General features: G+C 38.7%; 4 protein-coding genes, 2 long non-coding RNA genes and 1 pseudogene across 11 annotated transcripts; 3 read left to right on the forward strand and 4 right to left on the reverse strand.

The window, feature by feature from the left end:
• Nucleotides 1-1086: 1086 nt before the first annotated feature.
• LOC108172202 (uncharacterized mitochondrial protein AtMg00810-like) lies at nucleotides 1087-1746 on the reverse strand. The gene has a single exon (XM_070812796.1). It carries the CDS (start codon nucleotides 1744-1746, stop codon nucleotides 1087-1089), a length of 660 nt encoding a protein of 219 aa, XP_070668897.1.
• Nucleotides 1747-21389: 19643 nt separating this feature from the next.
• Nucleotides 21390-35297, reverse strand: LOC103401233 (uncharacterized). Of its 5 annotated transcripts, none has more exons than XR_011576174.1 (5): nucleotides 34638-35297; nucleotides 24056-24222; nucleotides 23702-23839; nucleotides 22524-23592; nucleotides 21390-21768 (listed from the first exon to the last, which is right to left on the reverse strand). It is a non-coding gene; the product is annotated as an uncharacterized lncRNA (long non-coding RNA). The 5 variants fall into 5 exon arrangements; XR_011576172.1 differs by having other exon boundaries at nucleotides 24056-24290; nucleotides 34638-35266; XR_011576173.1 differs by having other exon boundaries at nucleotides 24056-24225; nucleotides 34638-35265.
• Nucleotides 35298-38571: 3274 nt separating this feature from the next.
• Nucleotides 38572-43770, forward strand: LOC103401235 (uncharacterized). Of its 2 annotated transcripts, XM_070813283.1 has the most exons (5): nucleotides 38647-39134; nucleotides 39706-41120; nucleotides 41542-42150; nucleotides 42293-42468; nucleotides 42851-43770. In XM_070813283.1, the coding sequence occupies exons 2-5, from the start codon at nucleotides 41023-41025 to the stop codon at nucleotides 43447-43449; spliced, it is 1482 nt and encodes a 493-aa protein (XP_070669384.1). In that variant the 5' UTR covers nucleotides 38647-39134; nucleotides 39706-41022; the 3' UTR covers nucleotides 43450-43770. The 2 variants fall into 2 exon arrangements, with proteins under 2 accessions (XP_028950076.2, XP_070669384.1); XM_029094243.2 differs by having other exon boundaries at nucleotides 38572-39859.
• Nucleotides 43771-43971: 201 nt separating this feature from the next.
• On the reverse strand, nucleotides 43972-46889 carry LOC103401236 (NEDD8-conjugating enzyme Ubc12-like). Its single transcript, XM_008339947.4, has 6 exons — nucleotides 46624-46889; nucleotides 45819-45926; nucleotides 45062-45170; nucleotides 44639-44717; nucleotides 44405-44521; nucleotides 43972-44308 (listed from the first exon to the last, which is right to left on the reverse strand). The coding sequence occupies exons 2-6, from the start codon at nucleotides 45919-45921 to the stop codon at nucleotides 44171-44173; spliced, it is 546 nt and encodes a 181-aa protein (XP_008338169.1). The 5' UTR covers nucleotides 45922-45926; nucleotides 46624-46889; the 3' UTR covers nucleotides 43972-44170.
• Nucleotides 46890-47493: 604 nt separating this feature from the next.
• On the reverse strand, nucleotides 47494-54298 carry LOC103401265 (NEDD8-conjugating enzyme Ubc12-like; annotated as a pseudogene).
• Nucleotides 54299-58619: 4321 nt separating this feature from the next.
• On the forward strand, nucleotides 58620-60664 carry LOC139191779 (G-type lectin S-receptor-like serine/threonine-protein kinase CES101). The gene is made up of 4 exons (XM_070812797.1): nucleotides 58620-58624; nucleotides 59354-60297; nucleotides 60406-60498; nucleotides 60612-60664. Exons 1-4 carry the CDS (start codon nucleotides 58620-58622, stop codon nucleotides 60662-60664), a joined length of 1095 nt encoding a protein of 364 aa, XP_070668898.1.
• A 6179-nt stretch (nucleotides 60665-66843) lies between these two features.
• Nucleotides 66844-67644, forward strand: LOC139192067 (uncharacterized). The gene is made up of 2 exons (XR_011575862.1): nucleotides 66844-67440; nucleotides 67491-67644. It is a non-coding gene; the product is annotated as an uncharacterized lncRNA (long non-coding RNA).
• The last annotated feature ends 4188 nt before the right edge of the window (nucleotides 67645-71832 follow it).

Below are 71832 nucleotides of genomic sequence, written 5' to 3' on the forward strand. Positions count from 1 at the left end.
CATAACCTAGAACCTCAGTACTCTTATAAAATAATAACTTCCTCGTACTTATTAAAAAAATTTAATTCTAAATTGGGCCAGTTATATATAAGAGTACAACTTGAGTGGGTTGCAAGTTCAACCCAACTCTAACCCAACCCTCACAAAAGTGGTTAAATTTTAGATTGGATTTCATTCGGGTTTATTTGAGGTCAGACCTATTAAATAGTAAATAAGAAAAAATAGTTAGTCGTATATATTTTATATGTGAAACAATTATTATTAAAGCAAAATACATAAAGGACATAATAATTACCAAATGGAATCAAGTATCTTTAGTGCTACATGAAACCCGATGCCAAGAACTTAAACAATATCAACTACACCTATAAATGGAATTTAAAATAGACACCTGCTTTAAAAATCATATATATTAACACTAAGCTCAGTATCTTAGAAGGAAGAAAAAAGCAATGAAAACCTTCATAGAAAAATGTAGAGAGATAGAAGAGAGAGAAGAATGAACTGCTATGAATGTATTGATTGATTGAGAATTACAGAGAATTGCTATATATACTACAACCTTCGATTCATAGCTAAGTAATCGAAAACTAATTAACTTCTCTTATCCTTTTAGTTGTCTAACCACAATCCTAACAACCTTGGCTAACGTGTAAGCCATATGTCAAAACCCTATCTTGCCGATGTGTACATATATCTATCAACATCGCCCCTCAATCTCAGCTGGGTTTCCAAGCTTGAGATTGAATGAATGCTTGAGGAATGAAGGACTCTGTAGACCCTTAGTTAGTATGTCTGCAGTTTGACCTTCAGTAGGTAGATATTGAACTTGCAAATCCCCCTTTTGAACTCTCTCCAGTACGAAATGATATTTGTGTCTAAATGTTTGATCCTCAAGTGAAAAACTGGTTTGGCACTTAATGCAATTGCATATTTGTTATCACAGTATATCACTGGAGGAAAAGGTAAGACAATAGCCATATCTCGAAGAACATTTATAATCCAAGCAACATCAGCTGCAGTATGTGCCAATGCGTTATACTCAGCTTCTGTAGAACTCCTTGATACAGAATCTTGCTTCTTTGACTACCATGAAACTGGATTATTACCAATGTATACAACATAGCCTGTCACAGATCGCCTTGTGTTCAAATCTGTAGCCCAAACAGAATCACTAAAGGCTGTGATCCCTACTGCAGTGTCAACTGAAAATGTGATACCAGTTTGTATAGTTCCTTTTAAGAATCGCAGGATCTTTTTTACTACCCCAAAATGTATCTCTGTGGGAGAAGTCATGAATTTACACACAGAATTCACAACATATGCAATATCTGGCCTTGTAAAGGTCAAATACTGCAATGAGCCAACAATACTACAATACAAACTTGGATAAGGCAATATGGTACCTTCAGTGACTAGCAATGGATTATGAGGCTTGCATGGTGTAGATGCTGGTTTGCAGGACTCCATACCAGTTTTATGCAATAAGTCTTTTATATACTTAGATTGGTTGACACAAATATCACCATTCTTCTTGTAGTTAACTTGCAAACCAAGAAAATAAGTCAACTTTTCCATATCTTTAAGCTCAAACACCTCAGATAACTCTGTGATTACACTTTGTACCTTGCACGAGTTTGATCCAGTTAAGATAATGTCATCTACATACAACAGTAGAATGACTACATCACTATTATCTTGCTTAACAAATAAACTGGAATCTGAAGCAGAAGCTGTGAACCCCATTGCAGGTAAGTAACTTGTGAACTTGGAGTTCCAGGCCCTCGGAGCTTGCTTAAGACCATACAACAACTTGATTAACTTGCAAATATACGAATGATTGGCCATATCCACAAATCCCTAAGGCTGTTTCATGTAAATTTCCTCTTGAAGATCACCATGCAGAAATGCATTCTTAATATCTAATTGCCTTAACTCCTATTAATTAATTGTGGCCAATGCTAATAATACTCTCACTATGGTATGTTGAACCACATGACTAAATGTTTCTGAGTAATCAACTCCTTGTTCCTGTGAAAAATCTTGTGCGACCAACCGAGCTTTATACTTAGAGATTGAGCCATCAGGATTCCTTTTGAGATTGGCCAATGCTAATAATACTTAGAGATTGTGGTTCCCACCTAATCTCTTTTCCTTTTCTTTTTTCTTTTTAATTTTTTGTTAATACAAAGTTATATTTCTAATATAAATTACTCCAAAAAATGGGAAGATTTGCTCAAAAAATGTTGTGAGTTAAAGATGAATGCTCCGATTTCTAGAACAATTTAGTGCTTGCTTTTCTTTCAAACTTTTGAATACTATGTTGGACTAAAAATCTAAAGCCTAACTTTTAAACAAGCATGGGGTTAAGTCCTTTTAACAAAAACTATTTTGGTGTAACCACGTAACACTGTGACGTGACGTTGACAGTTGTTTTAATAACATCTTTAAAAGACTTGTTAGATAAGTTGGACGTAACTAAGTTTTGCCGTCATGTTGCGTCTCATATCTAATGATACATTGTCAAGTATATTTTCAAGTATAAGTGTTTTCTTTATATGATAATGTATTATTAAATTGAGACGCCACATAGCAATAACCTGTTTTATGTAAGGTTTACTCCCACGATAGTTCAAAAATTGGAAACATAAGATATTCACACACTTAGGGTGCGTTTACTAATCCTTAACTCAGATTGAGAAGAATTGAATTGAGGAAATTGGATTGAGGATGGATTGAAATGAGATGGAATTAGAATCAGATTCATGTTGAATTTGTTTACTAAAACTGTCTGGAATCGGAGTATGTCACATCCCGACCCGGGCCCCCACCATATCCTGGGCTCGACTCCGTCGTAACACGATATTGTCCGCTTTGGGCCCCGACCACGCCCTCATGATTTTGTTTCTGATAACTCACACGAGAACTTCCCAATGGGTCACCCATCATGGGATTGCTCTCGCGCGAACTTGCTTAACTTCGAAGTTCCTACGGAACCCGAAGCCAATGAGCTCCCAAAAAGCCTCGTGCTAGGTAGAGATGAGAATATACATATAAGGCTTACAGAATCCACTCTCCTGGGCGATGTGGGATGTTACAGAATAGGAATGATATTGAGTCCGTATAAGTTGTTTACTAATTCACTTCAATCGGAATTAAAACTAGGTTGATTACTAAATTGCCCTTACATAAATAAATTATTTTTATACTAATTAATTAAGTTAAATTTCTTAATTAAATTTATATAATAAAATTTAGCTATATAAAAATATAAAAATAGGTTTTATTTATTTATTAAAAGATGGTTATTTTCATCCATCCCCCACATCTCTATATTTCCCACACCTCCCTTTCATCCTGAAGGTCTAATTGCACTGCCTTCCACCCACTCCTGCCTTTCCTTGCCCTGTCTCTATCTTTCACCAATTTACGCATGCATAGCCACCGCCCCATAGCTAGGCCATTCTTGGTCCAGTGAGAGCAGTCTCGTCGTCGTCTCGATCCCGGTCCATTACGTTAGTTAAGAGTGCAACAATCGAATTCAGGTAAAAGCCCAGCAATTTGCTGAAACGAATGGAGATTAGGTTAGGTATGTGATGCGGCCCTACGTGGTAGAAGGTGTAGTGTTAACAGAGATGGAGAATGAGCAGTGCTGGATGAGTGTTACATGAAGGGCAATGTTGGGAAACAAGTGAGGGCATAATTGGTGATGTGAGAATTACTTGACACACAAATTAAACCCTATTGATGACAATTGTAGTAAGGATGTAAGTAGGGATCGTTCTAGACCGGGGATTAACTAGGGATGCTAATCAACAAATATAAGACTCAAAAACACTAAACTAGACTCTATAAACTCAAAACTAACTTAAAACACTTAAAACAGCAAATAACAATAAAAAAAATTCAATTCTAGACCTAACAAGTGATTTGGACGAAAATATAACTTTAAAAGACTCAAAAGATTTAAAGGAAACAAGTTTTGACTTTAAAAGCAAGACTTAAAAGCAAGGGGTTTCATTTTGACGAAAATTTAACTTTAAAACTTTAAACTTTGAAAATAAACTTAAAACAGATTGTGATGAAATAGAATGATGAGAAACTAGTTAGAGGGTTCCTTATCCACACATGAACATATGCATATAATTTGATTCCCAGTTATGACTTCAACAAACGATGAATGACAATGTTCCAAGTTAATTAGATCCGCTTAAATTAACTCTTAGATTTCCCTAGATTCATTTGATTGAATGGAATACGCATTACAACCAAATTATTCCTCATCAAAGTCCCTAACTATGGAATACGCATGATAGAGACATTCAACAAAGATCATTAAGTTCAACGGAAATCATAAACATTGACTAGGCATTCATAACTATGGAATACGCATGTTAATCCAACCTAGGGTTTACTTAACATAATCGTGACTAGCGATCTTTACTACTCATGAATATAAGTTTATAACGATTAGGTGAAATTCCCTTATATCCTAGCATCAAGTTTAGGCATGCAAATTAAGTGTCGACCCTCAACCCACATATATAAACAAGTTCTTAATCAAAACAGAAAAGTAAACCACATCTAAAGTTCATGAATTCATAACTGGAGTAAATCAAATCATAACCAACATATGTCCATGGCTTCAAATTCACCTCTAACTAAAAAGAAATTAGTTCCACATGTTTAACATAATTGGAAAGCAAGTTAAATTAAACATGAAAACAGAAACAAGAAAAGAAAGAACTCCAAACACTCCACTAATGGCAGATTGCATGTGCAAGGTGTCTTCCTCCTTTGGACTGTATGGCACTACTTCTTTCTCCTCCAATGGTGGCTGCATAAGGTGGTGATGGTGGTGGGAAGGCACGGCTGTGGTGGAGGAATGGATGGGAAGGAGTTTGTGGTGGAGGAATGGATGGGAAAGAGTTTGTGGTGGAGGAATGGATGGGAAAGAGTTTGGATATGTAGGGAGAGGCAAGGCAAGGCTTGGAGAATGGTTAATTTCTGGATGCCTCCAATAAGGTTGCTGCCATGGGTATTTATAGGGAGAGGATGGACTTGTTTAATTCAATTTTCTGGTGGGAAAACAATCAAAAAGGCACGGCAAGAAGTGGATGTTAGGTGTTGAATCATCCACTCAATTTTCATGGTGAGTTAGGCATTGAACAATCACTCAATTTTTTGGTGGAATTGGGTCAAAACTCACGGCAAAGGATGTGTTTTTAGGGATGAATCATCTACTCAATTTCCTAGTGGGTTAGGTATTGAACAATCACTTAATTTTCTGGTGGAAGTGAGTCAAATCTCACGGCAAGAATGTGTTTTTTTAGGGATAGGCATGGTTTGAATGAAACTTTGGTCAATCCTTCTAGAAACCTATCCCTTCTTGCAACTTGTATTTGTTTTCACCAGATTTTTAGCATGTTCCTAGCCTCTAGACAATCCAAATTCGTCCAAACTCCTTGCTCCATGCATATGCACTTCATTCCAAGCCCAATTTTGCTCCTAAAAGCTCCAAAATGCTCCTTTTTGCATACTTTGACAATAAAACCTGAAATTGCACGAAAATGACTTTAAACACTAAACTAACTAAGGAAAAACAATCATAAATGCATGAGAACAAGCCAATTAAGTCACATAAAAATGCTCCTATCAAATTCCCCCACACTTAGCTTTTGCTAGTCCTCGAGCAAAACAAAGAAATAAAACAACACCAACAAACATAACCTAAACCTTCCAACATTTGCCTCAGGGATTTCCAAAGCACATGACATGTTAAAGATTATCATTCCCACAGATTTGAGTCAATTAAGCACATACTTAATCATAGTCACAACTTACTAGTTCACAATTAACCAATTAAAACAATGTTTTGAATGTAGTAACATGCCTTAGAGAATTCCCTCAATCCTTACAAGATATGCACTCTATTTTCACTCAGATTTTCTAACTACTCACCCTATACTAGTTATATGTGAGAGAATTGATGTAGATATAAAAACGAATGCTCACATATATGTATCACAAAAAACGCAATTTCCGGAGTTAACAAGCATGTTTAGATAAGATCTCCTGAATGGAATGCTACTACTTAGATGCGAGAACCAGTGACACCATATGCTCATACCAAATTCAAACTCCACAAATTGAAACACATAACACTCAAGATAGAAGTTAAGGGTTGCAACGGGGCTTGGGGTATTGGCTAACAAAGAAAGGTGAAGGATAAACAAACGTTCTTAAAACAATAGTAAGCAAAGCATTGAAATTGACACTTAGAATTCACTTTTGGGTGCAAGAATCAACTTTTAAACTCAAAGGGGACATTTATGCAACACTTAGGGTCAAATTCAATGTTTTGGACCCCTTCTTCAACAATCCACACCTTAGAGCTCATTTTCATGCTTTTTCAACTCTTTTTCTCACTTTTCACAACATTTTTCTTTTCTTCTTACCCGTGCCTATGGCACTCAATTCTTCATGAAAAACACTTCCCCCACACTTGTTTTCTGCACACCCTCAATCAAAAGGAATTCATTTTACGTCATGCTTACTATGCTTTAAGAACAAGGGTATGGATGGTCCTAATCTAGGCTAGGTAAGGATAACGTGGGTTGACAGACAATAAAGGCTAAATAAGGCTCAATGGGGTTAAACCTACAAAAACAAATGACATAAGGATTCACGGCTTTTTGGCTAGGGTGGTGGTCACTACACAACTTTATCTTGAATATGTGTTATGTTAATCAATAACATGCTTTGAATGAAATGGGCATGAGTTCTAGTGTTTGGAACTAAATGATGAAACGCCTTTTAAGTAGCAACCAAGCAAAGAATAATGAGATCATGCAACGACTTTTTAGAAAACAAAGAATGCACAGATTTTGACTCTCCAAATAAACGTTTAGGCTCAAGTCTCACAAGGTTGTAGCGTTAATTTGAGTTCCTTCCTTCAAGCATGTTACAAAAACTGATTTTTCCTTTATGATTACATGTGAATTCATAAGTTATAACCACAACCAAGCATAAACCAAAGAGTAAATCAAACTTTTATCCATGTTTATAACTTTCTTTAACCGTCATGCAATTACAAACCGAATCCTCATCATTGTGTTGGAAGGTACCCTAAGACACAAACAAACACACAAAAACAACTCTTTTTAGGTTTTTAAAACAAATTTTCAAATTTTTATGGGATTTTCGAATTTTTGACTTAAAACACACTAAAACACACCAAAACAGCTTAAAAAGGCTTACAAACAGTGAAAAACAACATTAGAAATTATGAGTGAGAAAACCCTACGAATTTGTATCAAAACACTTTGGTTACCCCCCCACACTTAAATCAAACATTGTCCTCAATGTTTCAAGCAAAGACTAACACAAAAAACAATCAACTAACACAACTAGCAAACATAACACACATGGCAAAGTAATAGCAATAAAGAGATAGGTTAGGGACGCAAATCTGGGTTTGGAGTGAAAGTTCCTTCTTCTCGTGTTTCAACACATGGGTTGCCTCCCAAGAAGCGCTTGCTTTAACGTCTTCCAGCCGGACGGTACCTCCGTTTAAGCTTGACTAGGTTCCACGGCATGGAGGGGTACCTCCTCCACGACATGCTCCTCAAACGTCTCGTAATAGGGCTTCAATCGATGCCCATTCACTTTGAATTCTTGCTGCGTCCTTGAACTTTTGATTTGCACTGCACCATGAGGGAAAACATTAGTGACAATAAAAGGACCAACCCATTTGGAACGCAACTTACCCGGAAACAACCGAAGGCGAGAATTGAACAACAACACTTTCTGCCCAATAGAGAACGTCTTGGCACGAATCATCTTGTCATGGAATGCCTTCGTTTTCTCCTTGTAAATCCGGGCATTCTCATATGCTTCATTTCGGATTTCATCAAGCTCACACAATTGAAGCTTTCTATGTAAACCTGCGGCATCAAGGTCCATATTGAACGTTTTGACGACCCAATGTGCACGATGCTCTAACTCGACAGGAAGATGGCATGGCTTCCCATAGATGAGCCGAAAAGGTGACATCCCAATGGGGGTTTTGTAGGCAGTGCGATACGCCCACAATGCATCGTTTAAGCGCAAACTCCAATCCTTCCTTGTAGGCCCCACGGTCTTCTCAAGAATCTGCTTGATTTCCCTATTCGAAACCTCGGCTTGCCCGCTCGTTTGAGGATGATAAGGTGTGGCCACCTTATGCGTGACATTGTATTTCTTGAGCAACGCCTCGATGGTTCGATTACAAAAATGGGAACCTCCATCACTGATTAGCACTCGTGGCATTCCAAACCTTGCAAAAATGTTAGTTTTCACAAAATCTGCAACCACTCGAGAATCATTAGTTCAGGTGGCTTTTGCTTCCACCCATTTCGACACGTAGTCCACAGCAAGCAATATATAAAGAAACCCATGTGACGAAGGAAAGGGACCCATAAAATCAATACCCCAAACATCAAAGATTTCAACACTAAAAATGGGGGTTTGCGGCATTTGTTGTTTAGGACCAATATTGCCCGTTCTTTGGCATCTATCACAAGACATGCAAAATGTTCTAGCATCCCTAAAGATGGTAGGCCAATAGAAACCACATTCTAACACCTTAAGTGCTGTTCTTTGAGTGCCAAAGTGTCCCCCACAAGCATAAGTGTGACAAAAGGTTAGAATAGCATTAAACTCAGAATCGTGCACACACCTACGTATAACTTGGTCAGGGCAATATTTCCATAAATACGGGTCATCCCACACATAAAACCGTGCCTCTTTCTTCAGTTTATCACATTGGTGTTTAAGTAATTCACTAGGAACATGTTTAGACACCAAATAATTCACCAAATCAGCATACCACGGTTCACTTACCTTGACGGACATCAGTTGCTCATCTGGGAATGTCTCTATGATAGGTACGGCATCCTCCTCATGCACCATACGGCTCAAGTGGTCAGCCACCACGTTTTCACTTCCCTTCTTATCCCAGATTTCGATATCGAACTCTTGGAGAAGAAGCATCCAACGAATGAGTCTTGGTTTGGCTTCCTTCTTGGTGAACAAATACTTCAATGCTGCATGGTCAGTATAAATAATAACTTTAGTACCAAGCAAATAAGAACGGAATTTATCTAAAGCAAATACAACAGCAAGAAGTTCTTTTTCAGTGGTAGAATAATTCAATTGTGCATCATTTAAAGTCCGAGAGGCATAATAGATAACATGCGGCCTCTTTTCCTTCCTTTGCCCCAAAACAGCTCCTAATGCATAATCGGAAGCATCACACATAAGCTCAAAAGGAAAGCTCCAATCCGGTGGAACTATGATAGGGGCCGAAGTTAACATTTCTTTGAGGTGATTGAACGCCTTCTCACACTCCTCGTTGAAGTCAAACGCCACATCTTTCTGGAAGAGACGGCAAAGAGGGTTTGAGATCTTGGAGAAGTCCTTGATAAATCGCCTATAAAATCCTGCATGACCAAGAAACGAACGAATCTCTCGAACCGAAGTAGGAGAGGGTAAGTAGCGTATAAGATCTATTTTCGATTTATCCACTTCAATTCCTCTTTCTGAAACAATATGCCCTAGAACTATGCCTTGTCTAACCATAAAATGACATTTTTCCCAATTAAGCACAAGGTTAGTTTCTACACATCGTTTCAAAATTATTGTGAGATTTTCCAAACAAGCATCAAATGAATCACCAAACACACTGAAATCATCCATAAATACCTCAATAATCTTTTCCACAAATTCTGAAAAGATATTTACCATACACCTTTGAAATGTGGCCGGAGCATTGCATAAACCAAACGGCATGCGACGATAGGCAAAAGTACCAAAAGGGCATGTGAAAGTTGTCTTTTCTTGGTCATCTGGTGCTATGACAATCTGATTATATCCAGAATAACCATCAAGGAAACAATAAAAAGAATGACCGGCTAACCTTTCAAGCATTTGATCAATGAACGGTAAAGGGAAGTGGTCCTTCCTTGTGGTGGCGTTGAGCTTCCTATAATCAATGCACACTCGCCAACCTGTTTGGATGCGTGTTGGCACAAGCTCATTCTCGGAATTCTTCACCACGGTCACTCCAGACTTCTTTGGAACACATTGCACCGGTGACACCCAACGACTATCAGAGATCGGATAAATCACTCCACAATCAAGAAGTTTGATAATCTCATTTTTCATAACTTCCATCATTGGAGGGTTGAGACGGCGCTGAGCCTCTCGAGTTGGTTTAGCCCCCTCCTCTAGAAGTATGCGATGCATGCACGTAGTCGGGCTAATTCCCCTAATATCGGCCAAAGTCCACCCAATGGCCGTCTTGTGCTCTTTCAACACTCGGATCAACTTCTCTTCCTCCAATGGTGTGAGTGATGAGGAGACAATGACGGGCAATGTCTCGTTGTCTCCCAGAAAGACGTACTTTAAATGGTCGGGCAACGGTTTAAGCTCAAGTACGGGTGCCTGAATCACTGAGGGTAACATCTTATTAGTGGAAACTGGATTTGAAATTGGGTTAGAAGGCTTACCATGGTGTTGAGGTAGTGACTCAAGGGCAGCCACTATCTCGGCCTCCTCCTCACTTCTAGGTACGGCAACACCATATTTGTGCCCAATTCCTTGTGCAATTGTTGTTTCCAGTGCATCCCTCTCCAAACAATCAAGAAAATCCTGCGCCAAATCATCAAGTACATCAATAGAAAAGCAAGAATGATCGTCCTTAGGAAATTTAATACTTTCAGAAAGATTAAAATCAATGACTTCCCCATCAAATTCCATCGTTAAAGTTCCTTTAAACACATCTATCTTGGTGCGGGCTGTTTTCATGAAGGGCCTTCCTAATAGAATCGGCAATGGGGTGGAATGGGGTGAATCCTCCATGTCAAGCACGTAGAAATCCGCTGGAAAAATCAAGTTACCAACCTGCACCAACACATCTTCCAAAACACCCTTTGGGTATGCATTAGAACGATCGGCTAATTGAATTATCACACCATCATTTTTAAGCTCACCCAAGTTCATAGATGCATAAATAGAGTATGGCATAACATTAATTGAAGCCCCTAAGTCTAACATGCAGTGTTCAAACTTAGTATTACCAATAACGCACGGAATTGTAAAACTACCCGGGTCTTTGCATTTAGGGGGTAACTTCCTTTGTAACACAGCAGAGACATTTTCACTTACCTGGACCACCTCTTTGTTCGAAATCCTTCTCCTTGTTGTACAGAGTTCTTTTAAGAACTTAGCATACCTCGGGACTTGCTTAATCGCATCAAGGAGCGGAATATTGACTTGAACTTTTCGAAAGGTCTCTAGAATGTCCTTCTCGGCTTCTTCCTTCTTTGATTGCCTAAACCTGCCAGGAAAGGGCACATTTAGTGGAATAGAACTAGAAAAAGTCGAATTTGGACTTACCTTGGTGTTTGGGGACGGTTTAGGAGGACTTTATGGTGGCGGCAAGGTTTGGTCCTCCTTGGCCGTGGGCTTTGTTCCTTGTGCTTCCTCTTGCAGCAACTTGTCCTCCTCGTCTTGACTTGATTTGGATGTATTTGAGCCCGCTACAACCTGTTTACCACTTCTCAACATGATAGCCTTAGCGGTTTCAAATCCTCCCTTCGGGTTCACAACGGTTGAACTAGGCAATCTGCCTTGTTCTCTAATTTGCCCCATAAACTCGGCAATTTGACCCATTTGCTTCTCCAAATTATCCACCCGTTTGTCTTGGATTTGTCTCTCCTTATTTTGAGTTTGTATTTCCTGTGTCAAAGTAGTAAGTAACTTAACAACTTGATCATTATCCAAAGACGTACCTGAGGTTGGTGGGGCAGATTGCACTTGGTTTTGATTCGGGACGAATGGCTTTGTATAAAAGCCTGGTGGTTGCTGCCTAAATCCTCCTTGTTGTTGGGGTTGTTGAGGATCCCGCCATTTGAAATTTAGATGGTCCCTCCACCCTGGATTGTAGGTATTAGAGTATGGATCATGGCATGGTTGATTTTGGTTCCCAAATCCCACAGCATTGGCAGATTCCCAACCCCCATTCTCAATCAATTGAGGGCATTGATCGTTGGCATGTCCTTGCATAGAGCACACGCCACGCACACGCCACACACACTTGGTCCATGAATCTTCATTCCCTCGGCCAACTGAGAAACAATAGAAGTAAGGTTAGCTAATTGGGATTGAATTTCGGGCATAGAGCTTACCTCATTCACTTGTGGCCGAGGGGGATCCCTTTGTCCAACACCTTCGTATTGTTGTGCATTATGTGCTCGGTTGGCAATTAGAACTTTTGCAGCCCCCGGAGTCTTATCCACCAACGCACCTCCCGCCGAGGCATCAAGCATTTGGCGTTCCATGGGAAGGAGTCCTTCGTAGAAGTATTGAAAATTACTTGACACACAAATTAAACCCTATTGATGACAATTGTAGTAAGGATGTAAGTAGGGATCGTTCTAGACCGGGGATTAACTAGGGATGCTAATCAACAAATATAAGACTCAAAAACACTAAACTAGACTCTATAAACTCAAAACTAACTTAAAACACTTAAAACAGCAAATAACAATAAAAAAAATTCAATTCTAGACCTAACAAGTGATTTGGACGAAAATATAACTTTAAAAGACTCAAAAGATTTAAAGGAAACAAGTTTTGACTTTAAAAGCAAGACTTAAAAGCAAGGGGTTTCGTTTTGACGACAATTTAACTTTAAAACTTTAAACTTTGAAAATAAACTTAAAACAGATTGTGATGAAATAGAATGATGAGAAACTAGTTAGAGGGTTCCTTATCCACACATGAACATATGCATATAATTTGATTCCCAGTTATGACTTCAACAAACGATGAATGACAATGTTCCAAGTTAATTAGATCCGCTTAAATTAACTCTTAGATTTCCCTAGATTCATTTGATTGAATGGAATACGCATTACAACCAAATTATTCCTCATCAAAGTCCCTAACTATGGAATACGCATGATAGAGACATTCAACAAAGATCATTAAGTTCAACGGAAATCATAAACATTGACTAGGCATTCATAACTATGGAATACGCATGTTAATCCAACCTAGGGTTTACTTAACATAATCGTGACTAGCGATCTTTACTACTCATGAATATAAGTTTATAACGATTAGGTGAAATTCCCTTATATCCTAGCATCAAGTTTAGGCATGCAAATTAAGTGTCGACCCTCAACCCACATATATAAACAAGTTCTTAATCAAAACAGAGAAGTAAACCACATCTAAAGTTCATGAATTCATAACTGGAGTAAATCAAATCATAACCAACATATGTCCATGGCTTCAAATTCACCTCTAACTAAAAAGAAATTAGTTCCACATGTTTAACATAATTGGAAAGCAAGTTAAATTAAACATGAAAACAGAAACAAGAAAAGAAAGAACTCCAAACACTCCACTAATGGCAGATTGCATGTGCAAGGTGTCTTCCTCCTTTGGACTGTATGGCACTACTTCTTTCTCCTCCAATGGTGGCTGCATAAGGTGGTGATGGTGGTGGGAAGGCACGGCTGTGGTGGAGGAATGGATGGGAAGGAGTTTGTGGTGGAGGAATGGATGGGAAAGAGTTTGTGGTGGAGGAATGGATGGGAAAGAGTTTGGATATGTAGGGAGAGGCAAGGCAAGGCTTGGAGAATGGTTAATTTCTGGATGCCTCCAATAAGGTTGCTGCCATGGGTATTTATAGGGAGAGGATGGACTTGTTTAATTCAATTTTCTGGTGGGAAAACAATCAAAAAGGCACGGCAAGAAGTGGATGTTAGGTGTTGAATCATCCACTCAATTTTCATGGTGAGTTAGGCATTGAACAATCACTCAATTTTCTGGTGGAATTGGGTCAAAACTCACGGCAAAGGATGTGTTTTTAGGGATGAATCATCTACTCAATTTCCTAGTGGGTTAGGTATTGAACAATCACTTAATTTTCTGGTGGAAGTGAGTCAAATCTCACGGCAAGAATGTGTTTTTTAGGGATAGGCATGGTTTGAATGAAACTTTGGTCAATCCTTCTAGAAACCTATCCCTTCTTGCAACTTGTATTTGTTTTCACCAGATTTTTAGCATGTTCCTAGCCTCTAGACAATCCAAATTCGTCCAAACTCCTTGCTCCATGCATATGCACTTCATTCCAAGCCCAATTTTGCTCCTAAAAGCTCCAAAATGCTCCTTTTTGCATACTTTGACAATAAAACCTGAAATTGCACGAAAATGACTTTAAACACTAAACTAACTAAGGAAAAACAATCATAAATGCATGAGAACAAGCCAATTAAGTCACATAAAAATGCTCCTATCAATTGGTAGAAGAAATCCATTCCGTTTTCATCAGGTATCTAGGAATTGAAATACCTTTCTCATGTAGGGAGTCCAATTCCTCCAAAATAACAAGTGGGATTCCCAAATTGGTGTGGATCCCACATACAATTTAATTCCCCAAAGTTAAGTAAACGAATGAGTATTGTCACACCCCGGCCCGAGGTGGATCACTTCCCGGGCCCGCTCCACCACCGTAGCATGATATTGTCCGTTTTGGGCCCTGATCATGCCCTCACGATTTTGTTTTTGGGAACTCACACGAGAACTTCCCAGTGGGTCACCCATCATGGGAGTGCTCTCGCGCGCTACTCGTTTAACTTCGGAGTTCCGATGGTACCCGAAGCCAGTGAGCTCCCAAAAGGCCTCGTGCTAGGTAGGGATGAGAATATACATTTAAGGATCATTCCCCTAGGCGATGTGGGATGTTACAATCCACCCCCCTTAGGGGCCCGACGACCTCGTCAGCACACCACGGCCAAGGTTAGGCTCTGATACCAATTGTCACACCCTGGCCAGGGGCGGATCACTTCCCGGGCCCGCTCCACCATCGTAGCACGATATTGTCAGCTTTGGGCCCTGACCACGCCCTCACGGTTTTGTTTCTGGGAACTCACACGAGAACTTCCCAGTGGGTCACCCATCATGGGAGTGCTCTCATGCGCTACTCGCTTAACTTCAGAGTTCTGATGGAACCCGAAAGCAGTGAGCTCCCAAAATGCCTCGTGCTAGGTAGGGATGGGAATATACATTTAAGGATCACTCTCCTGGGCGATGTGGGATGTTACAAGTATTCCGTAATCGGAATACAACTCTTTAAATTGATTCCGATTACAAGACATAAACACGCCCTTAGGTTTGAATAAGGCATGCATGTGAAAGAGGATTCTCTTCGGAGCAATTCTATCAGGATTCGAGAATCAATAAATCTTAATCATTAAAAATAGATTTTACGATCAGAAATTCTCTTTATTTTTTCACGGACAATACTCTTTCACATCTCTGCCCTTCTTGCCTGCCATGGATTCTAGTAAGAGGTTTCGACGGCCAACGAGTTGGGCAGGCTCATCCTCATCCTCATCTTCACTAAACTCTGTAATGTAACAGATTTTCTCCTTCAGATTCACTTCTTCACCACTCACAAGTCACCCATTACCATGATAGTCGTCATCCCACCCTCATCCCCTCCTCTTCCCTCCCCCATCAACTGCACCCTTTTCCCTCTGGTTTCATGGCCGCACGATTAAATTTAAAAGAACACTAACGAAAAGTCCAAAAAAACTTTAATTGTAATAAAAAATGACAAATAAAGGTGTAGTGAATAGTACTAGAAAAAGGTAAAAAACTGGTTTTTCGTTAAAAGTGAACAGTACCAGGAATGTTTCGTTAAAACTCCATAAATTTAATGGCTATAATTAATGAGTCCATTGGCTCCGAAAGCAAAGTTCTAGAGACAATCTTAGTTCCCAATGCATGCATCCATTCAATGCAAGGGCACCAAAAGCCAATTGTCGTTGCTTGACTAATATGGAAATACATGCAATTGGAAGATGTCACAAAATGTATCAGAATAACAATTAACAAAGAAGCTTTAATTAACCTTTAAACCTAAATTTATGAACAATCAGCACGTGTGGATCTAGCTAATTAAGGTTGATGTTTGTGAGCTGGGTGCTGTGGCCAGTGGCTGAGTCAAGTCATTGAGGCGTGAAGGCAATAAAACCTGGCACACGTGTGGGGGGACAGATAGCCATGTGTGCCGTTTATGCGGGGACCCAAATTCTGTGACTTATTCTTCTTCTTATAATGTAGAAAGGGTCATCCCCTAATCTTATATTCAGTCCTCACCATTGGTCCAAGAGACCACGTGGGGGCCCATTAGTCCCAAACCATTCCCTTGGAATTAACAAATAAATTTATAAGGATAAATTACATTTTACCACCTCAAGTTTGAGTGTAATTACAACATCATACATCATCTTTAAAACATTTCAATCTCATACATTACTTATTATTTCATTTCAGTTTTATACAATCGTTAGCAAATTTGTTAAATTAACCATTAAGTGATGACATGGTAATAATGTGTTTTATATTCTTGTTGACGTGGTTGACAACTTCTGACACATGGCCAAACAAATAATATTTTATTTAAAACTTAAAAATGAAAAAAAATCAAGGGCAGATTTTTCAAACCACCCTACCTCTTCGGAGAAGATGCACCAACGGCGGCGGCAGTGAATCCCTCTCTGCCATGATATCCTCTCTACTGAGCCCTCCCTCTCTGCCACTATATCTTCTCCACGAATCCCTCCAGCTCCCACCTCCTCCTCAATGTCGGCGACCTCCGCCTGAAATCATGGTCATCTGGTTGCTGGGTTTTAAAGCTTGAAGCTTGCAAATGGTGGGTTTTTTTTATCTGATTTGTGCTCAAATTTTGGGGTTCTAGTTGTTAAATTTGTTCTTTCAAGGGTTTTGTGAACTGAGAAGAAGACATTGGATTTTGCCCAAAAATTCTGAATTAGGGTTTTCTAACATTTGATTTGGGATTGTATTTTTGTAATGTAATGGTAGCTGTTGTAAAAGTGACTATTTTTGTCTTTGAATTTAGAAAGTTTGGTGATGATGAAATTGATATAATAAGCCAAAAAAGTAGCAAAATTTAGCATTCAATTTCACACAAACATGTCGAACTAAATCCTTTCAATTCCAAATTGCCCTGGAACAATGGCGAATGCATTGAGAGGCGGACAGAGATCCCAGCCGGATCTCCCCCACCAAGTCCTAAGGATCAGGAGGTTCGGACAGTTGAAATTTGATCAAACAACTACAATTATTATCACTTTTAGAAGGACCCCCTGTTTGTAGCTATTAGATCAAATTTCAACGGTCCGGATCTCCGTATCCTTAGGATTTGGTGGGGTGAGATCCGATTGGGATCTCTATCATTGAGGGGCAGGGGGCCAACTGACCCCCCCGAACTTCGGTGAACGTCCATAAATACTTTGGGTGTTGACCCTCCGAACTTCAATGAATATCCATGGATACCTTGGGTGCTGCCCTTTTGAAGATTAGAGTTGGCTTCATACATGCCCTCTAACCGACTTTAAGCCACCAAGACTTGATGAATGTCCATGGATACCTTGGGTGCTGCCCTTTGCATGCATGTTATTTCTTGTAATAAAAAATTTGCGCGTTACATGCGTTATTCTTACTGACCCCCTATTATTATTTCTTAGATCCACCACTACCTTAGAACCTTTGCAACTTAGGTTTCGGATCTTGGCTCTTTTAATCGGGTACCTTCCATTATTAGCCTTTCTTATAATATTCAAAATTCAAAATTTTTGAATCCCGGATCTGCCCAAGGCAGTATCACCCTACCACTGTTGGTCATCGTCCTGCTACTGCTGGTAGGGTGAGAACTCGCTGGAGAGTGAAGCCATTGGCGACAGTGAAGGAAGGTACTGGAGGCCATGACGCACTACCTAGAGAGCCTAGTGCCACGAGTGAGGCACAAAGGAAGTGGATTTCCAGGAACCCACGAGTGAGGCCTAAAGGAAGTGGGTTTCCAGGAATGGGTAGGTTGCGCATCGACGGAATGGAAAAGCTACATGAAGATGTTGGGCATAAGCAGATTGCCCTTCGACAATAAACCCTGAAGAAAGAAAGTGGGTGGGACCCACTTTGTTTTAATTTTGTTTTGTTTTCAAATTAATTTTTTAATATTTAATTGTTTTTATATGCCATGTCATCAAAACATGTTGGTTTTCTATTTACCACGTCATTACTTAACAGCATATCTAACGGAATATTTAACGGTTGTATGAAGTTGAATTGAAATATAAGTAATTGTATGAAATTGAACTGTTTTAAAGATATTGTATAAGGTTGCAATTGCACCAAAACTTAAGGGTGCGAATTGTAATTTACCCAATTTATAATCGCACCTCATGAATTGTTTTAATGGACTGAGTCTTCCTCTCAATTTTATTGTTCAAACCCTCATCCTTTCAATAGCTATTATAAATGTATGGAACGTTTATATAAAGGTAATCGAAATTAAAAAAAACATAATTTTGATTACAGAAAACTCTTGTTTACCAAATATCGAGAAATCAATAGAGAGGTGAAGCCCACACAAATTAAGGAATCTAACTCTTGCAATTGAATGAATTGAATTCCCTGTATAGATGATGTATTTGAGCTCCGGGAGGGTAAGGGAATCAGAATGCATTTTTCCTTCTTTTATGCCTTCTTGCTTGCTTGCTCATCCTTGTGATTCTCGCTTAGGAGACGATGGACGTGTTTCTTGCTCACTAGCTAGTCCTCGTATGATGTCGCTTTCACAACCCCAAAAATGAGGTCTAGACAGCTACGATGCTTTCGAAATCGTGCTATGCGCGATGAATTTGGCTATAATTGTGTTTGGTGGGTATAATCATGCTTAGTGGCTTTCTGGGGTGTAGAGTGGAATGGGTGGGTTATAATCTTGTTTGGTCTTCAAGGAGGATGAATTAAAATGAGGCTTGTGGTTGAAGAATAAAGTTTTTTTTTTAAGTAATCTTATTTAGTGTGTTTTTTTTTTTAAGTTTATATGGTGAGGTTATGTAATTTTATTTGGTGTTTTTTTTTTTAAAGTTTATTTGGTGAGTTTATGTAATCTTATTTGATGTGTTTAAATAAAGTACAATAAATAAGAAATTAAATAAAGTTCTAAAAATAAATAACAAATTAAATAAAGTACTACAAATAAGTACGAAATTATACAAAGTCTGTGGAGCTAGGATATGTGGTGCTATGATCTTCGTTGCTATGATTTATGTAGCTAGAACCCCCTCGACTCGTTTCGGCATCTCTTGCACGCCTCCTTCACACGACCTCTTTTTTTTCCGCTGTCCAAAAATATTTTGAATTCGGAAACAGTCCTACTAGAGACTTGTTCATAGTGTCACGATCTGCTTGAGCCATCATTTCTTCTCAATGAAGTGCTTCTCTAATCATCTCGTTCTCTCGATTAACTATTTCTCTTTGTCTCTCAGCCGACGCATCACGGGCCTCAGTAGTTGCTATTATTGCTGCCATAGCAGTAGTTTTTTCCTGATCTCTAGCCTTTTCCCACGCCATGTTCAGTTCACCTTGGCAAGTAAGTTCCTCCATATATTTAGTGTAGTCATTTTTGGAAGAACTACCTTTTTTCTTTGATGCCTTTTTACCTTGAGGCCTGAGGGACTGACGAGTCGATTGGGTCTCCGGCACTTGTTCAGGCATCCCTTCTGTGTCTTCAAATGCGTCGACTTCTTATTCAGCCGTGTCTACTTCTAGCAAACTGTGTAGACCCATGCCGTGCATGACAACTTCTGGACCGGTTGCCACAATTTTGTATCTAGGGCAATCTTTGACAATTTGCCAACATTCCCATTTGTTGAATGATTTGTTCTAGTTCTTTGCATTGTAGAATGTTTGTGCTTGTAGTGTCCATAAAAATGCGGGATAAGATAGTATTAAAAAATGCGGGTGTAACACAAATAAATAAATTAAAATATTAATGCGGGTGAAATGCATAAAAATTACATAAGAAATTAAATAAATTAAAATATTGATGCGGGTGGAATGCATATAAAGAAATAAAAATATTGTCACCTGATCCGCTAAACTTGTCTCACTACGCAGATTACCAGAAGCATGAGAGATGGCGTTTTTCCAACAAGTAAAGGATGCGTTGAGTTTTTTCCAACGACCTTGAAGACCTTGACTAGTTCTGGCGTCTTTTCCATGTACATCACAAAACACTTTCATAATTTTACTCCACATTTCTCGCTTATCCATCTCATTACCCGTAATTGGGTCATGAGTAGTGTGAACCCAACATTCACACAACGTAACATCTTCAGTGAGCTTCCAGGAAGTCATTTTTTTCTCTCAAAATGTACAAAATATTGAAATGTAGAAAGTGTAGAAAATATTGAAATGTGGTGTAAGATGGAAGATGAGGGTTAGGTATTTATAGAAAAAAAAATTAAAATTTTTCTATATTTAAAAAAAATCATAATTTGTAATTATTTTTTAATAAATTTTAATGTTGTTAATTAATCTGGACCGTTGGATTTGAAAAATATTCAAATCCAACAGCCCACGAGTTGCCACGTGGCCAACAATCATAATTCTGACCATTGGGCCTTTTTTTTGGGGGGGGAACGTGGACCGTTGATCTGTGATCAGACGGTCCAGTTTAAAAGTGAAATTCAAATTTTTTTTACTGTTGGAAATCCAACAGTCTAGAAAAACTAGACGTTGGAAATCCAACGGCATAGAGTGGGCCACGTCGCCTAGCTTGAGTGACATTTGAGTGCGTCTGTCAGCAGGCCCCGCCTCTGATTTCTTGTCCCCTACTCGCACCCACGGGCACGTGAAGGCCACGCGCTAGGCGCAAAAAAGCAAATGGGCCGGTCCCTTGGTCAATTTTAGGCTGGCCTGGAGACTGGCTTGAGCTGGGTGCCAATCTATTCCACGGTCTGGAGTGGATTGGCTGAGTCCCAGCCTATTTTTTCCACTGGGTGCTGGCCTCTTTTGCTTCCGGTGGAAGTGCTCTAAAATGATGAGCGGATGAGCGGAAGAAGCCTAGTTACTATCCGAAGGAACTTGTTCGACAAAGAAAGCAGAAGATAGATATAAAAACAAAATGGTTTTCCTTACGGTCATTTTCAAAGAAGCATTCAATCCACGTACATCGATGCAATGCGACATAACACAATGAAAAATTCACATTTAGACAGCAGTAAATCACTTGTTTGTATGACTTTGAACCGCCTCCGAGAATAATCCAACTTATGTAGATCAAACAAAAATGTACAAAGAACCCTAAGTTATCGATTACGACTAGTGGAAATTCTTTGTTGAGCAGGAAAAAACAGAAGAGAGGTGCCTAAGCTAAAAGCTGACCTGTTTAGATAGGGATACCGAAGCCTGTGATGTGTGATACTCAACCTTGAACTGGAAAACCCAGTAACATCAAGCACTTTCAATTCAAAATTGTCATTATATACTTAAAAAGGTTGAAAATTTTCAAAAACTTGTAAATTATATGAATAATGAATTATGTTCTGGAAATTCTGAAATTACTTTGATTTGATCCAATCTAAATTTTTATTTAAAGAAACCACCTAATCTGAAAAGTAGAAATCTTATTCATGGTGATCGGATAGCCTGAAAATCACCATTAATCCAGCCGCTCCATTCCAGGACATAACTGCATTTCACTCGGAAAAAGAAACCGCCTCTTGAACAACATATTCCAATATGAATGACCGCGTACAACTTGAAAGCTATCTTTTAGATTATCACACTCACATGGTAATGCTTCCGCACTCGAAATCTCTGCTCCCTTCAAAAGGTTCCCTGATATGTTCAGTAGGAAAAATATGAGATGAAATATTGTGAGGAGCACATGTACCAACAAATTAAGCTTCATGTGAAACAACAAAGAATATCAAGGTTACTTGCATCACAAATAGCTTAGATATTTAGGCTAACTACGAAAAGATTCATCATGTCAACTGTCAAGATATAGGTTGTGAGCTTAAATAAAAAGTTTGACTGACTCCATGTTTCACATTGCAAATTAGGGTGTTTTGCAGTACGCATTGGGTTCGGTATCTTGTAAGTTCTAGAAAAGAACCAAAACATACACTCTTTGGAAACAACAGTGTCTCCAAACTCATCTAAGCAGCAACTTATCCATTATCCATTATTAAAATTATGGGGGGAAAATATAGCTATACCCCCTGTATTTATCATTTGTTTTCGATTTGTCCGCTGAACTTTCTATTAAGTTTCAAGCCCTTAAAATGTGTGTAATTTCTCTCTTCTTAGGTCCGTCAACTTTTCCTTTAAATTTGGACTATTTTTTGGTGAATTCAGATGAGATTTTCCCATATTTATAATAATAACGGAAAAAGTGTTTGCATCCCAAATTAATTCATATGAAAACAAACCGATAGTATTAACATGTTCAAGTATCCAAGTATATGGGTTCAGTTGTGAAAAAGCTTTCTTAACGACAATGATAATAACCTTAAAAAGTACTAACATCACTGTACACGTACTTATATAACATGTAAGAAATATAAAAGAGAAGGAAACAATCTACTTACAATGGAGTAGAGCCGGCAATATTCCTCTCACCCAAACTGTAAAAAGATATCAAGCAAGCACGTTGGGTAAAGAAAGGAAAGTCGTAACCAGGTTTTGAGCCATCTTCACCTTTGACTTGTTGAACAGTTTACATTTCTGGCTTTCAAAGTCCCAGATAAAGATCAATTCTAAAGTGCCATAGAAGATGACATGAGCATTCAGACTTATTGCATAGAGTTTAAACACTATATCTGCACCGGGTATAAACATTGTATCCGCCCCCCATACCAAACTATTCCTAACAACACTATATTTGAGAGTCCATTGGTCACCAGATTCACGCCGATCATTATAGGACCAAAAACAAAAAGTATTTGAACCATCACATGTTACATAACAAACAAGATCATTTGACACCCCAAGACATCCCATTGTTGCACCCGTCTTATCATCGTCCCCAAGAACACGAGGGCGTTCAATGGCTCGAGCTTTAATGGTATTGAGGTCAATACACAAAACTTTCTGTGAACTAGCAAGGCCATACAACACCCCCCACAAGTATACAAAATGCCTGCAAACCTTGGAACTTTTAAACCCATCAATGAACATGGGGTCGAGTTGCAACCCACGACAAACACACTGTCCAGAATGCAAAATATGTCCGTCATCACGGTTAGGGTTGGCGTTGGGACTCTGGAACCACTGGATTTGGATTGTGGGGAGTAATCAATTCGAACAATTCTGTAGTGGTTGGATTCAATAGGGTCAAAAGCCAAGGCAGCGTAAAAATGCTCACGCTCATAGGTATGGAGATATGTTGTTTGGTGATGGGGTTGAACACACAAAATTGACTAGTGCGTACGTTGAAGAACAGAATTAACCCATTACAACAGTCAAGATAATAGTCAGATACGTTGCGCGGCTGACCTAGAACTATACTGGGTTTTAGAATGCCATCATTCCAGAATTTGGTCCAGTAGTTACAATTATGGTGCAAGTGTACGTAATTGAGTTGAACACACGTATCATCATTAGCCGGCCACAGAGTGCTGTAGTAAAGACCTATACAAGAGATTGCGACCGAAATCTCTGCAACCAAACATCAGAGATTAATCGATGCCATGACTTGGCAACTATCTTGCATTTCATAGTGTCTATATACGGATATGGTTCCCAGCTGTCTAAGCAAAAAGCTAACCTGTCTGTATACGGATAAGATAGTGTTTTCAGGCCATAATGGCTCATTATGAAGAACTGCACTTGAACATTATTTGCGATCAGAACAAATATGATTCCCAGCTCTTTCCAGACCACTTATGTATCTCAAAATTATATCCTGCAAATATAAGGGAGCAAATGATTTCAAATAATTCGCTCCACTTATAACACTAGAAAATGTACACAACTATTATATATAAACACAAATAGATATCATGATAGTGTAATGCTTTGAGGTAGCTTTCCATGAGCAAAACAATGAAGAACTAATTAATAAAATCCTCTTTCACAACCTCCCAACATTTAGGGAGAAAGAGAGCCTGGTTATTCTTACCAATGGATGGCATTGGCACCGGCTCAATAGAAAAATTGGCATGTCTTGCTTGATGCTGGCTCATTGGGTCCCCAAGGGCATGGATTCACTTGGACTGACCCTTTTCCGGCCTGATTTTATCATCACATTGGTTTATAAGATATCTGGACCCAACTGGATTTGGCTGCCTTCTGATTAAGAAATCAATAATCAGATGCCTCGCCTCCAAAATCAGTCGGGGTCAACCCTGAATACCCTTTATATCATCCCTTTATATCATCCCCAATGGGTCAGTGTTGAATTTTACAACAAATGGGCTTTTTGTCACAAAAATTCAACTTCCACGTCTCAGCATCAGAACCTAGAAAATGGATTAACCGCTGAAAGTTGCACATAGATTACAGGTTGCGCCATAAGAAGAGAAACTGAATGTGATTTAGGATGTTAGGGAGAAGGGAAGGGAGTAAAAATGGAGGAAATGAACTAAATTAGGTTAGATCATTTGTGTAAGAATACCTACAGTGATTGAAAGAGGATTAAAAACTTGAATACAAACCGATAACTTTTGTCCCTGATTGGAAACTGAAGGATGTGTTGATTGTAAAATGATATCAAACCATTAAAGGAAAGAATGGAGACACTATTAAACAACCATCCATAATAGGGAGAAGCGGTACTGATAAATGAATCTCCGTAATGGATGGCTCATCATAAAGAAGTGCACATGAAAATCATTTGCAATCGCGACCACTCTTATATCTCAAAATAATAATCCTGCAGATATAACTGAGTAAATAATTTCAGGTAATTTGCTCCACTTATAATTCCAAAAAATTTACACACACTGCACACTGCACACACACATATGAAAACAAAAGTGATCATAATGTCAATCTCCAAAACATCAAGACTGGCACTGGAAAACAAAAAGGCTTGAACTTAGAAGAGGGTATCAAACTAATTAGCAAAAGGCTGTAATCTGAATTTCTTTTCCTATCCAAACTCTTCATAACAAAACCCATATAGTAAATAGCACCCCAAAATTCTCAGATTTATTAGAAAAAAAAAACATCAATCTCATATACAAGTTTCCAACAACCATGATAAACCAATTGATTACGCTAATAAAAAAATATGAGAGATATTACCAATTAATATAGGACTTACCGCACCATGAGAACTAAGTCGTTCTCAAATCTATCGGTACAGTCAGCTCGGCTTACATGTGAAATGGGGATGGGAACCCAGGGAAGGGAGCTTGTTAAAGTATCATTTTGCCCCTACTCCATAATAGCACAGGATAGGGTCATTTAGATAATTATCAAACTATAACCGTCTGAACAATGCCGTATCTCATACTTCAAAGTTCAAATAGAAGAGCCAACTTTCCTTCCATTTCTCAAACCCAGAAAGAAATCGGTAAGTAAACACAATAGCTAAGAGCTCTCTGCTTTCCTCTAACAAACAGAATGCGAGGGATGATTCTAGATCGGACTTTCAGGTTTGACTATTATCGCCTTCAAATTTTATGAGTATTTCAATAATAGTTTATAACTTTTACTCCACCAATTCTCTAAATCAGAGAAGTAAACGTTGCAGCTCGGAGCTCTTTGCTCTCCTCTGACAAACAGAACTGTAAGCGACGATTTGGATGCAGTAGAGTGTGACATGGAGACGGAAGCGGTGTTTTGTCCGATTGACAAAATAGAAATTTTTGTTTGCAAAAAGATTGGCTGAAAGATAAATGTTTTAATTTATTTTTTGTCTTAATTTTATTAAGGTTTTACTTTATATTTTAAACTTTTAATGTTTTTAATAATTTAATTTTTTGTTTTCTTATCAAGCCATCAAAATACAAAGTGAATACATACACGGCAAACTCCTAGGTTAGTTAAATTACTTGATTTTTTTGTATTTTTTTTCTCTCTATTTTGTAAATTTTATTTGGTTTGCTTATCTATTTATATATTTTAGTAGTTTAACTTATTGTTATTTATGAGTTAATATGAAAATGAGCTTTTGGATTTGTTGTGGCTTGTACTCATATCTTGGGCGGCAACAATTATGCTGAGAAATAGGTACGATTCGGACATGACAATCTTTCATTTCAGAAGGTGCAGAGGTAAAAAAACTTATAATATTTTAATATGGGTTTTCCTTATAAATGGTTTCTGAAATTTGCCTATCTCATCACGATGATCTCTGAAATTGAAAATCAATTAATGTAGTCCTTGAAAATGAGTGTCGCAAATCAATGTAGTCCTTACATTGTAATTGCATCAAAAATTTTCTTATGTACTGATGTGACACATAAATGGATTCCACACATTTAATTAAATATTATTATGTGAATTAAATATATTTAAACAATAAAAAACAATTTTTATATTTTTATAATTAAAAACTTTGAAAAGAAAAAGGAGATGATTGAACATTGTTCATCATCTTCTTACCGTGAATTTGGAGTCACTGGATTCGAAGTCGGAGTTCGATCTTATGAAGCTTGGGCATCCGGTTTTGATAATGTGATCAGTCTGGTACGCAATTCGAAATTGGAATCCAGTCTTGATGAAGCCTTGGGTGAAGAAGAAGACGAGGGTGGTGAGCCTAGGAATTGGATCTCCAAAGGCAAGAAAGCGGCAGCAAAATTCAGCATTTTCGTGAGGTTCAATTTGAAGAGAAACTGCCACGCTTTTTTGGCACCTGAGTTTTGACGAGAGGTTCAATTTGAAGAGTGAAGAAGTAGAGAGTTTGTGGCTGTTGAACAAAAATAAGGAAGGAGGGACGCTGAGGGAGAAAGAACGGGAAAGCAGTCAGCAGTGTGTAATATCTTGGACTCCATTGCCCCAAATTCATGGGAAGAACATGATGAATAGTGTTCACTCATCTTCTGTTTTTTCCTTTTTTTTTTTTTTTTAAGTTCATAACTATAAAAATAGAATATGTTTTTTTACTATTTAAATATTTTTAATTTACATAATAATATTTAATTAACTATGTGGAATCCGTTTATATGTCACGTCAACACATAACAGAATTTTTTACAGAATTGTAACATTAATCGATTTTCAATTTTAAGAACCATCTTAATGGGATAAGTAAATTTCAAGGACCATTGAAGATAAAAATCCATAATAAAATATTATAATTTTTTTACCTCTGCACCTTCTGAAATGGAAGATTGTCCTACCGGATAGTACCCATTTCACAATATAATTGTTGTCGTTCAAGATGTGAGTACAAGCCACGACAAATCCAAAAGCTCATTTTCCTATTAACTCATTAATAACAATAAGTTAAACTACTAAAATATATAAATAGATAAACAAACTAAATAAAATTTACAAAACAAAACGAAAAAAATACAAAAAAAAAAAGAAAGTAATTTAACTAACCTAGGAGTTTGTATTCCCTTTGGTATTTTGATGGCTTGATAAGAAAACAAAAATTAGATTATTAAAAACGTTTAAAAAATAAAGTAAAATTTTAATAAAATCAAGACAAAACCACGAGTTAGTGGCCGAGTGGTAAATGTCGGATTGCGAGGCTTCCTTCAAATTAAAAACTTAAGGTTTTGAGTTCGAAACCTACTGCTGATGCAAAAGCCATTAAAAACTGGAGGTCTTGGGTTCGAAACCCGCTGCTGGTATAGAAGCCAGACTTGTGGTCAGAGGGAGGCTGAAATGGCTCTGTGAGTCTTCCTAACCACTGAAAAGGTGGATAACCGTGACTTGCCATAAGTTGTCCCCTTTTAAAAAAAAAAATCAAGAATTTTTTTTTTTTAACATTTACCTTCATGTCAATCTTCTGCAAACGAAAATTTATGTTTTGTCAATTGGACAAAACACCGCTTCCGTCTTCATGTCACGCTCTACTGGATCCAAATCGTCCTTCACAATTCTATTTGTCGGAGGAGAGCAGAGAGTTCCGAGTTGTAGCGTTTACTTCTCTGATTTTGATAATTGGTGGAGGAAAAGCTATAAACTACTATTGAAATACTCATAAAATTTGAAGGTGATTATAGTCAAATTTGAAAGTTCGATCTAGAATCGTACCACGCACTTCTGTTCATTAGAGGAGAGCAAAGAGCTCCGAGCTGCAGCGTTTACTTCTCCAATTTCTTTTTGGGTTTGAGAAATGGAGGGAAGGTTGCCTTTTATATTTGAACTTTGAAGTATGAGATACAACGTCGTTCAAGCGGTTACAGTCTAATAGTTATCCAAATGCCCTAAATAACCCTATCTCGTGCCATTATTGAGTAAGGGCAAAATGGTATTTTAACAAGCTCCCTTCTTTTTTTAACTTCTTCCTTCCCTAGGTTCCTATCCCCATTTCGCATGGAAGTCGAGCCAACTGTACCGATGCATTTGGGATCAACTTAATTCTCATGGTAATTCCTATAATAATTGGTAATCTCTCATATTTCTTTTATTAGCATAATTAATTGGTTTATCATGGTTATTGGTTGTTGGAAACTTGTATATGAGATTGGGTATTTTTTTTCTTCTAATAATTAGAATTTTGGGGCGTTATTTATTATATGGGTTTTGTTATGAAGTGTTTGGATAGGGAAAGAAATTCAGATTACAACCTTTTGCTAATTAGTTTGATTACCCTCTTCTAAGTTCAAGCCTTTTCATTTTCTAGTCTTGATGTTTTGGAGATTGACATTATCATCACTTTGTCTTCATATATATATATGTGTGTGTGTAAATTTTCTGAAGTTGTAAGTGGAGCGAATTATCTAAAATGATATACTCACTTGCAACTGTAGGATTATTATGTTGAGATATAAGAGTGGTTGTGACCGCGAATGATGTTCAAGTGCACTTCTGTATGATGAGCCATCTATTATGGAGGTTCATTTATCAGTACCGCTTTTCCCTATCTTGGATGGTTGTTTACTTTGACTAGTGTCACCGTTCTTTCTTTTAATGGTTTGATCATTTTACAATCAACACATGCTTTCAATCACTATAGGTCTTCTTACACAAATTATCTAACCTAATTTACATTTCCTCCATTTTTACTCCTCTCCCTTCTCCCTAACGACCTAAATCACCTTCAATTTCTCTTCTTATGGCGCAACCTATAATCTCTGTGCAATTTTTTATATACTTCAATTTCTTGTTTGCCAATTTAGGATTATCTCTGGCATATTTTGCCAACATCCAAAAGAACACAAAGAGAAGCGTAAAAGAAGAGGAGAGTATACTTATAGAGCCATTTAACATAATTCCCATATAAGGAGCTCTGCAATTTTTCGAAAGGAAAAATTCAATGGTAGAATGAAAAAAAAATAAATAAAAGAACCTTGTTATGTGACATATATGATAATAGGGAGAAGCGGTACTGATAAATGAATCTCCGTAATGGATGGCTCATCAAAAAGAAGTGCACATGAAAATCATTTGCAATCGCGACCACTCTTATATCTCAAAATAATAATCCTGCAGATATAACTGAATAAATCATTTCAGGTAATTTGCTCCACTTATAATTCCAAAAAATTTACACACACTGCACACTGCACACACACACACATGAAAACAAAAGTGATCATAATGTCAATCTCCAAAACATCAAGACTGGCACTGGAAAACAAAAAGGCTTGAACTTAGAAGAGGGTATCAAACTAATTAGCAAAAGGCTGTAATCTGAATTTCTTTTCCTATCCAAACTCTTCATACCAAAACCCATATAATAAATAGCACCCCAAAATTCTCAGAATTATTAGAAAAAAAACACCAATCTCATATACAAGTTTCCAACAACCATGATAAACCAATTGATTACGCTAATAAAAAAATATGAGAGACGTTACCAATTAATATAGGAATTACCACTCCATGAGAACTAAGTCGTTCTCAAATCTATCGGTACAGTCAGCTTGGCTTACATGCAAAATGGGGATGGGAACCCAGGGAAGGGAGAAGTTAAGAAGAGATGGGAGCTTGTTAAAGTATCATTTTGCCCCTACTCCATAATAGCACAGGATAGGGTCATTTAGATAATTATCAAACTATAACCGCCTGAACGACGCCGTATCTCATACTTTAAAGTTCAAATAGAAGAGGCAACTTTCCTTCCATTTCTCAAACCCAGAAAGAAATCTGTAAGTAAACACAATAGCTAAGAGCTCTCGGCTTTCCTCTAACAAACAGAATGCGAGGGATGATTCTAGATCGGACTTTCAGGTTTGACTATTATCGCCTTCAAATTTTATGAGTATTTCAATAATAGTTTATAACTTTTACTCCACCAATTCTCTAAATCAGAGAAGTAAACGTTGCAGCTCGGAGCTCTTTGCTCTCCTCTGACAAACAGAACTGTGAGCGACGATTTGGATGCAGTAGAGTGTGACATGGAGACGGAAGCGGTGTTTTGTCCGATTGACAAAATAGAAATTTTTGTTTGCAAAAAGATTGGCTGAAAGATAAATGTTTTAATTTATTTTTTGTCTTAATTTTATTAAGGTTTTACTTTATATTTTAAACTTTTAATGTTTTTAATAATTTAATTTTTTGTTTTCTTATCAAGCCATCAAAATACAAAGTGAATACATACACGGCAAACTCCTAGGTTAGTTAAATTACTTGATTTTTTTGTATTTTTTCTCTCTATTTTGTAAATTTTATTTGGTTTGCTTATCTATTTATATATTTTAGTAGTTTAACTTATTGTTATTTATGAGTTAATATGAAAATGAGCTTTTGGATTTGTTGTGGCTTGTACTCATATCTTGGGCGGCAACAATTATGCTGAGAAATGGGTTTTTCTTACAAATGGTTTCTGAAATTTGCCTATCTCATCACGATCTTTGAAATTGAAAATCAATCAATGTAGTCCTTGAAAATGAGTGTCGCAAATCAATGTAGTCCTTACATTGTAATTGCATCAAAAATTCTGTTATGTACTGATGTGACACATAAATGGATTCCACACATTTAATTAAATATTATTATGTGAATTAAATATATTTAAACAATCAAAAACATTTTTTATATTCTTATAATTAAAAACTTTGAAAAGAAAAAGGAGATGATTGAACATTGTTCATCATCTTCTTACCGTGAATTTGGAGTCACTGGATTTGAAGTCGGAGTTCGATCTTATGAAGCCTTGGGCATCCGGTTTTGATAATGTGATCAGCCTGGTACGCAATTCGAAATTGGAATCCAGTCTTGATGAAGCCTTGGGTGAAGAAGAAGACGAGGGTGGTGAGCCTAGGAATTGGATCTCCAAAGGCAAGAAAGCGGCAGCAAAATTCAGCATTTTCGTGAGGTTCAATTTGAAGAGAAACTGCCACGCTTTTTTGGCACCTGAGTTTTGACGAGAGGTTCAATTTGAAGAGTGAAGAAGTAGAGAGTTTGTGGCTGTTGAACAAAAATAAGGAAGGAGGGACGCTGAGGGAGAAAGAACGGGAAAGCAGTCAGCAGTGTGTAATATCTTGGACTCCATTGCCCCAAATTCATGGGAAGAACATGATGAATAGTGTTCACTCATCTTCTGTTTTTTCCTTTTTTTTTTTTTTTTTAAGTTCATAACTATAAAAATAGAATATGTTTTTTTACTATTTAAATATTTTTAATTTACATAATAATATTTAATTAACTATGTGGAATCTGTTTATATGTCACGTCAACACATAACAGAATTTTTTACACAATTGTAACATTAATCGATTTTCAATTTTAAGAACCATCTTAATGAGATAAGTAAATTTCAAGGACCATTGAAGATAAAAATCCATAATAAAATATTATAATTTTTTTTACCTCTGCACCTTCTGAAATGGAAGATTGTCCTACCCGGATAGTACCCATTTCACAACATAATTGTTGTCGTTCAAGATGTGAGTACAAGCCACGACAAATCCAAAAGCTCATTTTCCTATTAACTCATTAATAACAATAAGTTAAACTACTAAAATATATAAATAGATAAACAAACTAAATAAAATTTACAAAACAAAAAGAAAAAAATACAAAAAAAAAGAAAGTAATTTAACTAACCTAGGAGTTTGTATTCCCTTTGGTATTTTGATGGCTTGATAAGAAAACAAAAATTAGATTATTAAAAACGTTTAAAAAATAAAGTAAAATTTTAATAAAATCAAGACAAAACCACGAGTTAGTGGCCGAGTGGTAAATGTCGGATTGCAAGGCTTCCTTCAAATTAAAAACTTGAGGTTTTGAGTTCGAAACCCGCTGCTGATACAAAAGCCATTAAAAACTGGAGGTCTTGGGTTCGAAACCCGCTGCTGGTATAGAAACCAGACTTGTGGTCAGAGGGAGGCTGAAATGACTCTGTGAGTCTTCCCGACCACCGAAAAGGTGGATAACCGTGACTTGCCATAAGTTGTCCCCTTTCAAAAAAAAAATGAAGAATTTTTTTTTTTTAACATTTACCTTCACGTCAATCTTTCTGCAAACGAAAATTTATGTTTTGTCAATTGGACAAAACACCGCTTTCGTCTTCATGTTTGTGGTCAGAGGGAGGCTGAAATGACTCTGTGAGTCTTCCCGACCACCGAAAAGGTGGATAACCGTGACTTGCCATAAGTTGTCCCCTTTCAAAAAAAAAATCAAGAATTTTTTTTTTTAACATTTACCTTCACGTCAATCTTTCTGCAAACGAAAATTTATGTTTTGTCAATTGGACAAAACACCGCTTTCGTCTTCATGTCACGCTCTACTGGATCCAAATCGTCCTTCACAATTCTATTTGTCGGAGGAGAGCAGAGAGTTCCGAGCTGTAGCGTTTACTTCTCTGATTTTGATAATTGGTGGAGGAAAAGCTATAAACTACTATTGAAATACTCATAAAATTTGAAGGTGATTATAGTCAAATTTGAAAGTTCGATCTAGAATCGTCCCACGCACTTCTATTCATCGGAGGAGAGCAAAGAGCTCCGAGCTGCAGCGTTTACTTCTCCAATTTCTTTTTGGGTTTGAGAAATGGAGGAAAGGTTGCCTTTTATATTTGAACTTTGAAGTATGAGATACAGCGTCGTTCAAGCGGTTACAGTCTAATAGTTATCCAAATGCCCTAAATAACCCTATCTCGTGCCATTATTGAGTAAGGGCAAAATGGTATTTTAACAAGCTCCCTTTTCTTTTTAACTTCTTCCTTCCCTAGGTTGCTATCCCCATTTCGCATGGAAGTCGAGCCAACTATACCGATGCATTTGGGATCAACTTAATTCTCATGGTAATTCCTATAATAATTGGTAATCTCTCATATTTCTTTTATTAGCATAATTAATTGGTTTATCATGGTTATTGGTTGTTGGAAACTTGTATATGAGATTGGGTTTTTTTTTTCTTCTAATAATTAGAATTTTGGGGGACTATTTATTATATGGGTTTTGTTATGAAGTGTTTGGATAGGGAAAGAAATTCAGATTACAACCTTTTGCTAATTAGTTTGATTACCCTCTTCTAAGTTAAGCCTTTTCATTTTCTAGTCTTGATGTTTTGGAGATTGACATTATCATCACTTTGCCTTCATATATATATATATATATATATATGTATATATGTGTGTGTGTAAATTTTCTGAAGTTATAAGTGGAGCGAATTATCTAAAATGATATACTCACTTGCAACTGTAGGATTATTATTTTGAGATATAAGAGTGGTTGTGACCGCGAATGATGTTCAAGTGCACTTCTGTATGATAAGTCATCTATTATGGAGGTTCATTTATCAGTACCGCTTTTCCCTATCTTGGATGCTTGTTTACTTTGACTAGTGTCACCGTTCTTTCTTTTAATGGTTTGATCATTTTACAATCAACACATGCTTTCAATCACTGTAGGTCTTCTTACACAAATTATCTAACCTAATTTACATTTCCTCCATTTTTACTCCTCTCCCTTCTCCCTAACGACCTAAATCACCTTCAGTTTCTCTTCTTATGGCGCAACCTATAATCTCTGTGCAATTTTTTATATACTTCAATTTCTTGTTTGCCAATTTAGGATTATGTCTGGCATATTTTGCCAACATCCAAAAGAACACAAAGAGAAGCGTAAAAGAAGAGGAGAGTATACTTATAGAGCCATTTAACATAATTCCCATATAAGGAGCTCTGTAATTTTTCGAAAGGAAAAATTCAATGGTAGAATGAAAAAAAAAAAAAAAAGAAGAACCATGTTATGTGACATATATGATAAGGCAGTGTGAGAAATCCAACTAGTGACAGAGTTCTATTATGTGCCAAACAAAAGAAATATAGCAAAATCTGAAGGCTTTGAATTTTCCACTGAATGCATATCTTTGCATAGCTAAAGGGGCTGCCTTGAATCAAATCAGATACTCACAGAAGGAACCAATGAATTAACTGAGAAAGGGAAATGAGTAAAAGCTTAAACTGAAGTTACTCTGATTTTTAAGTAAAGTTCTTAGTTAATTCATTGGTTTATTACGATTCGAAACTACGATTACAAATAACAATTCCTAACAATCTTGCTAATGATCTCGAACCCTAAGTTAAATAGAATCTTATCTTCAAGATCAAATGAGAGTTTGATAGAGAGAAAAGATCAAATAACAGGTTGAAAGATTAATAACATTTGGAGGGAGATTATAGATCAAACCTGAAAATTCGAGCTCGAATATTCCCTCACAGTTTGGTTTGCCGCAGAATCGTCGCTCGGAGAAGAGCGGAGTCCAAGCTCGAATCTTACTTATCTGGTTTCTCTCTGTTTCTCGGTAGAGTTGAAACAAACACAAGTATCGGAAATTCAATCAGGACCTCCAGCCCCCAAGGAAACCATCACATCCAATTCCTATTCAGATTGGGGATTTTGGATTTGGATTTTAACTTATCCAACCCTAATTCTCAAGAAAAATATTTAAAAAACTCATTATTTTTTAAAAAAATTCTTAAGAACATCTTTTAAGAATAATTTTTTTTTTTAAATTTACAAACTTGTTTAATATGAAATTCACAATTATTTTTGAAGGAAAAAAAAACTCATTCTATAGTGGGACTTCTAAACTTTTAAATTCAACAGATAGAAAGAGGAGAGAGGTAGAGAGGAAGTGGAGAGACAAAAGGAGAGAGGAGAAAGAAATAAGAAAGTGAATCTGAGGAGAGAAAGAGAAGAAGAGAGAAAAATATATAGAAAATGGATCGAAGGAGAGAGAAAAGTGTAGAAGAGAGAGAAATGATTGAGATAAATGAAAACAGATTAGGTGTGAGTGAGAGGAAAAGGAAGAGAGAAAGTGTGAGTGAGAGGAAAAGGAAGAGAGAAAGTGTGAGCTTTAAATTTAAAAATTATAGTAGAGTTTGTTCAAAATAAAAAAATAAATAAACTTATTCTTAAATTAATTTTGAGTCCAATTTTTTTAAAACAATCCTATCAAACAATATTTTAAATACCTAAAAATAGCTATACAGACTCTAACATAACAAAATTGCTTCACACAGAAAAGCTCAATCTATATTCCTTTTGACTAGAAGATAACCTAACAACACCACAAAATTTAAGAGTCAATTGAAAGAGATTAAAGAGAAACTCAAAACCCAAAGCCAAAATCCAATAAAGATATTGAGCGGAAGCGAATCTGGCATGAATGAGCTTGGGAGAGGGAGAGAGAGTAGAGCTTAGAGATAGATAGTCGGTCAAAGCTCAGAGAGAGAAACAAAAGGCACAACCAATCATAGAGAAAGTGAATCGATTTGGGGTGTGAGCGACTGAATAGATTTGAAATTGAAATTGAATCGATTTGGGCGTTAGGAATTAGGTTTGGGTTAGGAACTTGAGAACAAAAATTGAATCGATGTGGGATGTGAGCGACTGAACATCACGGGAATGCTACGATGCCTTTGAGAGAGAGAGAGAGAGAGAAGCAACGGCAATAAAAATAAAAATAACATATTTAATATCAACCGTTGGATCTGAGATCGACGGTTGATATTATTCTGCTTTATAAATAAATAAAGAAAAAATAGTTTTAAAATTTAAAATAATCGTCCTAGAGATACTCACCTCGTCGTTGCCTGTCTCTATCAATGTTTACAGCACGGCTGGGCCTGCAGATCTGAGCCACAGCTTGGATGACTCGACGGGAATGTGAGGCTCTTGCCATTCTTGATTCGTCGTCTCTTCATCTACGCTCCTCATCCTCTTCCTTCTCATTTTGGGCCGCCTGGCGTTTGAACATTCCTTCTAATTGGTTAAACAATTCCTCCTCTTGCTCATTGATTTCCCACATCATCCTTGAGGAAGAAGAAGATATTATAAGAAAGAAGCAAAAACTATGAATAATTTAAGTGAATAAGGAAGCAGAAACTATGAATAATGATAGAGATCTTAAGAAAATTGGTGTGAGATTTGTGAGGATGGATGGTGGATTATATGGAGGATTTTGAAAGGATTATGTTGTAGATAATGCCACGTGGCATGCCGTCATTCGTTAAAAATCTGATAGAAATCTATCATCAAAGATTGTAAACAGATTATGACACGTGGCGCGACGTGATTGGTTAATAATCTTATCGGAAATCCATCACCAATAATTGTATTTTCAAATAATGACACGTGACGCAACGAGAACAATTAAAAATCTTATCGGAAAGCTATCACAAATAATTGTCTTTTTCGGATTATGACACGTGGCGCAACGAGAACGATTAAAAATCTTATCCGAAATTACAAATAAAACTATTTTGTATTATTTTATAACTTTTCGGATTATGACACGTGGCGACACGAGAACGATTAAAAATCTTATCCGAAATTACAAATAAAATTATTTTGTATTATTTTATAAATAAAAAAATACTAATATTTTATTGCCTATTGCCAAGGGAAGGGCTTCCACACTGGAAATACAAAAGGCAGTTATTGTTCATTAAGGGCAGTTAATGTTCACTGGGTGGATTGAATAGTGAATTGCCTGAGGGAAGAGCTCCCACACTGGAACTGCTCTTAGAGAGGTTATTCAGTGTGACCGAAACATGAGATGATATATCACGTGTCACTATACAAATGGTAGGATATGTGTGTTAAAAAGTTAATAACTTTAAAAAAAAAATTTCCATAACTTATATAAAAACACATGGTGTACCACGTCACAATATAAATTTTCTCCTTATTTTAGAAGCTCTAAAGACAAAAATAATTTGCCTACAAATTGTAGGGTAACACGAGAATTTTCGTCAGCTAAAACTGACCTCATTAATTGGTTCAGAGTATTCAGCTGATAAATTAAAAATTTTGTTGGAAGAGGAGCTTTGTGCCGACAAAATTTGGCTTTGTTAGCTTAGAATTTGTCGGCAAAATAAAATTTTCTAGTAGCGTGGGGTTTAATTCTGTGCTGGAAGTGCTAATAAATGTGCTAAATGTTTCGAGACAATTCAAGGGGAAGGGTTTTTGGTGTTTTCTAGGGCACATACTGTTGCTCCAATAGTGTGGAAGGAGTTCGTGAAGCTGAAATGCACAGGAAGGAAAAGAAGAGTCTGCAGAAGGACTTTCTGTTTGCTGGCCTGGGGATACGGTCTCGATGCTATTTGGCACCGTGAGATTCTTCATTTTGATCGTGTGCTGCAAAACAATGCCCTTCTCCCGTCAACACGATGGCTGTAGTGTATGTGATAGCACTGGCAACATGTCATCAGTTGAAATTCGGTGGAACTTAAAAGAGGCATCAACATATGGGCTTCATCAGTCTGAATGCTCGGATAAAAAGCTACACAGTGCAAGGGCCAGACTAGGTATTCCGATGCGCTTGTAAACCAAGTTAACTGCATCAGCGTGGACGTTATGCTGATTAAATCGGATGGCAAAGCAGCAATCTTTGATTTCACACGCTTTGGAGTTCCCTTGATGGAACTGCAACTCTGCCGAGTTTCATTTTTCTTTTCTGCTTGTCAATTGTCATGCTACATAGGTTGCTTTTCAATATTGTTCTCTCTGCTGGAAGACTGCAAGTGCTGCTAATGAAGGACTTAAAACCAAGGAAGAAAATATCGGTAATATCGGAAATATCGGTAGTCCGAAAACACGGAAATATCGATGGAAATATCGGGATAATATCGATATCGATAAAAATTACATGGAAACCACGGAAATTGTAAGAAAAACTTGGAAATTTTTATTGAAACTTTGCAGGATGTTTATTTAGTCAATTATCTATTAGTTTATCACAAAAAATTGGAAGAAAATGCATTACATGATGGATTTAACTGATTTAAGTTGATTATACAGAGAGCTGGCAAACACTGTGAGTGAATAAAATATATAGTAATTAATGAAAAAAAAATTAAACACACCATAATCATTTATATATAATGATTTACTACAACTTTCAAGTAAAACTCATATTTTAGTTTTTAAATCTACCCTAATTCTGACATACTGCCGCACCCATCAAATCTCTACTACCTTTCTTCCTTCTTCACATGGGATGTACTACCTCCCTCATTTTCTATTATTTCTTTCCTTTCCACACACACACACGCGCACAAACACACCCCACTCCCTCATTTTCTATTATTTCTTTCCTTTCCACACACACACACGCGCACAAACACACACTTCTACACACACACACGCACAGACACACTTCAAAGTGCAAATCCACACCAGGGACCAAGCCATTTCCTTCTCTCTCACTTCGACTCTCTCTCTCTCTTCTCTGCACTGTCTCTCTCTCTTTCTCTCAAAATCCTCTTACCTCTCTCCCTCTCTTGCCGTGACCACACACACACAGCAGCAGCACCATCTGCTCGACTCGAGCAGCTCGAGGACGACACCACCATCATCACACATCATCAGCCTTCTCTCTCCAGCCTCTGCGAGAATGGCGGATGACACCGTGACCTCCACCGTGGCGCACACTCCGGCGAGCACCATCACCACCTGTGAGAGGCGCAGATCTTGGCAGCTGCGACGACGGAGCTCGGCTGCCGTTCCGACGACGGAGAGAGAGAGCGATATTATCGATATTATCGATAATATTGCGATATTATCACGATAATCAATTGGAATACTCTGAAAATATCGTTGTTGGAAAAAAACGATATTATCGGCGATATTTCGCCGATAATATCGATATTTAATTCCTTGCTTAAAACTACATGTGAGGTGAGGGGATGGTCCCAATCTCGTTGCCTTTCTTTAATTTTTTTTTTCTTCAAACTTGATTCTCTCAATTGTCTTCTGCACCCGCGCCACCAAAAATCTTCTCAGCATCAACTTTAATTTCTGTATCAACGTACTGATGAAACGCTTGGAGTGTATGAATACATTTCTAGTAGCTCAAGACTCCCTTATTAGATGTTTGACACTGTCTGAATGCTCTGTTTTAGTTTATCTCACTCACATGGCAATGCTTCCGCACTCAAAAACTCTGCTCCCTTGAAAAGGTTCCCTGATCTGTTTAGTAGGAAAAATATGTAGATAAAAACTTGTGAGGAGCATATATACCAACAAATTAAGCTTCATGCGAAACAAAAAAGAAAATCAAGGTTACTTGCATCACAAATAGCTTAGATATTTAGGCTTACTATAAAATGATTCCTCGTGTCAAGATAGGTTGTGAGTTTAAACTATTACCTACTAATGATGCAACTGTTTGACTGACTCCATATTTTACATTGGAAATTTGGGTGTTTTGAGTACCCATTGGGTTCACTGTGGATATTTTCGAGCCTAGGCATTGTGTGTCTTGATCTCCGGCGAATTCAAGGGGTGCGGGTTCATGCTGGGTGGCTGGTGCTCTGGCGGCGGAACAGGATGCCGGTGGTTGCCAGGGCTTTGGGCTCCAATCCTGGTGATGTACTGGCCTTTTTCCTTCGACTGTTTTGAAGGTACATATTTTGCTTTGTACTTAGAATTAAAGAGAGAGTTCATCCCTAGATGGATAAAGGTACATGTCAACCCAAAGTTAAAGATGACACGTGACAAATCTTTTTTCATGTCATAAATTTATCATATGCTAATTGTTTATTATATGAGTTGTGCATTCTTTAAATACATGACAAACATGTATTGAAAATTAACGCAATTAAACTAAAACTTGGTTGTATGAGGAATCTCTTGCCAACTGAAATAAGACAAAGTTGAAAAACGAAACTTGAAAACTCCCAAAAAATTAAGAGACAAATTTGTAATTTACTCACTAAGGCCTTCTACAGTAGACCAGAAAATTGAGTATAATGTCAATAATATAACAATCAAACTCCATTTAGGCCTGAAAATCTTAGTGCAATGAGAGTGATTCTTATTTTTAGTACAAAATATTGAACTAATGAAGGTGATGCCAATATAATAAATGACAAGAGAAAAAAAGAGATCTAATTAATCATAAAATAGAGAGAAAATGGATGAATTCCGCATTTAATATATAAAACGCAGTCATATCAAATTCACACTAATATAACAATGACAATAGTATAATATATGTTTTTTTTTTGTACATCGATATATTTTTACACTAAGAGGATAGAGAGTTCGGCTAAGCCATACAATGAACAACCTAATTTGGTATTAAATTCGTCATGTATAAAATTCAAGTTTTACACCTCTCATGTTAAAATTTTAATGCATGATTATTATATATAGAGGTTACCCTCACCTAAACATGTGGAAGGCCTAATAATCAAAATATGAGACGCAGCCGATTTGGACAGATTCTTCCACCTCATAGTATTCAACGAATTTTTTTTAATTTTTTTTATCAACAGTATTCAACGATTTCACCAACGAACATTTAGAAAGGCGCGCGTTTTGAAAAGGACCTTAAAGAAATGTAATCATATCAATAAATCTGATCGTAAATATTGCAAAAACGTAAATGGCTAGATTCCCATGTTAGACATAATCTGTGAATATTCGTTTGGAAATTTGGTGTTGAGTCCGTCGGAGGTCAGATTGTCAAAGGCAAGTTGGGGTGCGTCTCAGATCCGCCATAGACGCAGGGCTTGTCCTTTCGGTTTCCTTGGAGTTTGGGCTCGTGGGTTCTTAATTAATCATGTTTAAGGGACTTAAACGGGCATTAATCAGATTCCCATCATCTTATACTTGGTCTCGGTCGAAATCTGGTTTTTTCAGAAGTTTGCAAGCCATGAGGTGAGTTTGGTTCTTCCCACGTTGGTGCTGTTCCTTGAATTATTCGAAAGTTGTTTCCTCTTTTCTGGGATTCATGGGTTATAAAGCGTGTGTGTGTGTGTGTGTGTGTGTTTTCAGTCAATAGTTGCCTGGTTTTAGTTCGATGTTTCAGATCTGGCAAGCCACTCTAACTGTATTTACAACTATGAAGTGGATAACATTTATTGAAGTACATGACTTGGCATTGTTCTACTCGCCAATTGTAAATCCTTGATGTGGTTTTCAACACAATATATGTCCTAGTATGCTTGTATGCGTTCTTGATGGAAATGTACTCAAGAATTATGCTCTTGATGCAGCTGATTTCTGGGGCTTAGTTTCGCATTGCATTGAGTCGTTGATTGTATACACTATATCGCGTTAATACGTTTTCTTTTCACAGGGCGAGAAAGATTTTTGGGATTTCTCTGTCTCTCATTCTGATCAATTTGGCTGCTATAATGGAGCGTGCTGACGAAAATCTTCTCCCATCTGTTTACAAAGAAGTCAGTGAGGCTTTCATTGCCGGGCCATCTGACCTCGGCTATCTGACATTCATTAGGAACTTTATACAGGGATTGGCATCTCCCCTTGCAGGTGTACTTGTTATTAACTATGACCGCCCTTCAGTTCTTGCAATGGGCACTTTTTGCTGGGCCTTGTCAACAGCTGCAGTGGGTGCAAGCCGGATTTTCTCACAAGTTGCATTCTGGAGGGCAGTGAATGGCTTCGGATTGGCAATTGTTATACCAGCACTTCAGTCTTTTATTGCTGATAGTTACAAGGATGGAGTGAGGGGGGCTGGGTTTGGGATGGTAAGCCTCGTTGGTTCCTTGGGCGGCATTGGAGGTGGTGTTCTGGCCACACTTATGGCTGGCGATCAATACTGGAATATACCGGGATGGCGATGTGCTTTCATTCTCATGGCATCACTAAGTTCTCTAATCGGGTTCCTTGTTTTTGCTTTTGTGATTGACCCGCGGAAGATAGTTTCTGACTTGAGTTCTGATAGGTATGAGATGATCATTTTATCACTTCTGCATGTAATTTCATTGATTATATCAGTTTCAAATCCCTGAACAAATTGTGAAAGAGTTCACTGTTGCGTTCTCCGTATCCATCTTATGTGATGATTTGGTTCCTTTATGTTGCAGGGAAGATTTGATAATTAAGGGACCTGCAAGTGCAGCATCAGTTTGGCTGGAGTCTTGGACAGCCATGAAGGCAGTTGTTAAAGTGCGAACGTTTCAAATAATTGTTTTGCAGGGCATTGTTGGCTCACTACCCTGGACTGCCATGGTGTTCTTCACAATGTGGTTCGAATTAATCGGTATGAGCTACTGAAAATTCTTTTCTTGCTTAGATTATGCACACCATACTTCAAAAGTGGAATTGTAATGCTACTGTTAGCTTGTTATATATTGTTTTGTTTCTCATTCCTAACAACTCGAGCATTTCGGGAGCAACAGTTTTCTGGCATGGAAATCAAAGGCCTAGATCCATGAGGTTTTTAGTTTGAAATTTCTCTTTCCTATTTCTCACTTATTGTAAATTTCTACGCATATATTTTTTTTATTTTGTAGCGTAATATATACTCTATACATCGGTGGAACTGCTTTTGGTTCACCTTCTACCTCTCATTTGTTTGCTGAACTACGAACTTTTAGCTTCTACTTTCATGACATATGACGTTTTCTAATTCGTTTTGTTAGGTTTTGATCACAACAGTACAGCAGTACTCCTTAGTCTTTTTGCTGTTGGTTGTGCTATGGGGTCTCTTCTCGGTGGACTAATGGCAGACCGATTGTCACGAATCTACCCTCACTCAGGCCGTATCATGTGTGCGCAGTTCAGCGCCTTCATGGGCATCCCCTTTTCGTGGTTCTTACTCAAAGTCATCCCACAGTCAGTAGACAGCTATTACACCTTTGCAGTCACCCTCTTGCTGATGGGCCTGACTATCAGCTGGTGCGCTACCGCTGCAAATGGCCCTATGTTTGCCGAGGTTGTCCCTGTCAAACACCGAACCATGATCTACGCCTTTGATCGAGCTTTCGAAGGATCATTCTCTTCTTTTGCAGCACCCTTGGTCGGAATCCTTTCAGAGAAGATGTTTGGTTACGACGCAAAATCAGTGGATCCAATTAAAGGGTCTACGCGGGAGGCCCTTGCCTTATCGCAAGGGCTTCTTTCGATGATGGCGGTTCCGTTTGGTTTGTGTTGCTTGTTTTACACGCCTTTGCATCTGTTTTTCAGAAAGGACCGCGAAAATGCCAGGAACGCTAGTGTCAAAGAGGAAGAGATGAGGTGAGAATTCATTCCATAGTTTGAAGGAGCAACCAAGCGCATGAGATGAGACAACCATTTAGCCTCCCCAAGCCGCGGCAGTCCTGACCAGCTCGAGAAACTGCTTTGTGAAGCGATACTCCCTTACTTCGACACAGATTTTCGATAGCCAAGTAAATTTTTTTGAGATTGACACATTTGTAATGCTGATTAGGAAATAATGAAACCTGTTGGGTATATGCCTAGCCTTGTAATACATCATCGCATCGAAACTTGTCGAGATTATCCCATGTCATTATCTTAAACAGGCTCATTAACAAGTAATGAAACTCGTTATGCTCCAAAACTGCTATCTGAAATAGCATATCGCCATTGAAATCCTGTCATCCAGGCGTTTTCCCAAATGCGGTATTGTATGCTCAACTCACTGCTACCACACTAGCATGTATACGGCAAACCACAACCGTATATACATGTGCGTATAATGTACGGTCACGTGACGTGATCAATTACTGTGAAAGTATTTTGTGTGTGAGTGAGAGATGCATTCAAGACAACAAGGTAATATTTAGACAAGACAAGATACTACAAAGCATTCCGAAAAGTTACTATGACGTACAATTTTAAGCCTCCAACTCAATTGATTGAAAAAGAAAATGCAATCTGCAACGAATATTACAACCACATTTGCATTTCGGGCGTTGATAGTATGTCAATTGGCGCTCTTTGGTGCTACCAAACGAAATCTATGTGCACCGGGGGAACAAGGTTTGCCCCACATACCCACCAGCCATGGCCCTTCTTACATTAGATTCAAACATCTTTGGGTTGTCTCTCAACACTGCAGCTGCATCATGATTTAGTGGATCTTCATAATTTGGCTCCTGCAAATGATATTAAAGAGACAATAAGCGACATTCAGATACCAGATGGAAACAAATCACATAGGAATGGAGGACTACGATGAGAGTAATTAGTACCGTGAAGAGATGATATAGTCCATAAATGATAGTGTTTATATTGAGGACAGGTTTCCAATCTTCTCGTAGGATGTTGAGGCAAACATTTCCTTCCAAGTCAATATTCGGATGGTAGACCTGTGAGTGGTTTGTAGTACCAAGTACACAAAAATGTTTCATTTAAGCTATCAAATAGAAGAAAGGGGACGAATAAAGTTAAACAAAACTAGGTGAAATTTTTATTGGCAGCTTTACCTTGGTCTTACACTTGACTTTTGGTGCTTCATGTGGGTAGATAGGGGCAACTTGGAACGTAAACAAAAACACACCACCTCTGCAATAACAAATGGAAAGATAATGTAAAAAATGATTGCTATGCTAATTTTACAAGACATCAGAAACAATACATATATAATATGAATCCTTCCAACACCATTGCTTGTTGTGTCCATATTGACTTCGTCGCATAGTTAACTAAAACAATGGTTTGCAGGCACTCACAATGTCCAGTGTCTCACAATTGTAAATTCATGCACACGTATATTAACAGACATATTTGCGTGAGAAAGTGTTGTGTATGTGGAAACGAAAGAAGAAACCAGCTTCTCTTACAATTAAAAGGTGTCTAAAAAAAATACGTTTGTCAAACTTTTGCACACAATATGTAGAATTCCTTACTTGTAATATCCTTCATCAGGACGAATTGTAACCTCAAAGTTCATCAGCTCATCCTTGCCATCAGGATAATGAATGCTACAAGATTTTGGTAAATTCAGCTCAGACATATCTGCATCAGAAGCCACAAGAAGTAAGTTTTGTTTTTATTAAACAGATGGGTAAATTTAGAGAAACAATACAACTCCATACATAGTCCAAAAAAACCCAGTAAAAGTAATTCAGCATGAAAATAAGTTTAAAACGAGCATCCTTAACCAAATTATAACAAATTTAGAATTACATGTTAAATTCAATCAAGAATGCTAGAAAAGATTCAGTTGCCATTCCATTTGCTGATGCTTTATAATCAGAAAGAAAAAAAAATTATCTCAACTTCGTATATCAACCGAATGTGAGAAAAGATGAGACGTTAATCCATTTGCTAAAAACTGTTATGTTCTAAATTGGCTTAAAACTCCACCAACCTGAACACCCCTAAATAATTTTAATTATAGCGGAACCAAGGACCAAGGACCACTCATAAGCACCGTGGCTTAAAATTTTAAGTTCCAGTCCAGTCCAGGATACACTCAAACTCCTCATTAACCCAAAATATTGAACAAGTGAACCATCAACAGTACAGAAACCATCTAACGGAATTGATACATACTGCTTAACAATCAACAAACGCTTTTTCGAAAAGAATAATGAAAATGAGAAAGTTTCAATTACAATAACAAACATATCAACCGATGCAATCATTAAATAGAAGGAAAACCTTTATTAAGACGCAATTTCCCAGCAGACTGCTTCGTAAATGGCGAGGCTCCAATGGCATTTTGTGCTCTCAGCTTTTCCTTTTCTTTGAACAGCCTAATCATGTCTCCTGAAAATGAATATAGAAAAACACAATTACCCCCAAAGGGCCTAAATCTGTGACAGGGGAAAACAATGGCACAGAATATACAAGATAAATGTCAAGCGGATCGATACACTGCATAATGTCGAAAATAACCAAACGAACATCAAATTGAGTACACAGCAAGCAAGAAAAACATAATCAATAAACTATAAGAATTGTTATTCACTGGCGACTGGTCCGTTAATTCCTCCTTGTTGCCTTTGTTTTTGTTGTATTATTTTTTTTTTCTGGACCCTTCAGGGTTAAAGGGCAATACTCAAAACCCTGTATCAAAGATGATAATATTCTCCAAAAAATTACAATCTCCTCCAAAATAATATCCCAAAAGTGATCAAACACTAACAAATTACTCCTTTTTATAATACCTTTTTCGAATTAAGTCCAGTTCTCTAGAAAATTCATATAAACAAGTATCATATATTTCTAAAGGGAAACAAAAATCAGATCTTTCTGGAAAACTAAAACCCAATAAGCCCCAAAAGTTTACAAACATAAACAAGCAATCAGATGCCAAAACCCAAGTGGCACAAATAATAAAATATCAAAAATTGGGGGGAAAAGGTGAATACTTAAGCATCTGATGGGGTTGCCTGCAAAATTTAACGAAGCGAAAGAAAAGAGACTTGCAGACATATAAATATTGCGATGGGTATATGCTGACCTGGTTGAGAAGAGAAGCTCTGCAAAAGAAGAGTTGAGGATGAGTGAGAAGTGAGGAGAGGGAGAGGGAAAGGGCAGATTTGGTAGGGAACGACCCGTCGTTTAGGGGTTTGGGGAACTATGGATGATTGATCGTCTCCTCTCCCTGGGGTTTATGCCTGACTTATTTATGGATTCAGATACGTTGGCTTTGGTGTTGCTTTATTTATACGCCGTCTCTTTACAGAAATCCGGATAAGGAAATGTTTGACATGCGCTTGCTTTTTGGATGTAAAGAGTTTAATAATTAAATAACTGTTTTGGATATGGGTTATTATTCATGTCATATACAACTTGAATAAATTTCCGAAAATCCCGAAACAAACCAAACAAATCCCGATTTCAATAAAAAAAAAATCTCAAACCGAAATTCTCAAAATTTTTGGAATGTCATACTAAACCAATTCTAAACCATTCGGTACAGGATTTGGTATTACATATTTAATAGTTTGGGAATTTTGAATGGAACCAAAACTATGTATATATTGCCTTGGCAGATTGGCCAAAAAACTAGCAGAATAACACTGTAAGATCAATTTGCCAAAGGGCTTCGAATGGTAAAGTCACAAGTGTTGAAGAGAAACTGAATATGGTGGTAAGGAGCTGAGTTAAAATTTTCCAAGAGTATCCTGCAATTTGTGAAACTTGTCAATACGAAGCTTCATCTATTGTCGTCAATATGTAAAAAGTGTATTTCGCCAAAGTCTGATGGGACTTTGGGGGAGGGTTGTCACTCGTTTGATTCCATTGACCCTAATTACTTAACTATGTCAACATACAAAGTATCCCAACAGTTACAATGACATACATTTAACTGCCCCCGGGCTACAGCTCCGTCGATAAATTTTCTTTCCTTTTAAAGGTTGAACAAAGAAAGCGCAATCTGCAAACAAATATTACAACCCCACTTGCATTTCGAGCACTGATACTGCGTCAATTGGCACTTTGGTGGTACCAAACAAAAGCTATATGCACCGGGGGAAGAACGTTTGCCCCACATAACCACCAGCCATCACACGTCTTACATTAGACTCAAACATCTTCGGGTTGTCTCTCAACACTGCCGCTGCGTCATGATTTAGTGGATCTTCATAGTTTGGTTCCTGGAAACAAAACCAAACAGAAATATAAGCATTCATATAGCAGATGGCAACAGATCACAGAGGACTATCAAGACAATCATTAGTACAGTGCAAAGATGGTACAATCCATAAATCAGTGTTTATGTTGAGGACAGGTTTCCAATCTTCTCGTAGGATGTTGAGGCAGACATTTCCTTCCAAGTCAATATTAGGATGGTAGACCTGTGAGTGGTTTGTATCATGTACGAGACAATGTAGCAGATAAGCAATCAACTAGAAGAGATGAAACGAATATGGTTAAACAAGACTCAGTGAAATATATATGATGTGCAAGTCTACCTTCGTCTGACACTTGACTTTCCGTGCCTCATGTGGATATATAGGCGCAACTTGGAAAGTAAACGAAAATGTACCTCCTCTGTAACAACATATGGAAGAGAAGGTAGTTAATTGATCATTATGCTTATTCTAAAACTATGTATGTACTTATTTTCCTGAACAACAACAACAACAACAACAACAACAAAGCCTTTTCCCACTAAGTGGGGTAGGCTATATGAATCCTAGAACGCCATTGCGCTCGGTTTTGAACATGTCCAAACCCATTTTGTGTACGTGTTGATGCTTCACCGTCCAACATTCTGTGCCATACATCATCGCCGGCCTTATTACCGTCCTATAAAATTTTCCCTTGAGCTTCAGTGGCCTACGACGGTCACACAAAACGCCGGATGCACTCTTCCACTTCATCCATCCAGCTTGTATTCTATGGTTGAGATCTCCATCTAATTCTCCGTTCTTTTGCAAGATAGATCCTAGGTAGCGAAAACGGTCGCTCTTTGGTATTACCTGATCTCCGATCCTCGCCCCTAACTCATTTTGGCCTCCATTTGCACTGAGCTTGCACTCCATATATTCTGTCTTTGATCGGCTTAGGCGAAGACCTTTAGATTCTAACACTTCTCTCCAAAGGTTAAGCTTCGCATTTACCCCTCCTGAGTTTCATCTATCAACACTATATCATTTGCAATAATCATACACCAAGGAATATCATCTTGAATATGTCCTGTTAACTCATCCATTACCAACGCAAAAGGGTAAGGACTTAAGGATTGTTGATGCACAAAATCAGTGAGGACTTTGGTACAACAGAAAGTATTAAGTTATTGCTCTGGTCATTAGTGTGGATAAGTATGTAAAAGGATAAAGACAGGAAAGCAAACATAAGATGTACGTGGTTCACCCAGATTGGCTACGTCCACGGAGTAGATGAGTTCTCATTAATTGTGAAGGGTTTACACAAGTACATAGGTTCAAGCTCTCCTTTAGTGAGTACAAATGAATGATTTAGTACAAATGACATTAGGAAATATTGTGGGAGAATGATCTCGTAATCACGAAACTTCTAAGTACCGAAGTGTGGTATCGTCTTCACTTGCCTTATCTGTCTCATAGGTAGATGTGGCATCTTCTCTGGAAGTACTCTTCCTCCATCCAGGGGTGGTATCTTTAACTAGTGGAGATGCACAAAGTAATGTATCAATTTCACTTGAAGCTTACTTGTAGTTTCAGGCTTGGTCAAGCGCGATACAAACCATGTAGTAGGAGTCCCCCAAGTCGCCGAGCTAGGGGATCTGCTGAAAGAGGTGACAGACAAGGTAAGCAATCAGAGCTCCAAGCAATCAGTCCCAAATCAGAAGTTTGATTTCGAGTTCCGGCTGATTGTTCTCATTCTCCCTATCTTGCAGGCAGCATGAAGGATAAAGAGAAGAAAAGGAGAATAGATGATATGAGATACTTTTGCTTTTGAAGAAGTAACTTTCCACAGGTTTATTCTTGAACTGGACGGGAGGGTTTTCTGGTTTCCTCCAGAGTATAAGGACGACTGAAGAATTTGAGGGTCAAAACAAGTCCATCAAATCTAGAGTACGTTCGACCCTGCTGATATGGGATACTTTTGCTGTTGACAAAGTAGTGGATGTATCGGCACGCGTTTTGTTACGCTTGTCTCCACATGCTTCCTTGTATCCTTCTCACTTTCCCTATCGGTTCCTCAGGCAGATGTGGTATCTTCTCTGGAAGCATAAGATGTTGAAGATGAGTACTCGAGAACAATGACAGGTAAGTAATCAGGTAAGGGGTTCCAGGCAGTCAGTTCCTGACTGGAAGCTTGATTCCAAGTGCTGACTGATTGCTCTCTTTCTCTTTGTCTTGCAGGTAAGAACAAGGCCAAAGGAAAAGACAGGGAAAAAGCATGATATGGGATACTCTTACTTTTAACCCTGATGATATGAGATATTCTTGCTCTGGTGTAGCTTGTTTGCAGAGGTATTATCGGGGGGAAAGAAAGCTGAGTATTTCGAGAGGCTTCGTTGGGAGTGCCATCTCAGATATGAGGAAGGGTTGAGCATTTTTGCAGGTCTGCCTGTCCGTTGAGGATGGAGGTCGACATATATAGGAGTCTCCCTAACAACAAGTAGTAATGCTATTCCTTTACCCTGCTTGGTCATAGCACGGTACTGGGAGCTGCCAGCTTCACGTGTGTCAGAGCACTTTGAAAAAGTGGTCTGTGGTATCTGGAAAGCTGATGTTGCGTGTGAAGATTATAGACAAGCTTTATCCAAGAAGATCTGGCTCTCGAAGTTGAGAAAGCGGTGCCTCTTCGGTTTTCGAACAAGCAATCCTGTCGGGGATCTACCTCTCGAGATTCGGAGAACGGTGCCTCTTCGATTTTTGAGAGAGCAATCCTACTGGGAGTCTGGCTCTTGAGATTCGGAGAGCAGTGTCTCTTCGTTTTTTGAGAAATTAATCATGTTGGGAGTCTGGCTCTCGAGATTCGGAGAACGGTGCCTCTTCGATTTTGGAGCAAGCAATCTTGTTGGGAGTGTTTTCTCGAAAGTGAGTAAAGGTAGGGCATGTTTGCTAGTCTACCTTGCCACGGAGCATAGAGGTTGACACACAGGGACTTTCCAATTATCCAGCAGTGGTGCTGTTCCTTTACCCTTGTGGGTAATAATATGATAGCTAGACCTTCAAAATTTATGTGTCTAAACTTTGTTAGTGCTGTTTCTTTGCTATTCTTTTACCCTTCTTGGTCATAGCGATGTAGTGGGAGCTGCAAGCTTCACGTGTCTAAACTTTGTCAGAGATCTTTGGCAAAGTTATCTGTGGTACCCCTGAGCTAATGGTGCGTGTGAAAAGTGGATGATTGAACAGTAAGATTCACATGCTTTCTACTTTACCAGAAATCTTCAACAGAATGCCCGTAATTTCAGCAAAGCTGAGTGTGCATGTGACAAGTGCTGACAAGGCTGAAAAGTGCCTCTTCGATTTCTGAGATCGGCCCTCGTGGTCTTTGAGCATCCCAACTTTTGAGAAAGCAAGCCTCTTCGATTTCTGAGATCGATCTTCGTGGTCTTTGAGCAGCTCAGCTTTTGAGAAAGCAAACGCCTCTTCGATTTCTGAGATCGGCCCTCGTGGTCTCTGAGCAGCCCAGCTTTTGAGAAAGCAAACTCCTCTTCGATTTCTGAGCAGACGCCTCTTCGATTTCTGAAGCTCCGTCGAGTGCAGATTTTTATAGAGGCTGGCATTAAGTTTCAAAGCACACTTGAATCTTCACCAGTAGAAGCTCCCTTCTTGCACTTCTAAGATCTTGATTTGTCTGACCTCTTCTCTCTTCAACACCTTTGAAAATGTCTGGCCCCTCCGACCGTCGTTTTGACTTGAACCTTGTTGAAGAGGCAGCCACGCCTTCTCCAGACAACATATGGCGCCCATCCTTCTTATCCCTTACTGGTCCTCTTACCGTTGGGGATTCCGTGATGAAGAATGATATGACCGCTGCGGTGGTGGCCAGGAACCTTCTCACTCCCAAAGATAACAGACTACTTTCCAAACGGTCTGATGAATTGGCTGTTAAGGATTCTCTGGCTCTGAGTATTCAGTGTGCAGGTTCTGTGTCTAATATGGCCCAACGCCTATTTGCTCGAACCCGCCAAGTTGAATCATTGGCGGCTGAAGTGATGAGTCTCAAACAGGAGATTAGAGGGCTTAAGCATGAGAATAAACAGTTGCACCGGCTCGCACATAACTATGCTACAAACATGAAGAGGAAGCTTGACCAGATGAAGGAATCTGATGGTCAGGTTTTACTTGATCATCAGCGGTTTGTGGGTTTGTTCCAAAGGCATTTATTGCCTTCGTCTTCTGGGGCTGTAGCGCATAATGAAGCTCCAAATGATCAACCTCCGATGCCTCTTCCTTCTAGGGTTCTGTCCAATACTAAGGCTTCGAATGATCCCCCTCCGATGCCTTCTCTTTCTGGGGCTCTACCGACTGCTGAGACTTCTCCTAAGCAACCTTTGTGAAGGCTCCCTCTTGTTTGTTTATTTTGACTCATGTATATGTACATATTTGTAACTTATCGGAGATATCAATAAATAAGCTTTGCTTCATTTCCAACGTATTGTGTTAAATACACCAAAGTTTTCTTCACTGAGTGGGGTCGGCTATATGAATCTTAGAACGTCATTGTGCTCGGTCCTGTGTCATGTCTTTCGTTAGATCCAAATACTCTAAGTCTTTTCTTAGAGTCTCTTCCAAAGTTTTCCTAGGTCTTCCTCTACCCCTTCGGCCCTGAACCTCTGTCCCGTAGTCGCATCTTCTAACCGGAGCGTCAGTAGGCCTTCTTTGCACATGTCCAAACCACCGTAACCGATATATATATCTTAAAGTAAAAAAAAATATTGAAACCTTCAACACCACTGCTTGTATTCGTGTTGACTTCACTGCATAGTCAATGCAAACAATGGCTGCAGGACGTTCACAATGTTGAAACAATATATAACTGTTCTCCTGAGCAACAACAATATTGAATGTTTTCGTGTTGACTTCACTGCATAGTCAATGCAGTGCCTCACAGTTGAAAATTCACAAATACATCTATATTTAGAAAACAATTTTGTGCGAGCAAGTATGTACATGTGTTTGTGAGTGGAAAACGAAAGAACCCAGCTTCTCTGACAAAGTAGAGGTGCCTAAAATTAGCATGTGGAGTCGTGGCAAAAGCTTTTATGTGAAAAAACTTCTGCACACAAAAAGCTGAAGAATTTCTTACGAGTCATATCCTTCATCCAGACGAATTGTAACCTCAAAGTTCATCAGCTGATCCTTGCCATTAGGAAATGAAATGCTACAAGTTTTTGCAAGATTCAGCTCAGATATATCTGCATCAGATCCCACAAAAAGTGGTTCTTTTTTAATAAATGGTGGCCACATTTAGGAAAACAACACAACTCCAAAAAGCCAGTAAACACAACATCGAACTAGTTTAAAACCCTTTCTCCTTTAACAAAATTACAGATTTAAATAATGACTGATTCTAGCACCAATTTATAAAATGGCAATCAAGAATGCTCGAAAATTCAATTGCCACTCATTTTTTGAAACTTTTGTAGTCAAAATGAAATTATCTCAACTACGTATATCTACCTGACATGAAAAAAGATACAAACCTAAGCATTCCAGGGGTTATTCATTTGCTAAAAACTGTTACGTTTTAGAATTGACTTAAGGCTCCGCCGACCTGAGAACCCTTTAATCAAATTTTACAGCGTCACTAAGGACCAAGAACAATGTCCTATCTCACTGTTCAATACTACTCATAAGCACCCTCGATTAGAAATTTAATTCCAGTCAACACAACCATCTGACTGCTTTGATCCATACTGTCTAAAAACCAACAAATTGTTTCTGGAATCCGAAATCAAGGGCAAGCGAAAACTAGACGATTAATTAAAATGTAAAAGTTATAATCATAAATCAAACATCTCAAAGGATGTGATCATTAGAGAGAATGCAAACCTCCATGAAGATGTAATTCCCCAGCAGATTGCTTCTTCACAGGTGACGCACCATTCGCATTTTCAGCAAGTTCTCTTTGCTTTTCCTTTACTTTGAATAGCCTAATCATATCTCCTGAAAAAGTGAAAAATAACACAATTATCCTAAAAGTCCTAAAGCGATTATATATTTGTGCTGCATAACAACAATCATGCTGGTCGACCAAAGCAAGCAGATCGATACACTGAAATTTCATGTGGAAACCTCGAAAATAACCAAACGAACATTAAATTTACTCCTTTCTATAAGACCCTTTTCAAATTAACACCACTTCTCTACAAAAATCAAATAAACAAGCATCATAAATTGCTAAAAGGGAAACAAAAATTCAAAATCTTGCTCAAAAGGAACAAGAACAACCAAGAACTAAAACCCAATAAACCCCAAATATTTACAGACATAATCATCAACCAATCAGATTCCAAAAACGAAGAAATCTCAATACTTTAAGCATCTGCTGATTGGATTTCCTGGAAAAGATAGCAAAGCAACAGAAAGAAAGAAACTTGCAGACATATACATACATCTATATAATATACGTAAAGTATATTGTTGAGATGAGTAGATGCTGACCTGCTAGAGAAGAACCTGCAGAGAATTGCAGATGATTAGTGGTGAAACAGAATTGGTGCTGAGCAGAATCGGTAGACTTGATGAATATGACGCAAAAATGTCAAGAACTGAAAAGACTACATCTTGCCAAGATTTTGATTCCTACAGAATTATAAGAGATGTTTTTAATATTTATAAAGATCTAATCTTAATCAATCTTTTGATTACAAGCGATCTTCTTCTCTAATATACACGAGGAGAAGGCGAAAGATTTGCATCCGAAACATAATGAATTGAAGAAGAATGCCCAAACAAACAAGACAATTCACTACTTGTTAACTTTAATCATATCATCTTAAACCTTAATTATAAATAAATAAAGTAATCAAAGTCCTTATCCTACTCTAAAAACCCTAACACAAATGTCAAGAACGCTATATCATGAAAAAGACTACATCTTGCCAAAATTTTAATTCCTCCAAATTATAAGAGATGTTTTTAATATTTATAAAGATCTAATTCACACGGCTTGATCTCGATGTCCTCGGGACATCGGGTTGGTCACATGCTGGCCAACACCCGAAGGGTGACGAAAGCCATTTAATCAATGTCAATGCTAAGAACATGTAAAACATGCATACAAATTGGGACTATTAGTGCACTAGAAAGTAAAACACAAAACTAAAGTTCAACTGCCAACAATGAATTAACAAGATAATGTAGGACACGTTCAGAACATACATCTAATACAGAGTACAAGTGGAAATTTAAGATAGAGAAGTACTATTATAGTAGATGCCGAAGCAAAGAGAATATAGCACGATATCATTGGTAGGGGAATGCCTCGTAACTCGGATCGTATTCCTCGTTCCTATGTCCTAAAGGGGGCGCAAAACAAAAATGACTGGACCAAGTTGATATAGATATAATAAAAAAGTTATCAACATACTAACCCCTAGGTTTTATTAAAACTCAAATAACATGATCAAAAAATAGGGTTTCTAAAACCTAGCATGTCATGCAATGTCTCAAAACATATCTCATATATAGTAATCGCTAGTGAATGTCTAATCTCACTCCAGGCCCCATGCCAGCTCCCCGTCCTTATGTCAATTGCCAGAGGAAAATCACATTCAGGTCCCATGCCAGCTTCCTATGTCTCTCAGCCCGTAGCTAGAGATTATTTCTTCAGGCCCTATGCCAACACCATAACCTCGCCTGTGACGGAATCTATCCCTCGCCCCATAACGGAATAGGGACCACTAGGTAAGTACAAAACCATTGAACATACATATATTTGAAAAACAACTTCATAGTATAAAGTCATCCATTATCTATACAATAAAGAGGTGTTCGAAAAATGTTCTAAATATTATATCGTCATCCATCAGATATTCTATAAAGAACACGAGTTATAGAAAAAATAGTAATAATTCAAACTATCCTCAATAAGCATGTTATCTTATAAAACATAATCATTAAATCTTTCTTTTCTTGTATGCATTACTACTGTTAAAACATGTATTTTTAGAAGGGGTCCACTCACTGTACACCAATAGTGCTAAGTCGTGCCTAAAGGAATAATGGAACTGTCGCTATTAATTGCACCTAAGCACATAAAGAGTACAATTAATAAAACTATACTCAAACGATTGAATTTGGGAAAACAAACTTAAAAAAGGGATCCAGGACATCGAAATTAGCCTAAGAAGGGTCGAAACCTGAAAAAGTCAACGTTAACCGAGTTAACGGTCATACTGAGTTCGGGTCAAGGGGTCAAATCAGGTCAACCTGGTCAGACCGGTTTAGGGTCAGATTCAGGTTGGGATTAGGTTTCAGGGTTTTGGGTCTTGGGCCCAATAGGTTAAGCTAGTCCTCTATGGGTTAGGGTTTTAAAGGGTAACGGGCCGGAGGCCCAATTTGGATGGCTCTAAGGCCTGCCTTTCTCTGGATTCTAAAGGGCTGAAAGCCCTGGGTTGCACACACACACGGGCCTGGGCTTGAAAGCTTGGCCCAACAAAGGTTTTGGGTTTTTAGAAAATAAATAAATAAATAAAAAGAAAAGGGTTTTGGGTTTATGGCTCACGGGCCGAAACCCAAGTTCCACACATGGCCCGAAGGCCTGAAAGGCAAGGGTTTGGGCTTAGGTGTAGGCCCCAAAGGCCTTGGGTTCTTGTTCCTTGCTAGAGAAGGAGGCCATAGCTTCCTAGCTCCGGTCGACGCCACAATTAACAACCTAGAGGTGCGATCTAGGTATGAAAACAAAGTACAAGACGGAAGGAAGGGGTTTATACCTATGATTCGCCGTGAAGAGGATCGGGGGTGACCAGAAACTGGGCTCGAGCATCACGACTCGCCAAGGGTTCTTTATGCTCCAGTGCTTCACCGAGTTTCACTGAGAGGTGAGGGAGAGTGAGAGGGAGACAACGAGAGTGGTGGTGATGTTGCGCCGTCGTCGGGGGGTTCGATTGGGTCTCGGGTGTGCATGGGTGGGTGGCGTGGGTTCAATCGGGAAAGGAGAGTCCGAGAGAGAGAGTTAAAGAGAGAGAAGAGTGAACTGAGAGACTGAGAGAAAGGGAGAGAGAGAGAAAACTAATCATGGTGGTGTTGCCGTCGTTATTGTCGTGTGGGTGATTGCATGGGTGTGTGGATGTGTAAGCTACCCTCGCTAGGGGAGGGTTGGGTGCAGCTAGAGGAAGAAGGAGAGAACTGTGAGGGAGAGAGAGATGCGTCTACAAAAAAAAGGGAATAGGGAGCACAAATCAGAGGGTGGGCTCCTTGGGCTCACCAATTAAGATCCATAAACAATTTTTTTTTTTAAATAAAAACCCAAAATTTGGTAAAATTACAAGCCAAAATTGGAGTTTTACACTAATTCTAATTAGTCTTTTGATTATAAGCGATCTTCTACACTAATATACATGAAGGAAAGGAAGATTTGCATTCGTAGTGCAATGAATTGAAAAAAAATCCTAAATACCAGAATGATCCACTACTTGTTACCCAAATAATCTTAAACCTTAATAATAAATAAGGGTAAAAGACTGTTTACTACCCTTATATTTCGTGGTTTTCAACATTTAGTACATCAAATTTTTTTTCGTCCCAGAGTCATACCTAAAGTGTAAATTTTGGGACAGTCTCATACATCCGTTAGTCAAACTGTTAAATCTGTCGTTAATTGTGACGTGGCGCCCATGTGGACAATGACTGGGCGCCATGTGTCAGCCACGTTTTTTTTTTCCTTCTTTCTTCTTTCTTCTTTCTTCTTCTTCCTCTAACTGCAACTTTTTTTTTTCTTCCTCCTTCTCCTTCTTCCTTCCTCCTTCTTCCTTCCCCTTTTTCTCCGTCTTCTCCTTCTTCCTTCTTCTTCCTTCTCCCTTCTCCTTCTCCTTCTTCTTCCTCCGAATCTGGGGAAGTTTTTTTTTTCCTTCTTCCTCCTCCTTCCTCCTTCTTCCTTCTCCTTCCTCTTTCTTCCTTCCTCTTCTTCTTCTTCTTCATCCGAATCTGCCCAGATTCGGTTTTTTTTCTTTTCTTCCTTCTTCTTCTCCTTCTTCCTTCTTCCTTCTTCCCTCCCCTTCTTCTCTTTCTTCCTTCTTCTTCCTCCGAATCTAGGGAAGATGAAGGTTTTTTTTTCTTTTTTTTGAGGAAGATGAAGAAGAAGGAAGAAGGAAGAAGGAGAAGAAGGGGAAGGAAGAAGGAGGAAGGAAGAAGAAAAAAAAAGTTGTAGTTGGAGGAGGAGGAAGAAGAAGAAGGAGAAGAAGAAGAAGAAAAAGCACCACGTCACAATTAACGGCACGTCACAATTAATGGCAGATTTAACAGTTTGACTAACGAATGTATGAGATTGTCCCAAAATTTACACTTTAGGTATGACTCTGAGACAAAAAAAACTTGATGTACTAAATGTTGAAAACCATGAAACATAAAATTTACACTTTAGGTATGACTCTGAGACAAAAAAAACTTGATGTACTAAATGTTGAAAACCATGAAACATGAGGGTAGTAAACAGTCTTTTACCCAATAAATAAATAAAGTAATCATAATCCTTCTTTATCCTACCAAACAAACCCTAACACACAAAATATCACAAATAGCCTAACACAATAATATAACAGTCAACTAATCTCGTCTAATCTGTCTCTACAAAAAAAAAATAATAATAATAATAATTTGGTCAAACTTTCATTGTCCCCTCAAGCTTTCAGGCGATGCTTGTTTGTGCTATTTCCTATTTACATACAATATTTGACATTGTTTTCACGTAGGAAGGTGTTACGCAGTTTTCAGTCGTTTGATTTGATTTATACATTGGACTTGGGTTGGACTAAAGATTGAATAACGACGCAGTCTTAAGTCATCTTATGATTAAAAAGAATATTTTTTATTACTCGACGTCAATTATGTGAAGAAAAAGAAAATGACGTATGATTTTATTATGTATGATTAAGAAATGCTATATCTTTTATTAGAAACTTGACTAGGTTTTCATTTAATATTTCAGAAATTTGGATTCCCCCCCTAAATGAAGTAACGAACCTCGTAAGCATTGTATAGGTAGTTTCATTTGTGACTCGTTAGTCATTACCTACCATTACCCAGTACCAGGAAACAACAATGTTTTATTTTTCTAATCTTCCCGTCTTTTCAAACAATGTCACTATATCCTACGGCCGTCCTGGTGAATTGAGTTTGACATACTTTTGCCTTCTTCATTAGTGTAAACTTTTTAGACATGGTACTTTATTAGCACTAGGCAAATTTGAGTGCAAAAGATTTAGACTCGTAACTACGTACATGCCCTAGCTATTTGATACTAGATATTTCTCTTTTTCCAATGTCTGCATCTTAAAAATTGATATGCTCTATTATTAATGCTATTTTGTATCCTACGCTTCTTTTATTAATAACTAATTCAAAAATTATTTTTGTAACAGTGAGTAATAACCTCCTTATAATAATAAAATTGATTTGGTCCAAAATTACCATAAAAAGGTTTTATTGTACCTTGTCAGATGTCACCAACATTGACACACCCAACTCCTATTTCTTTCACCTAAATCAGGTCATTTTCTAGTTACTGTACTGATGTACTTGTGGTCATCCATGGCAGCTACACTCAATATTCTTGATCATTTTTGCATGCTCGTGTAGTTGTCATGATGCAAGGGACACACTGAAGCCAGGGGACACTCTCAATTCCTCAAGTTTGTTAGTGTCTGCATCTGGGAAGTTCAGTTTGGGTTTCTATGTGTATAACAACGGGTCGACAAACACCAGCTATCTAGCAGTCCAGGGCAGCAATCAAGGTCTAAACAGAGCGTGGATTGGCAACAGAGACACACCTATTCCATATGCTTCATCCCCAGTTCCCACCGTAGACACCAATAACACTTTGAAAATTACTTACCAAGGTGGAGACCCTATTGTTCTTTACTCCCCTACCAGTAGTACTAGTTCTGTTGAGGCTACCATTTTGGATTCTGGCAATTTTGTACTACAAGAAGTGAGTTCAGTCAATGGATCAACCAACGGGGTTTTGTGGCAGAGTTTTGATCATCCTACGGACACGTTTATACCAGGCATGAAATTGGGTGTTGATCTTACAAATGGGAAAAATTGGTCTCTTTTATCTTGGGCTACAAGCTACAATCCTGCACCAGGGCTTTTCAGCCTCGATTGGGACCCAAAGGAACACGAATTGAGAATCAAGCAAGGTGGAGTGGTTTATTGGACTAGTGGGGTGTTTGAAGATGGGAAATTTAAATTTATTTTGCCTGATGTGTCCAAGCAGAAGTACAATTTTAGCATAGTTTCAAACGCAAATGAAGACTACCTCACTTACACTGCTGCAGGTGATCCAAGTGATCTAGCACCAGAATGGGTCCTATATGGTAGGGGAACACTTAATGAGTATGGTGCAAAGGTTGATATTGCAGAAGCACAAAACTGCGATGGCTATAACATGGTTGGAGGGTGCGTGAGAAGACCAATGAATTGTACGGCAAAACTTGGTGATGGGTTTGTTGACAGAAGCGGTCACTTCAACATCAGCCATTCGAGTAATACTTCAGAACCCCCCAACTGGTTTGGTACTGGTACTGAGGATTGTAAGGCCACTTGTTGGCAAAATTGTGTGTGCATTGGTTTCGACCTTCCATAAGGTAACCAGACTACTGCTGCAGGATGTCGATTTTGGCGTGTAGGCACTCAGTTCATTGATGACCCTATCGGATTCACTCCTGCAAGAAGTGGTTTTGTTTTGTCAGGATCTACACCAGGAAAAACCCAAAAAAATGGCAAGTCTAGTTATATACTAATATCTTAGCTTACAAAGAAATTCACTAGAAATTTCTTTCGCCTTATATAAAACTAAATATGTACTTAATTAATTGTTACATTGTACATGCAGGAAACTCCGCCTATGTAAGTTTATCTTACATTGCCGGTCCCAAACCCGGATAAAGGAGGAGGGGGAGGGCGTCAGGTAGTCGACAGCCGGCACTCCACAGTTACGTCGAATCCTTATGACAATGAATCCAGAACGAAATCGCGCTAAAGCTAGGACGTCACCCGTAAGTGGCGCGCTGTGTGGCCCGATCACAGTGATAAGTGAGCAAGGGTCGCTGTATCTCCATCGGCACCCGGATGCAGTGTTAAATGAGCAAGGGGGCCATAGAAACTTCTTTTCGAACGACTCCACTCAAAGTTGTTTGGGAGCATATGCTCCTATCAACTTTACACAGGACACACAAAAGAAGTACTTTGATCCTATTAGACGGGGATGGTGAAGAAGCTAGGACAGAAGGGTAGATTTCAAGAAAGTAGAATGTGTTTAGGAACGTGGAATATAGGAACCTTAACGGGAAAATCTATGAAAGTAGTGGAAGTTATGGAGAGGAGAAGGATAAATATTATGTGCCTACAAGAAACTAAGTGGGTTGGTCTTAAGGCAAAGGATATAGAAAACTCAGGGTTTAAGCTTTGGTATTCGGGCACAAATAGAACGAGAAACGGTGTTGGCATCATTGTGGACAAAACCTTGACACAAGATGTTGTAGATGTCAAGAGGGTAGGAGATAGAATCATAACAATCAAGATTGTAATAGGACAAGAACTCATCAATGTGATTAGTGCGTACGCACCTCAAGTAGGGTTGGATACGAGTTCGAAGGAGAAATTTTGGGAAGACCTTGGAGACTTGGTGCAAGGAATTGCTCAGACGGAGAAGTTATTTATAGGAGGAGATTTAAATGGACACGTGGGCAGGGAGACAGGCAACTATGAAGGTTTTCATGGTGGCCATGGTTTTGGGGAGAGAAATGAGGATGGGGAAGCTAGCTTGGATTTTGCAATGGCATATGATCTCTTCTTAGCCAACACCTTCTTTAAGAAGAGAGAAGAACATGTGATCACCTACAAGAGTGGGTCGTCAAAAACACAAATAGATTTTCTTCTAATGAGGAAAGGGGGTCGTATAACTTGTAAGGATTGCAAATTTATACCGGGGGAGAGCTTGGCTAATCAACATCGCTTGTTGGTGATGGATGTACATATCAAAAGAGTGAGAAAAAAGAACAAGACTTGGAAGTGCCCAAAGACTAGATGGTGGAATCTAAAAGGAGAAAAACAAGTCATTTTCAAAGAGCAAGTAATCACCCAGTGTGTGTGGGATAGAGAGGGGGAAGCTAGCCAAATATGGGATTCCATGGCTAGCTGTATCCGAAAAGTAGCAAAAGAGGTATTAGGAGAGTCCAAGGGCTTTGCTCCACACTAAAAGGAATCTTGGTGGTGGAATGAGGAGGTACAAACAAAGGTGAAGGCTAAGAATGAATGTTGTAAAGCCTTATACAAGGATAGGACCGATGAAAATGGTGAAAGGTATAGAAGAGCGAAGCAAGAGGCGAAGAAAGCTGTGAGAGAAGCTAAGTTAGTGGCTTATGACGATATGTATAAGCGACTAGATACCAAAGAAGGAGAGTTGGATATCTATAAACTAGCTAGAGTAAGGGAAAAGAAGACAAGGGACCTAAACCAAGTGAGGTGCATCAAGGATGAGGATGGAAAGGTTCTTGCTACAGAGAACGCGGTCAAAGACAGATGGAGAGGTTATTTTCATAATCTTTTCAATGAAGGACATGAAAGGAGTACTCCTTTAGGGGAGTTGAGTAACTCAGAAGAGTGTAGAAACTACTCATTTTATCGTCGAATCAGGAAGGAAGAAGTGGTTGTAGCTTTGAAGAAGATGAAGCATAGAAAAGCAGTGGGCCCAGACGATATACCGATTGAAGTGTGGAAAGCCTTGGGAGAAACATGTATAGCATGACTCACTGACCTTTTCAATAGGATTTTGAAAATGAAGAAGATGCCAAACGAGTGGCGAAAGAGCACCTTGGTGCCTATTTACAAGAATAAGGGCGACGTACAAAATTGCATGAACTATAGGGGTATTAAGCTAATGAGTCATACAATGAAGCTCTGGGAGAGAGTCATTGAGCATAGATTGAGGCAAGAGACACGGGTTTCGGACAACCAATTCGGGTTCATGCCAGGGTACTTAACCATGGAGGCAATCTATCTCTTACGAAGATTGATGGAAAGATATAGAGATGGGAAAAAGGATTTACACATGATCTTTATAGATTTGGAAAAAGTGTATGATAGGGTCCCAAGAGACATTCTTTGGAGGATTTTAGAGAAGAAATGAGTACGAGTAGCATATATCCAAGCTATAAAGGATATGTATGAAGGAGCAAAGACTGCCGTAAGAACTCATGAAGGACAAACCGAAAGCTTCCCCATAACTGTAGGATTACATCAAGGCTCATCCTTAAGTCCTTACCTTTTTGCGTTGGTAATGGATGAGTTAACAGGACATATTCAAGATATATTCCTTGGTGTATGCTTTTCGCAGACGATATAGTGTTGATAGATGAAACTCAGGAAGGGGTAAATGCGAAGCTTAACCTTTGGAGAGAAGTGTTAGAATCTAAAGGTCTTCGCCTAAGCCGATCAAAGACAGAATATATGGAGTGCAAGTTCAGTGCAAATGGAGGCCAAAATGAGTTAGGGGTGAGGATCGGAGATCAGGAAATACCAAAGAGCGACCGTTTTCGCTACCTAGGATCTATCTTGCAAAAGAACGAAGAATTAGATGGAGATCTCAACCATAGAATACAAGCTGGATGGATGAAGTGGAAGAGTGCATCCGGCGTGTTGTGTGATCGTCGTATGCCACTGAAGCTTAAGGGAAAATTTTATAGGACTGCAATAAGGCCAGCGATGCTGTATGGCACAGAATGTTGGGCGGTGAAGCACCAACACGTACACAAAATGGGTGTAGCGGAGATGAGGATGCTTCGTTGGATGTGTGGGCACACGAGAAAGGATAAGATTAGGAATGAGGATATCCGAGGTAAAGTAGGAGTAGCCGAAATTGAAGGAAAACTGAGAGAAAATCGGTTACGGTGGTTTGGACATGTGCAAAGAAAGCCTACTGACGCTCCGGTTATACGATGCGACTACGGGACAGAGGTTCAGGGCCGAAGGGGTAGAGGAAGACCTAGGAAAACTTTGGAAGAGACTTTAAGAAAAGACTTAGAGTACTTGGATCTAACGGAGGACATGACACAGGATCGAGCACAATGGCGTTCTAAGATTCATATAGCCGACCTGACTCAGTGACTTGGATTTTTCAAGTCTCCAATCGAGAAGTTTTCTCCACTCGGGAAATTAAGGGAACACTACCTCAACCTACATGCTCCACTCACAAAGCTTCAACATACAAGCTTCAACATACAAGCTTCAACAAAAGAAAAATTCAAAGAACTTAGTGAAGAAGGCTTTGGTGTATTTAACACAATACGTTGAAATGAAATAAAGCTTATTTATTGATATCTTTAAAAAGTTACAAATATGTACATATACACGAGTCAAAATAAACAAACAAAAGGGAGCCTTCACAAAGGTTGCTTAGGAGAAGTCTCAGCAGTCGGCAGAGCCTCAGAAAGAGAAGGCACCGGAGGGGGATCATTCGGAGCCTTAGTACTGGACAGCACCCTAGAAGGAGGAGGTATCAGAGGTTGATCATTAGGAGCTTCATTATGCGGTACAGCCCCAGAAGACGAAGGCAATAAATGCCTTTGGAACAAACCCACAAACTTTTGATGATCATGTAAAATCTGACCATCAGATTCCTTCATCTGGTCAAGCTTCCTCTTCATGTTTGTAGCATAGTCATGAGCGAGTCGGTGCAACTGTTTATTCTCATGCTTAAGCCCTCTAATCTCCTGTTTGAGACTCATCACTTCAGCCGCCAATGATTCAACTTGGCGGGTTCGAGCAAATAGGCGTTGGGCCATATTAGACACAGAACCTGCACACTGAACACTGAGAGCCAGAGAATCCTTAACAGCCAACTCATCAGACCGTTTGGAAAGTAGTCTGTTATCTTTGGGAGTGAGAAGGTTCCTGGCCACCACCGCAGCGGTCATATCATTCTTCATCACGGAATCCCCAACGATAAGAGGACCAGTAGGGGATAAGAAGGATGGGCGCCATATGTTGTCTGGAGAAGGCGTGGCTGCCTCTTCAACAAGGTTCAAGTCAAAACGACGGTCGGAGGGGCCAGACATTTTCAAAGGTGTTGAAGAGAAAAGAGGTCGGACAAATCAAGATCTTAGAAATGCAAGAAAGGAGCTTCTACTGGTGGAGATTCAAGTGTGCTTTGGAACTTAATACCAGCCTCTATAAAAATCCACACTCGATGGAGCTTCAGAAATCGAAGAGGCGCTTGCTCAAAAATCGAAAAGGTGTTTGCTTTCTCAAAAACTGGGCTGCTCAGAGACCACGAGGGCCGATCTCAGGAATCGAAGAGGCGTTTGCTTTCTCAAAAGCTGGGCTGCTCAAAGACCACGAAGGTCGATCGTAGAAATCGAAGAGGCGCTTGCTTTCTCAAAAGCTGGGCTGCTCAGAGACCACGATGGCCGATCTCAAAAATCGAAAAGGCACCTGCTTTTTCAGCCTTGTCAGCACCTGTCACATGCACACTCAACTTTGTGGAAATTACGGGCATTTTGTCGAAGAATTCTAGTGAAGTAGAAAGCACGTGAATGTTACTGTTCAATCATTCACTTTCCACACGCAACATCAGCTCACGGGTACCACATATAACTTTGCTAAAAATCTCTGACAAAGTTTAAACACGTGAAGCTTGCAGCTCCCATTACATCGCTATGACCAAGAAGGGTAAAAGAATAGCAAAGAAACAGCACTAACAAAGTTTATACACATAAATTTTGAAGGTCTAGCTACCATATTATTACCCACAAGGGTAAAGGAACAGGACCATTGCTGGATAATTGGAAAGTCCCTGTGGGTCAACCTCTGTGCTCCGTGGCAAGGTAGACTAGCAAACAGGCCTAACCTTTACTCACATTCGAGAAAACACTCCAAACAAGATTGCTTGCTTCAAGATCAAAGGGGCACCGTCCTCCGAATCTCGAGAGCCAGACTCCCAACATGATTACTTTCTCAAAAAGCGACGAGACACCGTTCTCTGAATCTCGAGAGCCAGACTCCTAGCAGGATTACTTTCTCAAAAATCGAAGAGGCACCGTTCTCCGAATCTCGAGAGACAGATCCCCGACAGGATTGCTTGTTCGAAAACCGAAGAGGCACTGCTTTCTCAACTTCGAGAGCCCCTTAGATAAAGCTTGTCTGTAATCCTCACATCGCTTTTCAACTTCGAGAGCCAGATCTCCTTGGATAAAGCTTGTCTGTAATCTTCACACGTAACATCAGCTTTCCAGATACCACAGACCACTTTTTCAAAGTGCTCTGACAGAGTTAAAACACGTGAAGCTGGCAGCTCCCACTACCGTGCTATGACCAAGCAGGGTAAAAGAATAGTATTACTCCTTATTAGGGAGACTCCTATATATGTCGACCTCCATCCTCAACGGACAGGCAGACCTGCAAAAATGCTCAACCCTTCTTCATATGTGAGAGGGCACTCCCAACGAAGCCTCTCGAAATACTCAGCTTTCTTTCCCCCCGAGAATACCTCTGCAAACAAGCTACACTAGAGCAAGAATATCTCATATCATCAGGGTTAAAAGCAAGAGTATCCCATATCATGCTTTTTCCCTGTCTTTTCTTTTGGCCTTGTTCTTACCTGCAAGACAAGGAGAAAGAGAGCAATCAGTCAGCACTTGGAATCAAGCTTCCAGTTCGGAACTGATTGCCTGGAACCCCATTGCTCTCGAGTACTCATCTTCAACATCTTATGCTTCCCGAGAAGATACCACATCTGCCTGAGGAAAAAATAGGGCAAGTGAGAAGGATACAAGGAAGCATGTGGAGACAAGCGCAACAGAACACGTGCCGATACATCCACTACTTTGTCAACAGCAAAAGTATCCCATATCAGCAGGGTCGAACGTACTCTAGATTTGATGGACTTGTTTTGACCCTCAAATTCTTCAGTCCGCCTTATACTCTGGCGGACAAGAAAACCCTCCAGCCTAGTTCAAGAATAAGCCTGTGGAAAGTTACTTCTTCAAAAGCAAAAGTATCTCATATCACCTTTTCTCCTTTTCTTCTCTTTATCCTTTATGCTACCTGCACGATAAGGAGAAGGATAACAATCAGCCGGAACTCGAAATCAAACTTCTGATCTGGGACTGATTGCTTGGAGCTTTGATTGCTTACCTTGTCTGTCACCTCTTTCAGCAGATCCCCTAGCTCGGCGACTTGGGGGACTCCTACTACATGGTTTGTATCGCGCTTGAGCCTGAAACTACAAGTAAGCGTCAAGTGAAATTGATACATTACCTTGTGCATCTCCACCAGTTAAAGATACCACCCCTGGAGGGAGGAAGAGTACTTCCAAAGAAGATGCCACATCTACCTATGAGACAGATAAGGCAAGTGAAGACGATACCACACTTCGGTACTTAAAAGTTTCGTGATTACGAGATCATTCTTCCACAATATTTCCTAATATCATTTGTACTAAATCATTCACTTGTACTCACTAAAGGAGAGCTTGAACCTATATACTGTGTAAACCCTTCACAATTAATGAGAACTCCTTTACTCCGTGGACGTAGCCAATCTGGGTGAACCACGTACATCTTGTGTTTGCTTCATGTCTCTATCCATTTACATACTTATCCACACTAATGACCGGAGCAATCTAGCGAAGATCACAAACTTAATATTTAAGATGATATTCTTTGGTGTATGCTTTTCGCAAACGATATAGTGTTGATAGATGAAACGCATGAAGGGGTAAACGCGAAGCTTAACCTTTGGAGAGAAGTGTTGGAATCTAAAGGTCCTCGCCTAAGCCGATCAAAGACAGAATATATGGAGTGCAAGTTCAGTGCAAACGGAGGCCAAAATGAGTTAGGGGTGAGGATCGGAGATCAGGAAATACCAAAGAGCGACCGTTTTCGCTACCTAGGATCTATCTTGCAAAAAAACGGAGAATTTGATGGAGATCTCACCCATAGAATACAAGCTGGATGGATGAAGTGGAAGAGTGCATCCGGCGTGTTGTGTGACTGTCGTAGGCCACTGAAGCTCATGGGAAAATTTTATAGGACGGCAAGAAGGCCGGCAATGCTGTATGGCATAGAATGTTGGCCGGTGAAGCATCAACACGTAGGTGTAGTGGATATGAGGATGCTTCGTTGGATGTGTGGGCACACGAGAAAGGATAAGATTAGGAATGAGGATATCCGAGGTAAAGTAGGAGTAGCCGAAATCGAAGGAAAGAGGAGAGAAAATCGGTTACGGTGGTTTGGACATGTGCAAACAAGGCCTACTGACGCTCCTGTTCGAAGATGTGACCACGGGACCGAGGTTCAGGGCCGAAGGGGTATAGGAAGACCTAGGAAAAATTTGGAAGAGACCCTAAGAAAAGACTTAGAGTACTTGGATCTAACGGAGGACATGACACAAAACCGAGCGCAATGGCGTTCTAGGATTCATATAGCCGACCCCACTTAGTGGGAAAAGGCTTTGTTGTTGTTGTTGTTGTATTGTACATGCAGGACGTAAGTGGTTATGGATTAGCATTGCTATTGCTGCTGCTCTACTGGTAATGGTGTTTTGCATCTTTACCTATCTAAGAACAAGAAAAATATTTTCGGGTATGTTCTTTAATCCTAAAGTGCACTTGTTAGACAGAATTTCAGATGCTTGACAACTTCCAGATTGAAATTTGACATCCAACACTAAACTAAATAGGTGGGATACAGAACCAATCGTTTAGTATCATGGGAAAACATGATTTAAGCGTATTTACTTATGACACCGTCTTGGCTGCCACTTCCAACTTCTCAGAAGAAAACAAGCTCGGACAAGGGGGATTTGGACCTGTTTATAAGGTAAGGCCTTGTAATAATAAATTCTTTATGAAACATTTGAGAATATTATGGAAAATCAATTCAGGGAAAATTGGAAACGGAAGAAGACATAGCTGTGAAGAAACTTTCAAAGTGTTCCGGACAAGGAACTTCAGAGTTTAAGAATGAATTGATACTCATACATGAACTCCGACATACAAACCTTGTTAAGCTCTTCGGATTTTGCATTCATGAAGAAGAGAGGATGTTGATATATGAGTACATGCCAAACAAAAGCTTGGACCACTTTTTATATTGTTGGGAATCAACATTACTTTACGTACTTTATTTTATTTGTTCAGTTTGTTATCTGTGTGTCAAAATATTCTTACTTAACTTTCTCTGTACTGCACAGATCCAATCAGAGGTGCGCTCCTAGATTGGAAGAAGCGTCTCAATATAATTGAAGGAATCACTCAAGGATTGCTTTCTTGCACAAATACGCGGGAACGAAAGTGATCCATAGAGATTTGAAAGCTAGTAACATACTGCTTGACAAAAATATGAACCCCAAAATTGCGGATTTTGGTATGGCAAGGATTTTCACGCAGGAACTGGAAGCAAATACTAGTAAGATTGTCGGAACATTGTAAGAAAAATTTCATATAAACATAAAAATACTCTTATCACATGTTTCTTTCGGTTAAGGAACACACATTTACATAAATGAAATGTGCTAAAGAATTTTCTTTCCTCTTTTGGTACAATGGTTATATGCCCCCTGAGTATGTCATGGCAGGAATCTTTTCTGTAAAATCGGATGTATACGGTTATGGAGTGTTAATGCTTGAAATTATAAGCGGAAGGAAAAACAACAGCTTACACAATGAAGATCGCGTGCTAAACTTAGTAGGACATGTATGTCAAACAAATCACTGCAGTTACCAATAAGTTTCTCTCATCTTTCGACGTATGATATTCAATGACTTTAATCAATGTTTTCTTCAGGCATGGGAGCTATGGAAAGAAGGTAGAGGGATAGAGCTAATGGATCCAACCCTAGCCGAAACATGTATTAGTGATCAATTGTTAAGATGCGTCCAAATCGGTCTACTATGCGTAGAGGAAAATGCAGGCCATCGGCCAACCATGTCAGAGGTGATATCTATGTTGACAAATGAAAGCATGAAGTTACCTGTACCTACAAAGCCAGCATTTTATTACAGAGTGAAATGCGGCCTCTACTGATATAGCAGTAAAAGGGGACGTTGAATGTATTGATCATTTTTAGTTGTGTCTGACCATCAAATTGGATTTAAACAATTGCTAAGCTTGTTGTTATTAATAAATACAAAAATAGTTCAGATATAACCAAAGGAAGAACAAAAAAAATATTTTCCTTACAGGTTTATTCCTTTCATCGCATATGATCCCTTAAACATGATGTTTGCATTAGACGGAATTTCACAACGACTATGTCAAGGTTACACTATAATCATCAAATTTAGAGTCCAAAAGGTTAGTTAATAACACAAGTGACATTGTATTACTGTCACAAAGTTAATGTTTACGTTGTGGACGTGATTACTTTACAAAATCCCTACTATTATTAAGCAAAGGGGTTGAGTTTGGTGAAACAGGACTTCGACAATTTGAATTGTCCACTAAATCCAAAATCATACACGGAAACTACAAGAAGAAATAGAGTTCCCACTCTTTCAGCTGAGCGAATGGAACAAAGTCCCAACTACCGAACTCTTCCCGCTGAGCCTCCACCTTGGTTAAGGGCACGGTGGAGAGGTTTAAGAATATATTGCAATCAACGATTTATTATACGTCTTTTTTTATACAAGCTTGACAACCCTCCTCGCAACAATGAATTGGATTGAGAGACATGGTCAACTGGTACTCCTTCAAACATTGCCATCAATCTCATTGCCTTCAACCAATAGGCTTTCAGATGATTCTCTTTAACTTTGAAACTTTCTTCAATCTAAGACTGCACTAGAAGTGAATCACCCAACCACTTACAACATGGGGAGCTTTCGTATCCCTTATTGCGAATTTGAGACCTATCAATAGTGCTGAATACTAGGCCATAGTTCCTGCTGTTGTGTCAGGTGCTGGTTTGCTTGCGCACCTGAACCAACCCTACAAACAAGGAAGAATACCTCTCATCTGTTTTGGGTAGAGAGGGCCATAGGTTCAATTCTTGTCACCTTGTGTGGTGATAGAAAAAAATGTCCGACAAATTACATGGTTAAGGTATTGGGCCGAATGTCCTTTTTCAGATTAATAAGGTGTTTTATGACACGCTCCGATCCCGATGTCCTCGGGACTTTGGGATGGTCACGTGCTGGCCGACACCCGAAGGGTGACGAAAGCCATTTAATTTAAGTAAAAGCTCATAAATAAGCTAAAACAGGTAGCAGGAACTAGCAACACAATACTAAAGTTCACTCCTAATTTATAAAATTATGGTCAAACACATAATGTCAGAGCATACGTCTATTACAGAGTACAAACAAAATTTAAGATAGAGATGTGCTATATTACAATAGATGTCGAAGAAGAGGAAATATAACACTGAATCACTGGTAGGGAAATGCCTCGTAGCTTAAATCGTAATCCTCGTTCGTAGGTCCTAAAGGGGGCGCAAAACAAACATGAGTGGACCAAGTTGATATAGATATAATAAAACAGTTATCAACATACTAACCCCCAGGTTTATGAAAACACATATATAATGAAAAACATAGGTTTTCCGAAACCTAGCATGATGTGCAGTATCTCAAATTCATAACTTGTATAAGTAATAAACACTAGTGAATTGTCCGATAACCCCCAGGCCCTATGCCAGCTCCCCATCTCTGAGCAGACAGTCAGAGGAAAATACACTTTAGGCCCCATGCCAGCTCCCCGTCCCTGTGCTAAATAGCAAGAGGAAACACACTCCAGGCCCTATGCTAACACCAAAGCGTCGCCCGGGACGGACCGAAATCTATCCCTACGTCCCGTAGCAGAAAGGACCACTAGGTAAGTACAAAACCATTAAACATATATATATTGAAAAGCAACTTCATAGTATAAAGTCATCCATCATCTATACTATAAAGAGGTGTTCGAAACATGTTCTAAATATCATATTGTCATCCATCGGATATTCTATAAGAACACGGGTTATAGGAAAAATAGTAATAATTCAAACTAGCCTCAGTAAGCATATTATCTCATAAGGTACTTCATAAAACATAAGTATTAAATCATGCTTTTCATATA

Source organism: Malus domestica, chromosome 15, assembly GCF_042453785.1.
Source record: "Malus domestica chromosome 15, GDT2T_hap1".
Taxonomy (NCBI): Eukaryota; Viridiplantae; Streptophyta; class Magnoliopsida; order Rosales; family Rosaceae; genus Malus; species Malus domestica.

Bases quoted from the DNA above. Each gene is read 5' to 3' on its own strand.
- LOC103401236 (XM_008339947.4), bottom strand. From the start codon at position 45,921: ATGATTAGGCTGTTCAAAGAAAAGGAAAAGCTGAGAGCACAAAATGCC. The intron at 45,171-45,818 runs GTTTTCCTTCTA...CTTCTGATGCAG, and splicing joins GAAATTGCGTCTTAATAAAG to ATATGTCTGAGCTGAATTTA. The intron at 44,522-44,638 runs GTAAAGCTGCCA...AACCACTCACAG, and splicing joins AAGTCAAGTGTAAGACCAAG to GTCTACCATCCGAATATTGA.
- LOC108172202 (XM_070812796.1), bottom strand. From the start codon at position 1,746: ATGGGGTTCACAGCTTCTGCTTCAGATTCCAGTTTATTTGTTAAGCAA.
- LOC139191779 (XM_070812797.1), top strand. The intron at 60,298-60,405 runs GTACTGAGGATT...TTTGGCGTGTAG, and splicing joins CCCCAACTGGTTTGGTACTG to GCACTCAGTTCATTGATGAC. The intron at 60,499-60,611 runs GCAAGTCTAGTT...TTGTACATGCAG, and splicing joins AGGAAAAACCCAAAAAAATG to GAAACTCCGCCTATGTAAGT.
- LOC103401235 (XM_070813283.1), top strand. From the start codon at position 41,023: ATGTTTAAGGGACTTAAACGGGCATTAATCAGATTCCCATCATCTTAT. The intron at 42,151-42,292 runs GTATGAGATGAT...TTTATGTTGCAG, and splicing joins TCTGACTTGAGTTCTGATAG to GGAAGATTTGATAATTAAGG. The intron at 42,469-42,850 runs GTATGAGCTACT...TCGTTTTGTTAG, and splicing joins AATGTGGTTCGAATTAATCG to GTTTTGATCACAACAGTACA.